General features: G+C 53.4%; 1 protein-coding gene, 2 long non-coding RNA genes and 1 pseudogene across 4 annotated transcripts in view; 1 reads left to right on the top strand and 3 right to left on the bottom strand.

Moving 5' to 3' along the window:
* LOC128822785 (uncharacterized) overlaps positions 1–5,119 on the bottom strand; it is a 7,786-nt gene extending 2,667 nt beyond the window's left edge. Inside the window, exon 1 of the long non-coding RNA XR_008441598.1 lies at positions 4,899–5,119. This is a non-coding gene — a long non-coding RNA (uncharacterized LOC128822785). The remainder of the gene's footprint in view (positions 1–4,898) is intronic.
* Positions 5,120–19,851: 14,732 nt separating this feature from the next.
* LOC128822778 (zinc finger protein 3 homolog) lies at positions 19,852–31,856 on the bottom strand. 2 transcript variants are annotated; one of them, XM_054004590.1, is made up of 4 exons: positions 29,719–29,801; positions 28,330–28,428; positions 22,554–22,632; positions 19,852–22,367 (listed from the first exon to the last, which is right to left on the bottom strand). In XM_054004590.1, exons 3-4 carry the CDS (start codon positions 22,603–22,605, stop codon positions 21,193–21,195), a joined length of 1,227 nt encoding a protein of 408 aa, XP_053860565.1. In that variant the 5' UTR covers positions 22,606–22,632; positions 28,330–28,428; positions 29,719–29,801; the 3' UTR covers positions 19,852–21,192. The 2 variants fall into 2 exon arrangements, 1 of the variants encoding a protein (XP_053860565.1); XR_008441591.1 differs by lacking the exons at positions 19,852–22,367; positions 22,554–22,632 and adding exons at positions 23,307–26,413; positions 31,765–31,856 and having other exon boundaries at positions 28,318–28,428; positions 29,719–29,929.
* Positions 31,846–47,849, top strand: LOC128822779 (zinc finger protein 271-like; annotated as a pseudogene).
* Positions 47,850–63,493: 15,644 nt separating this feature from the next.
* LOC128822782 (uncharacterized) lies at positions 63,494–67,050 on the bottom strand. The gene is made up of 2 exons (XR_008441595.1): positions 66,894–67,050; positions 63,494–63,677 (listed from the first exon to the last, which is right to left on the bottom strand). It is a non-coding gene; the product is annotated as an uncharacterized LOC128822782 (long non-coding RNA).
* Between the last annotated feature and the right edge of the window lie 3,144 nt (positions 67,051–70,194).

Below are 70,194 nucleotides of genomic sequence, written 5' to 3'. Positions count from 1 at the left end.
GGAGATTCATTGGAAAAAACTGTTGAAACCACTCCTGCGCAAGTATGATCTCGCAGAGGTGGTGGGAGTGGGGGACGAGGCAATGGAAGCCCTTGCTGGAGAAGGGGAGTTCAGCAGTCCGGAGGACCAAATTCTACTAGCACAGGAGCTGCTTCAGGACATAGCAGCAGCGGGAAAGGAGGCACTTCTGAAGATACCGGATGGTAAGACCCCCCTCCAAAACTTTTCTTCTATCATGCAAGGGCCTGAGGAGACTTTTATTACTTTTGTTGATAGACTGAAAGAGGCCATTGAGAGACAAATAGACAACGCAGAAGCTCGTGCAGAGCTTCTACGAAAGATGGCCATTTCTAATTCAGAAACAAAAAAGATTCTCCGTGCACTACCTCAGGACCCCGAGCCCACCATCTCTCAGATGGTGGAGGCTTGCACAAAGGCAATGTCAATGGAGCACACGGTGGCCCTGGCTGTCAGCAAAGGGGTGGGAGAGGCCATGATAAACTTACAAAATATGCGCTGTTTTAACTGTGGTCAGCTGGGTCACATCCAGGTGAACTGTCCCCACTGGCCACAGATTCAACAACCTATCTTGCCCCCCCCAAGACCATATCCTAGGAACCCATTTTATCAAGATCACCAGTTTCATCTACAGCAACAAGGGTACCAGCCAGTGGGAAACTGGCAGAGCGCGAAGAGGGGCCGCGCGACGACACCAAGTGGCCCTTCTCAGCATCCCAGCCTTCCGACCATCAGGGAGGACGAGTGGCTGCGCGGCCAAGTCCAGCAGTTCAGCGCAGCCACGAGGACGGACTCCGCCTCTTCCGCCGGACAGGTACCCTAAATCAGGGCAATCGTCGGGTCCTCCGCAGCAGCGTCACCATCTCTCTCCAGGATGAGGACCTGACGAGAGTTCCTGCTGGGTTCCTGGGCCCCCTCCACGACTGTCAGGACACCACCGTGCTCATCTTAGAAGACTCTTTCAACACGCCGAATGAAATCACCATCTTACCTGAGGTAGTGTGTTTTCCACCAGGAGAGGAGATCACCGTCTCCGTCATTTGTAACCACCTGCCATTTACTTTAAGGAAAGGAGATCCTTTTGCTTTGCTTTACGTACTGGACACCCACGATGACCCGGACACAGAGAGACATGTTTTCTTCACCCAAAATGTATGTAAAGAAAGACCATTAATTGATGCCAAACTTTCTTTCCAGGGAAAGTCGGTGCAGATGCGGCTCATGGCAGACACAGGAGCTGACGTGACCATCATCCCCCAGGCGAGGTGGCCCAGCGACTGGGAGCTTGTGCCCCCTTGCGGCAGGATCTCTGGTGTGGGCGGAGCGGTCCACTCTCTGAGGAGTAGGCATCTTGTGTGCGTGGAAGGTCCGGAAGGACAATTGGCAACGGTGAGACCTTTTGTTGTCTCTTCAAACATACTATTATTAGGAAGGGATGTTTTATCCCAATGGGGAGCCCGCCTCGACATCCCTAGCCCTTTGTGGGATTTTTAGTGTGGGCCACTGCAGAGCGCACTTCCCCACCCCTGACCTGGAAAACCAACACAGCGGTCTGGGTGGATCAGTGGCCCCTTCCATCAGAAAAATTGAGTGCGCTTCATAAATTAGTAGACAAGCAAGTGAAACTTGGGCATTTAACACCTTCTACCAGCCCTTGGAATAGCCCTGTCTTTGTAATTAGAAAACCTGGCACAGACAGGTGGCGCCTGCTCCAAGACCTGCGAAGGGTTAATGATGTGATAGAAGATATGGGTCCCATTCAACCAGGCCTTCCGTCACCTTCTATGCTCCCCAGAGACTGGCAGCTAGCAGTGATAGACATCAAAGACTGCTTTTTTAACATTCCGCTCTACCCCGGGGATGCTCCCAGGTTCGCCTTTTCTGTACCATCATTGAATAGGGCTGAACCTTTTAAAAGATATCATTGGACATCCCTGCCTCAGGGGATGAAAAATTCCCCTGTGCTCTGTCAGACTTTTGTAGCGCAGATTTTATCACCTGTGCGTCGGCTTTTCCCTGAGGCCATCATCCTGCATTACATGGATGATGTGCTAGTTTGTGCTTCTGACTCGACATACCTAAAGGCTACACTGGACAAGACTATTAAGGCTATCAAAGCTGCAGGGCTCCAGACAGCGGAAGAGAAGATCCAATTCTCAGCACCATGGAGGTACCTCGGATTCCTCATCACAGGAAGGACAGTGACGCCACATACACTGACCATCAACGAGGATCCGAAGACTCTGCGAGACCTTCAGCAGCTGTGCGGAACGATCACCTGGATCCGCCCCCTCCTGGGACTGACGACTGAGGAGCTGTCACCTCTCTTCTGCCTGCTTCGAGGCGACGGAGACCTCGCCTCACCGCGCGAGCTGACACCTGCCGCGCGGGAAGCCCTGCAACGGGTTGCTGTTGCTCTGAAGTCTCGCCAGGCACACCGTGTGGTCCGGACCCTTCCCGTGAACTTCGCGGTGTTGGGTAAGTGCCCCCACCTCCATGGACTTCTCTTCCAGTGGGAAAACAGAGCATCTGATCCCCTGGTCATCTTAGAGTGGCTCTTCCTACCACACCAGCCCTCTAGGACGATCACGACCCCTGCAGAATTGCTAGCCACATTAATAATGAAGGCACGACACCGCCTCCGAACCCTCGCAGGGTGTGATCCTGCGTGCATTTACTTACCTGTTACATTAGATCAATTGGACTCGTTGTTGCAAACTAATGAAACTTTGCTCATTGCTTTGGACAGCTTTCCCGGACAAATTTCGGTTCACTATCCTAAGCATAAATTGTTTAAGGATACATTGCATTTGGCCCCAAGAATGTTTAGAAGTAAAACACCAATTCCAGGTGCTCTCACGGTGTTCACCGATGGGTCGGGCAGATCCCACAAATCGGTGATCACTTGGAAGGACCTGGACAGTCAGAAGTGGGAGTCTGACGTCCAACTGGTTGAGGGTTCCCCCCAGATCGCGGAACTTGCCGCAGTCGTGAGAGCATTCAAAAAATTTCAACAGCCTCTGAATGTGGTCACTGATTCGGCCTATGTCGCTGGGGTAGCAGAAAGGGCCGAAGGTGCCCTCCTCAAAGAAGTTTCAAACAAAAATTTATACAGTTTACTCTCTGATCTCATTTGGCTACTTTCCCATAGAGAGCAACCTTATCATATCATGCACGTAAGGGCACACACCGATTTACCCGGAGAGATCACTGAGGGTAATTGGAAAGCAGACCTCCTAGCCATGTCAACACAAATATCCGCAACCACTTCAACCACCTTACCAGACATAATCCGGCAAGCACGGCTCAGCCATGCATTTTACCATCAGAATGCCCCGGCTCTTGTGCGACAATTTAAGATCTCGATAGCACAGGCAAGAGCCATTGTTTCTACCTGCCCGAGCTGCCAATCTTTTGCTCTCCCTTCCCTCATTACGGGGACAAATCCCCGAGGGTTGGGAGCGCTAGAGATATGGCAGACAGATGTAACACACTTTGAGCCGTTTGGTCGGATAAAATACATACATGTCTCTATTGACATGTTTTCCGGCGCAGTGTTTGCCTCCGTCCATGCAGGTGAAAAAACCAGGGATGCCATTAAACATCTTTTCATGGCATTCTCTACGTTGGGAGTCCCATCTCACATAAAGACTGATAATGGCCCATGCTATGCGTCAAAGCGCTTCGCTGAGTTTGCGCAACAGTGGGGAATTTCCCATACCACCGGAATTCCCCACAATCCTACAGGACAGGCAATAATAGAGAGGGCCCATAGAAATCTAAAAAGGCTCCTTGAACAACAACATGACCCGGACATTACAGTGAGCCCAGCCGAAAGGTTATGTAAGGCCCTGTATGTCCTGAATTTTTTAAACTGCTCAGAAAGGGAGCCTGACCCTCCTATTATCCGCCATTTTCACAATAACACCAGAGCGCAACTCGCCGAGAGGCCACCAGTCTTGATAAAGGACCCAGAATCCAAAGCTATCCAGGGCCCTTTCCCTCTAATAACCTGGGGGAGAGGGTATGCCTGTGTTTCTACAGATAAAGGACCAATATGGATTCCGGGGAAATATGTCAAGCCCTTTGTAGAGGTGCCAGCTCAGCAAGACAATGTGTCCTTGGTGCAAACCACCGAGAACACCTCATCGCTGGATGGAGTTTCCACTGCCTGGAAGAGGAGGAGAAGAAAGACCGTTCCTCCCAATATCGTCACACGTGTCATGATTACCCGAAGATATTTTCCCCCGCTGAACTCTACGTACCCAATTACCCCATCGCCCCCTGTGCCCTTTCCTTTCCCCTAACCTCCCCTTTCCCTCAATCCTTATCCCTTTTCTCTAATTTTATTAAGTGCTTATTTAATAAATAAAAACGGGAGATGTAGGAGGAGGGGTTGGGGAAGTCAGTCTAGGGTTGCCATGGGAAACAGCAGTTGTATGAGTTCTCCACCCCCTTTTGGAAGAGAATTGTACCCTCCCCCTGTCCTGTCAGTTATTGTTCAAGTCTGCCCCTTAGCCTAGAATCTTCTCTGTTCCACGTTTTCCCTTTGGTTCTTCCACCAAGAACACTCCTTTCCCTTTTCCCCACTGGTTAATGTTATATTTCCCCTGCCTTTAGCCTTCTCCCGATTGTACCCTCGAATGCTAAACCCTCCTACCCCTACGCAGTAAAAGAATCCTCAGCCCGCCCTTCGGGGCTCTCGGAATCTGCCTCCCTTCTGCTTCGTTGTCTCCCTGTTTGCCCCTTCTGCGACCCTTCAATCAACGAGCAGGATTTCAGCAGCCCGAGTGTCCCTCCCGTTCTTCTGGTGGACCCTCAGATGTACCAGCTATCCGAGCTTCGTGCCGAGTGGCTAAAAGCCCCCACGGCTCGGCAACCTGTCCTGGCTGTGTCCCCTCCCAACCTCCCCACAGCCCCAGCCCCTCCCCAGGGTGGCCGGATGAGGGGCAGGACAGGGCTTGGCTCAGTGGGAGCTCAGCAAGAACAAAACCATCTCTGTGTGCTCAGCCCTGTGCTCAGCACCCGGCCCAGCAGTGTCTGAGTGCCAGTGTCTGTGCCATCAGTGCCTGCCAGGGGTTTCCATGGCAACTGCCAGCACAGGTGACCCAGGAGTCACAGCCAGTGAGGGTTGCCATGGAAACAGTGCCCAGCACGGCCACTTTCTGTCTGGCTGACCTGGCCTTTGGCCTAGGCACTGCCCTTTGCTGCTGGTTCCGCAGCGCCTGAGCGGCCAGTGCGGCACAGGGCAGGTGGCCGTGGCACAAGCCCCCAGCACGGGATCCCCTCTGGCTCTGGGCAGTGACAGCAGCCCTGAGCAATGTGCTGGCACCGTGGGGTCAGCACAGTGTCCATGGCCACAGCCCCTTGCAATGGCCCAGTGCAGGTTGGCATGATGATCCACCCTCACAGCTGGCCCAGGGCAGGTCTGCAGTGCCCTTCCGCACAGCCTGTCTGCACAGAAGCACTTCCAGGGCTCTCTGCACTTCCCTTCCCTCACTCTTGGGTCACTCCCACACCTCCCAACAACCCACTGGGTGCTTTGAGCTGCAAGGAGTTCCAAGCTGCTCTGTCCTCCAGGAGCTGGTCAAATTCTGCCCTGAGCCAACTCTGAAATTTGTGTTTATTGCAGAAATTCCTGCGTGTCTAAATCATTCCTTGCATGGTACTGCCTTGGGGAAGGGGAACCACCTTGGAGGCACCTTAGGCTTGGCACACCCTTGGAGGAGGGTGTCTGTTTTCAGTGGGGAAACTCAGGAGTTTTCTATTGCTTGAAAAAGAAGAAGAAAACCCCTCTTTGGCTGTGCACAGCCACTTCTCTGAGCAAAGCAGGTCCCAGGTGAGTGAGGAGAGACAGGATGGGCTTGGGGAATGTGGAGCAAGGTTGTCCCCACTGGGTCACATCTCAAGGCACAGCTTCTCTGAGCAGGCCAGACCTCGTTAGGAAAGACCCTGGATCAATATCAGTCACAGAATGCTGTAGTCATATCTTCTCACAAAAGAACAGGAATAAAAGACATCCTTTATAATAGGAATGTGGCTTTTTTAGAAGCTCTTTGAAACATTTCTCCATAATTGCAGTAGGAAAACTTACTGATGAACTGCCCCAGAGCAGAGGGAAATCAAGGCACAGCCAAGGTTTGTCAGGACTTGCTTGATCCTAATGAGCCACGGGGTGCATTTGGAGCTGAGCCCTGGAACCTCAGGGCCTCAGAGGAGATTGCACAAACCTTTCCAGGAGTCCAAGTCAGATTGTTATGAATAGTTTCCACGTGTTCCTCAGAGATGCGGGCAGGGCCTTCCTAGTTCCCATGGCAACACTACAAAAAAAAAAACCTACGAACTCTAGCTAAGTACCGATATTGAAATGCTAATTAGCTAATTGCTCTGTTTGTTTTCTCTAAACTACCTGGAGATAACTGGCCTCCCACCCCTCCACACTGCCATTCTGGGACTAACATGCAAATAAAAACCCCTTAGGATCATGGGAGTATTTTTAGGAGATAAAAATGAATATAAATCAAAAACTGAACACAATAGAGGAGTCTAGACAAATGCCCTAGCTGAGGAAGAGGGAAACACATCCCCTGACTGGCTTTTAACCATCGCCATCACCTAAGAAAGAACAGACTATATTAGGCTCCGAGAAGCCAGGAGATAGAGACAGAGAGCCCTGGTGCTGCCACCACGGAAGGAGCGGGGACAGCTGTTGTTCTGGACTTCAGCAACAGACTCTGCACGTCACGCCTCCTCATCCTCGGGCCACCGGTGTGCCACAAGTAAAGAAGAAAGGACAGCTGCTGCTTGGGACTCCAGTGACAGACTCTGCACGCCTTCTTCCTTTTGGCTGCCTGGGAAAGCTACAACGGCGGGGGCGAGCTCTGCGTCGAGCCCCCTGCCCAGCTGATCCTTTTAATAAAGAGCTGAACATTAATAAAGGCATTAGCCCTGTTCATTTCAATTGGGGGCTCGTCCGGGAGAGCCACGCCCAAAGAGGACGCCCGGACAGCTCGACCACCTGCTTCGAGGGACCCTCGGGAGTCGCTGGCTACCTTCAGACCCTAGGATCCGCGTGAGAGGAGCAACGCAGCGGAGCGTCGGATGGGTAAAAAAAACTGGGAGACGAGTGAGTGAGTGAGCGAGTGGGTGAGATGGGGGCCGGCAGCTCGGACCCCCAAAGTGAGAGGGACCTGTTAGTACCATGTTTCCGGACTCCTGCAAAGGGGCCGGCCGGGAACGGGGGGAAGCGAGTGGAATACAGGAGCGGCTGAGGCGTCTCCTTAGAAGTAAAGCAGGCCCTCCTCCGAGCGTGTGGAGGTGCCCTAGGGGCAAAGTAAGTCCCTGGCAATCAGGGCAAGGGGAATGTCCCCAGCAGGGCAGGTGGGATAGGATGGCAGGTGGGATGTCCCTGGCAGGTAGGGCAGGATGTCCTAGCAGGCAAGAGAGGGCATGTGCCCACCAGGCAGGGGGCATGTCCTCGCCAGGCAGAAGGCATGTCCCCGCCAGGCAGAGGGTATGTCCTAGCAGGCAGGAACAGCAAGTCCTGCCAGGCAGAGGGCATGTCCCCAGCAGGCAGGACAGGATAACAGGGCAGGTAGGATGAGCATGGCAGGCATGGATGGAGGTCCCCGGCAGAGCAGATAGGGGAATGTCCCTGGAAGGCAGGGCAGGATGTCCCCGTCAGAGCAGGCATTAACCTGAGTAAGCAGAAAGGCAGGAAGGCAAGCAAGCTAAGCCTAGTAGGAGAGTCAGGCAAGGGGGCTTGGCCGGAGTTCGAGTGTAAGGCTTGGCAGGACATTCGACCTTGCCTCGGCAGGGAGACCAAGCTTCCGAAGCCTAGTAGGAGAGTCAGGCAAGGGGGCTTGGCCGGAGTTTGAGTGTAAGGCTCGGCAGGATGTTCGACCTTACCTTGGCAGGGAGACCAAGCTTCCCCAGCCTAGTAGGAGAGTCAGGTAAGGGGGCTTGGCCGGAGTTCGAGTGTAAGGCTCGGCAGGACGTTCGACCTTACCTCGGCAGGGAGACTAAGCTTCCCAAGTGTGGTAGATAGGGACAGGCGAACTGAAGACTTCGGGATGTGACGGAAAGCGAGACCCCTCCCCCCTCATCCTGTAATAAGTAATCAATCACCCCTGTAGCATGCAGCCCCTCCTAACTTCAGTAGTTTTCCACTCCTTACTAACCCTAGCCAGACCCACCGTCCCCCTTTGACGTAGTAAGACCCCCTTGACTATTTAACCTCACGAGATGAGATACTAAACGCCATTTGACCATCCACCACATTGGTGTCTGTGCAAGTCGGTGGCCCGAGTGACCTGGGCGAGGCTGGGTCGCCGTGCTGTGTCTTGAAACCAGGTCGCCTGCCTTCTCCGCAGAAGGCAACAAAGTGGTGCCGAAACCCGGGAAGGAGAAATTCTCTCGGGTAGCGGGTATCGCCTGGACGAGAGCAGCGGCCGGAGCGGCGGGACCTACTCTCAGCGGGGAAGACGTCCCCGGACCAGCGATTGACATGGAAGCCATCGCGAAGGTCGTCAGTTCAGTTTATAAGCAGTGGGGAATTAAGTGCAGGCTCAAGGATTTTTATCTCTCTATTGCGAGGCTCCTAGAGCTGGGGGTGATTGAATGTCCCGTGGAAATATTACACCCGGAGGTGTGGGAGAAATGCACGGCCGCGCTGGCCGAGGATACTAAATCCTCAGGCAGCAGCAAAAGCCTCAAGGCGTGGGGAAAAGTCGAACAAGCCCTGTGCAGGGCGCTAGAGGAACAGGAAACATGGAGTGCCGTGCGCACATGTTTATTAGCTACACCCAAGCTGGGGGTAGGAGCGGCAACGCAAACCGCCCCTGAAAGCGGTTTGCCCGAGAGCGGGGATCCGGGGGGGCCGGGTGCGTTCCCCACCTCCCCGAGCCAGAGCTCAAACCCCCCCGCGGAACCTCCTGAAAAACCCGTGAGTTCCCCATCCGTCCCTTCACCGCCGACCAGCAGTTCAGTGCCGGGAGCACAGCAGCGCGCGCAGTCCTTTTGGGAGGAACTGGCGAGGGAAGCCAGGGACGCTGAGAACGCGGCTCAGGAGGAGGCGCGGGCGGCACTGCTGCCATACCCAGCTGAACATGGCGCTGGCAACGGAGGGGATGGGCAGGGCGTGGATGCTCTTGGCGGGAAGAGCCCGGAGTCGCGGGTTCTTGCTAATGCGCATCCACGGGAAAAAGAGAAGGAGGAGAGCGGCAGAGAGCGCATGCCCAATCGGGAGCCGCGCTCAACGCTGCTACCATTTAAGGGAGAGACCTCCCCCTGCGGGAGACAGGGCAAGCCCAGGGGGCGGGAGCGGCACCACCCCCGAAGGGAGGGACGGGGCCGGAGCCACACGAAAAGGCACTGAAGCCCGGAAGTGCGCTGGCATTCGACTTCCGGCTCTGAGTCCGGCGACAGCAGCTCCACCAGCTCGGGAGAGCTGACGGAAGCCGACTGGGACCCAGAAACGGAAAGAGCGGAGCTAATGCGGTTTAAAACAAAAACGAATAAAGCCTTAAGCCACATCGAAAGGCAATCACAATGCGAACCAGCCCAGTTCACCGACTGGGGAAAAATAAAAATAGCTTGTGCTGAATGGACCCCTTCAGCCGTGGTCCAAGCCTTCCTGGTGAGAATCACCGGACCGGAGGGGAACCAACAAAGGATATACACTCTGGTAAACCCCAAAGACATACAGGCAATTGTCAAAGCGATCTCAGAGAAAGGGATCAACTCAGCCAAGGTCTCCACCCTTGTGGACGGCCTTTTCGGCAATGACGACTTGCTCCCCTTTGATATCAAACAAATAGGTCGCATGATACTCGGCGGTGCGGGAATGATCGTGTTTAAGCAGGAATGGGAAGATAATTGTACAAAAGCGCTAGCCCAGGCTTCTGGGGCGGGGCAGCCACTGCACGGCTCGAGCCTATCCAGGCTGCTGGGAAAACATGACGAGATGGTTACACCTCAGCAACAAGCCGCACAGATGCGGGCCGAGGAAATTAGGGTCACCACTCGAGCCGCTAGGGAGGCTATTCGGGCTGCCTCTCTGGTTGTGGCCAAGCCATCACCGTGGTCCACCATAAGACAGGCAGAGAGCGAAAGCTTCACGCAGTTCGTAGATTGCCTGCAAGTGGCAGTAGACTCCTCTACCCTGCCTGCGGAGGCAAAGGGCCCTGTGGTGGCGGACTGCTTGCGCCAGCAATGCAACTCTGTCACCAAGGACATCCTGCGCTCCCTGCCAGCCGGAGCCAGCCTAGCCGACACGATCAGGCATGTCGTAAGAGAGGAGCACCTGACACCCATTCAAGCAGCCGTCCGCACCCTAACAAGTGCAATGGCATGCTTCAAATGTGGTCAGGCAGGCCACATCGCATTGAGCTGTCCCCAGCCGGCACGGCAGTCCGCAGCGGTGCCCCCACCCCAAGCATGCCCAAGAGGGCCCTGCTGGAGCTGTGGGAAGAAGGGACACTTCGCTAAGGACTGCAGGTCCCGGCCCCAGGGAAACGGAAAAGGGTGGGGGCACACAGGCCGCACTCAGCCTCCTCCCGCTACGAATACAAAGCGGCCCATTTATGTCAACCCCCAGAGGGGCGGGGGGCCCTCATACCCCATGCCCCCACAGGAGGCAGCCAGCTTCGCACCCCCACCAGCGACACAATTGCAGAGTTTTGCAGCACCGCCAGTGGCACCTTCGTATCCACCACCACCACAAGCCGCGCCTGTGCCACAGAGCCAGCAGGGGACGCCCCAGAGCGGGACCCCTGAGTGGCCCTGGCCATGAAAATAGGGAAGGAGCCCCTGATGGTGTGGGGGACATGCTGCCTTTATGGCAGTCAGGATCCCCACGTCATAGGGCTTCAGTTCTGGGCGGACACGGGATCAGACTGCTTGGTTTTTCCCCAAGCGCTTTGGCCTCAGCATTGGCAATATAAAGAGGTCCCCCCAGTGAACGGAGTGGGAGAGCCATCCCGGGCGTGGAAAAGCACCCAGTTGGTGGCTATAACACTCCACACGAAAAAGGGACCAGAACAGACGGTGGCAATCTACCCCTACATTTTACAAAGCTCTCCACCCTTGATAGGAAGGGATATCCTTGCTATGTTAGGAGTCAGGATCACAAATTTATCCTGAGGGCCACTGCCGTACACCCACCACTGCCAATCAGACTGACTTGGAAATCATCAGACCCCATATGGGTCGAGCAGTGGCCCCTGTCAAAGCCTCGAATGGCAGCCTTGCTGGAACTGGTCAGCTGCGAGCTGCGGAAGGGTCACATAGAACCCTCCACCAGCCCGTGGAACACCCCTGTATTTGTAATCCCCAAAAGGTCCGGAGAGGGTTATCGCCTCGTCCACGACCTGAGGGAAGTGAACAGGACAATCCAACCCATGGGTCCAGTTCAGACACTGCTGCCCACGAACTCAGCCATCCCCAAAGGGCAGCCATGCGCAGTGCTGGACATCAAGGACTGCTTGTTTTCAATACCCCTGCACGCTGAGGACAAGGAACGGTTCGCCTTTTCCGTCATGTTCCCAAACGGCGAGCGACCTAACCTCCGCTTCCAATGGAAGGTGTTGCCGCAAGGTCTCGTGGACAGCCCGACCATATGCCAGATCACCGTGGACAGAGCACTGATGCCAGTCCGACAATCCTACCCCGCTGCGATCATCATTCAATACATGGACGACATCCTCATCGCCGCACCATCAGCGAGCCCAGTGGATCACTTGGTGACCGCGATCACGGAAACTCTCGAGGCCAATGGCTTTGAGATCGCGAACACGAAGATCAAGAGAGGACCCTGCGTGACCTTCCTGGGAGTGGGGATCACAAACTCCTACGTGACACCCCCCAAGGTGAAGGTCCACCGAGACATCAAGACGCTCCATGACATGCAGCGCCTTGTGGGATCTCTGCAGTGGCTACGCAACATCATCCTGATTCCCCCCGAGGTCATGGACCCCTTATATGACCTCCTGAAAGGAAAACACCCCTGGGACCCCAAGGAGCTGACGCCGCAAGCAGCAAGCTCCCTCGACTTCATTGAGCATCAGATGTCTACTGGCACACTTGCCAGGTGGAACCCAGATGCACCGCTCGACCTATACGTCCACTTCATGCAGAAGGGAGGAGTGGGAGCACTGGCCCAAGGACCTTCCGAAAAGTCCCAGCCGATCCAATGGGTGGTCCTTGGAAGACCAACTCGTGCGTTTTCCCCGGGAGTTGAATGCATCGCCAACCTCATCATGAAAGGCAGGAGACTCGCCCTGAGACACCTGGGAACTGAGCCAACAAGAATCCACCTCCCCTTCCACAAGCGACCGACCACGGAGTCAACCGCGATATCGGAGCACCTGGCCCTTGCTCTCACCGGCTTCGGAGGAGAAATCTCCTACGCCACCAGACCACCTTGGACTCAGCTGCTGACCATTGTCGATATAGACATGCCGCCAAAGGTCATGGACCGACCGCAGCCAGGACCAACGGTCTTCACAGACGCTTCCTCCACAACCTCTACTGCGGCGGCGGTGTGGCAGGCAGGAGAGCAATGGCATTGTGTCAAAACATGTGACCCCACACTGTCAGTGCAACAACTGGAAGCAGCAGCAGTGGTCTTGGCGTGCAGACTCTTCCAAGACAAACACCTCAACATCGTAACGGACTCTATATTCGTGGCAAGGCTTTGCCTGGCCATGTCAGGACCAGGCGTGTCAACGTCAGCAGCGGCCTCAATGCTGGAAGAGGTGCTTTCCTCGCGACGGGGCACCGTGTCTGTCATTCACGTCAACAGCCACAACCCAGTCAAAGGCTTCTTCCAGACCGGCAATGACAAAGCGGACGCCGCGGCAAAGGGAGTGTGGACACTGCAGGAAGCTCGGCAACTGCACGAGTCGCTCCACATCGGAGCCAAAGCACTGGCGAAGAGATGCGGGATCTCAACAGTGGATGCAAAACATGTAGTGGCCACTTGCCCTCACTACCAGAAGTCGCCCCTATGGACCAGTGGGGTCAATCCAAGAGGTCTCAAGGCCTCGGAAATCTGGCAGTCGGACTTCACCCTATGTCAACTGCTAAAGCCCCGAGCATGGCTTGCAGTGACGGTGGACACTTACAGCGGAGCGATCATAGCCACACAGCACCCCAAAGCTAACTCTAAGGTCACAATTCAGCACTGGCTGACAGCTATGGCATGGCTTGGTATCCCCAAGCAAATTAAAATTGACAACGGTTCCAATTTCATCTCCAAACCAGTGCAAGAATTCGCCTCAAAATGGGGCATCACCTTAGTACAAGGTATCCCGTATAACAGCACCGGGCAGGCCATTGTTGAGCGAGCAAACCAGAACCTGAAAGCTAAGCTAGAAGTATTGGCAAAGGCAGAGGGCTTTGCCAATTCCACTCCCCCAGGAGACCAAGCGCGTATACTGGCAACAGCTTTGCTAGCACTGAATCAATTCCCTAGGGGAGATGAGGCAGACAGTCCGATTCGAAAGCACTGGGTCACCCGAGCATTAGAGGAGGGCCCGCAGGTCGTAATCAAAAATGAGCTGGGCGAATGGGAACGGGGCTGGATACTGGTGCTCACGGGACGAGGGTATGCGGCGGTTAAAAAAGAGGGCAAGATCAAGTGGTGCCCACTTAAGTCAATCAAGCCAGACCTTCAGAATGAGACTAACGAGAATTGTGAGTTTCTGTTTACAGGACATGCTCGTGGGCCGTCCCCGTAACGCATACACCCCGGTTCCAGAGGAAAAGGACGAACCACCAAAACGCCAGACAGCACCCAAGAGTCCTGCACCGGTGAGACCCAGACAGCAACAGTGGTTCTGTGCGATTTTGCTATTAGGGCTCATCCTCAGAGGGCAAGCCAACCCAGACCATTACCCCCATCAGCCATTCAGGTGGGTCATGCAACATCTTTCAAGTGACAAGGTATTCAAAGAAATCACCACGGCAGGCACCCCATCCTTCGTGTTCCACATTGCCGACCTGTTTCCAGGACGACCAAAAATACGACCCCATCACCCCACACATCATGTACATGTACCTATCCTACTGGTGTCCAGCCTCCAACCCAGGGAAGAAGTACTGTAACTACCCGGGGTGGGGATATTGCGGACACTGGGGCTGTGAAACCATTGTTACAGATGCCAGACCATCAGGAGAAGGGTGGGAACCGCAAGAGCCTGATAGATTTTTACAGTTCACCTGGGCACCTACCGGCTGTATAAAGCCCGCCATTACGAGAGGGGTCTATAGCAACTATTATACACAGCCCAAATATCGGAAGTGCACAGATTATAACATGATGGTTTTGCAGCCAGAACACCCTAGTTGGGCCACAGGCAGAACGTGGACTATAGTCCTCAAAGGGCCAAAAGAGTGGGTGAATGTGCGAATTATCAGGCTCCAACCACCGGCACCCCAACCGGTAGGACCCAATAAGGTTATTAAGGACGTGCTGAAAGGGAGAAACATAACCCATCCCAAAACCTTACCCACAAAGGCCATTGATATCCCGACCGGCCATGCGGATGCCTTCCAAATAGGCCGCTTAGCCGAGTCAGACTCAGACCCAATCTTCCGCATGCTAGAGGCTACCTTTCTATCCTTGAACGAATCCAACCCAAACCTAACCAATTCCTCCTGGCTTTGCTACGATGTTAAACCTCCTTTCTACGAAGGAGTTGCTCTAAACACCCCCTTCAGTTACTCCACAGCCGATGCCCCCCACCAGTGCAGATGGGACACTCCCCGCAGAGGAATCACCCTGAGTCAAGTCATAGGCCAGGGCAAATGCTTTGGCAATGTGGCCTTGGCAAGGCAGAAAGGCAACTTCTGCACCGAAGTCGTCAAGCCCAACAGAAAGATCAACAAGTGGGCGGTCCCATCCGCATCTGTCCACAAAGAAATGCCATTGTTTGTGCCATTTCTCATTTTGTTTCTCTCCACCTTTGCTGAGGCTCCAGACTGTGTCAATGAGGACCTGTGCTCTCAGCCCCTTTAAATGAACTAAAGGATCTCCCAGCAGAGTTTTCTGCAGAGATGCCCTTTTGTTGCCTTCTCTGGAGCTACAGCAGCAATGTCTGTGTGCAGAGCTGGGGGTAGATCAGTGCTGGCACAGCAGCACTTGGTGTTGCCAGTGCTGCTCCCGTGGCCCTGCCCCGCTGCCCTGGTGGCCCTGGTGTTGCTGCAGGGCCTGAGTGCTCTCGGGGCCGGGCACATTCCTGGGGCTGGCAGTGCCGGGGCTGCAGCAGGGACAGGCCATGGGCGATGCTGGGGCAGCGCTGATGCCTCAGGCCAGGGCCTGGGGGCTCCAGGCTCCTTGCCCAGGCTCTCTCAAGAACACGACCAGGCCAATGCTCAGCACAGAAAACCCTGTGAGCAGCCCCAGGCTGGCGGTGGGCAGGCTGGGGGCAAAAAGCATGACTGATGCTCTGCAAGGGCCCTGGGGGAGACGGGAAGGAGCAGCAGAGCAGGGGCTGATCCATCCCCAGTGCGCTGGACAGTCCAGGGCAGCATCCCAGTGCATCCTCATGGGGCTGCCAACAACATTCCCCCTCTGCAGCCCTGGTCTCTCCCCCAGCTCACACAGGTGCCGCATCCCTGCAGGCACAGACACGGCAGCACTGGCTCAGGAGCCCCTGTTTGCATTGCACACAGCAGGCGGGAGCACCCCCATGCTGTTGCTGTGAGGACATGAACCTGAGGGAGCACAAATGCCATCAGCCCCTGGGGCCAGGAAGGGCTGGGGGTCGCTGGGGAAACCACTCAACTTTGCCCTGGCCTCTGCACTCAGCCAGAAATTTGTTCCCATCAGCTGGGAGTTTCCTGTCCCACTGCAGACGCTGTTGCTCAGAGCCAGTGCTGCCTGGCAGCCACCCCCAAACTGCCCTGAGCATTTCCTTGGCTTCACCTTTGCTTTCTTTCATCTTTCCTGGTCCAGATTTCTTCCTCTTGCCCACCCCTGTTCCCTCCCCTGAACACAGCCCATCCCTGTTTGCCCTCTCCTCTCTGGCCCCACTCCCCATTGCAGTTCCTGACTTGGCACCATGGGAACGGCCCTTGGGGAGCAGGAACATCCCACAAGTGCTGCAGGAATTGTCTGCAGGCTCCTGCAGTGCCTCGCGCTGCTCCGTTGCCAGAGGCAGCCCAGGCCAGGGGGGCACATCTGGGCTGCTGTGTCTGGCTGTGGGACTCCCTGTTCTGGGCAATGAGGGGCTGGAGAGGCTCTGCAGGACTGACAGGATGGGCTTTGGGGCTGTGAGGAGAAGCTGAGGGACCTGGCTGCTGCAGCTTCTGAAGAGGAGGCCCAGGGATCCTCCTGCAACTGCTCCAAGGGTGGTTTCAGAGAATCCCAGAATCAGCAAGGTTGGAAAAGACCTTGGAGGTCATCAAGTCCAACCTGTGCCCTGACACCACCTTGTCTCCCCTGAGCCTCCTCTTCTCCAGGATAAACAACCCCAGCTCCCTAAACCGTTTCTCACAGGACTTGTGCTCCAGAGCCCTCACCAGCCTTGTTGCCCTTCTCTGGACACGCTCCAGCCCCTCCATGTCCTTCCTAAATTGGAGACCCTGAACTGGACACAGCACTCAAAGTGCTGCCCAACCAGTGCCCAGTACAGGGGAAGAATCACTGCCCCCCTCCTGCTGGCCACACCATTCCTCATCCAGGCCAGGAGCCATTGGCCTTCTTGGCCACCTGGGCGCACTGCTGGCTCATGTCCAGCCTGCTGTCCATCAGTCCCTGCAGGTTCCTTTCAGCCTGGCTGCTGTCCAGCCACTCTGTCCCCAGCCTGTAGTGCTGCAGGGGTTGTTGTGGCCGAAGTGCAGGTCCCTTCACTTGGACTTGTTAAACCTCACCTTCTTGGATTTGGGCTCTGGATCCAGCCTTGTCCTGGGCCCTGTGCAGAGCCCTCCTACCCTCCAGCAGATCAACACTCCCAGCCAACTTGGTGTCACCACAGTTCCATGAGGCCCCAGAGTGTCCCCACGGTCTCCATGATTCCATGAGGCCTCCCAGTGTCACAATGTCCCTTTGGTTCCATGGGACCCCTTGGTGTCACAAAGTCCTTTGGATCCTTGGGCCCCGCAGTGTCACAATGGTGCCATGGTCCCCCAAGGCCCTGCAGTGTCACAATGGATCCTTGGTTCCATGAGGTCAGGCAGGGCAGCAATGCTCTCCTTGGTCTCACAGTGTCACAATGGCCTCTTGGTCCCAAGGGGCATTGTCGGTCTGTGGAGGTCATGGATGCAACTTTCCCTGAGAGTGTTTTGTGCTAACGGGCAGGAGCCACGAGAGCCCCAGCACACACACACACACACACAGAGCAGCTCGGCACTGAAGACATGGGAGGGTCCAGGCATGGAGCACCAATGAGGGTTTATTAGGGTCTGACGCTCCAGGGGTCCAGAGGTTAAAGACAAAAACAAAGGAGGGTCCAGGGTATAAATACAGGAAAAGAGAGGGTGGAGGAGAGCATCAGGAATCTAAGGGTTTAGGGGTGGTACACAGGGAAAGGGACTAATAGGGAATGTTTAGGGTGGATAGGCGGGGACATAAACCAATGGGAAGACAGGGAAGGGAGAACTCGCTAGAACATGAACATATGAGGGTAAAAGAGGTAAGAAAGGCCAATGGGCCAATGGCGAAGACAGAACTGGGACAAATTAACATAGTGCTGTAGAGCACCATGGGATAAGCTTCTTTCCTCACCCTGAGCTGTGAGGAATGCCCGGAGCCTAAGGTGCATTTCTGCAGGGCATTGCTGTTACTCTCTCCCCAGTAGGCTCACAGGCTTAAATCTCTAAAACTCTCCTTTTTTTTTTTTAAATTAAAGGCTTCTCTTATGGATTTCTGTACTTTATAAAACAAGGGACCATAACTCACATACCAATAACTAAAACTCATAAGACTACTAAAGTAATAACTCAAAAAGGAAATCATACATAAAATTAAGATACAACTGAAATAATTGAACGGGTAGGAACTAATTAAACAATGTTTTGTTTTTGGAATGCAAGTCCGGTAGGAAGTTGTATTGTTCAGGCAGTGTAGGGCTCTCTTCTTTTTTGGGTTATTGGTTTGTATCTGTGTGCCATGTCTTTTGTTGTTCTTTTCCACGCCGCTTGCGCTTGTTGTCGCGGCTTTTGGCGAAGCTTGTTATTCTTGTAGGATGGGGACCCCCTCTTACAGTCCCTGCATGACTTACAATGCTTCTTATCAGGCATGGAGTCCTACTTTGGGTTCCTCCCTCTTTTTGATTGAACAGGGGCTGCCAGGGTCTGCAATCTCCCTGCCATCTCCCAATCACCTACCCTAGTGGCTTGCTTCCACACCCCTGCCCAGTGATCCTCAGGCTTGGTGTTTGAGTCTGGGGAATCACTGTCTGCTGCTGAGGAGGAGGGCTTGCTGGCAGAGGAACGGTGCTTCTGGGCAACCGGTGCGGCCCGGTGTCATGGGCGGCTGGCAGCCGAGATGGCTGCCTTCCGGTCACCATCATGGCCACTTCCGGCTCCGCTGATGTGGAACCCAGAAGTGTCATGGCAGCCAGGGGTGGAGCCCAGGGTGAAGAAGGTGGATACCACGAGGGGAGAGGCAGGGCCCACAGCAGGAAGGGTGGTACTGATGGAAAGGAGGGATCCTGACACAGGAGCAACCATCAATGCGATGGTTGGAGGGGAACACGTCACAGGGGAGGAGCCCGACGAAGGAGGAGCAGGAAAGGGTGAAGGAGAGGTGGGAAAGTGGCCATTTTGGGGTGTGAGGGTGGGAAAACTTGGATCAGAAGGGGATAAAATGGCAGGGCTGGCGGGGTAATGGCAACTGGGGCAGATGAAAGAGGGTTTGCAGGCACAGGAAGAAGGTTGAGGGGAAGTTCTAGAGCAGCATGGCCAGTGCCATCCTGGTAAGGGGAGAGAGGGGACTGGGAGGCGTCAGGGAGACAGCAGCAACCCTGTGCTGAATAGCGACATCTGCCTGCCTAGTGCTCCTCAGGCAGGGAAGAAGGTTTAGAGGCTCGGGGAGAGGATGGAGGGGAAGGGGTTTTGAACTGGGGACCCGAAAATATTTCCAAATATTCCCGATTTTTTAACTGAATCATAAATAGAAGAAAAAAAAAGATAAAACTTTTTGCCATAAATGGAACAAAAAAGAGGCTACAACTTCCTCACTTTAAAATTTCCTTCCATTTATAAAACAAACTTGATCCCAACCATATCCCAAATATTAAGCGATAAAACTGATTCCCTTGTAACATAAAATATTTGGAAGAAAATGAACAAAAGATTTCAAATTCCCCTTTGAAAAATGAATTCCCCGAGCAAAAAGGGCTAATGTAATTTGGATATAAATCTCCTGCTGCAGAACGGTGAGTTTTGTGCCCATTCTGCAGTCTTCCCAGCCACAAGATTTAAAATGAGAAAACAAAAGAAAAGGGTGAGCCTGACCGCAACATACTCACCCAATGGTGGGTCAACAAAGGATCTTGTGGGGGGTCTGCCGAGGAGAGTGATCCTCCAGTCCATGACTCTGGGAGGGTTGCAGGTCTCTCCCCTCAGCGTGCCCTGATAAAACTCAGATGTTGCCTTACGGTAGTGGCTGACCTGAAGGCAACTGAGATTCAAGTGATGCTGGAGATGCTCTTCAGGGGTACCAGACGAAGGTCCCTGTTCAGGCGCCACTTGTTGTGGTCTGTGGTGGTGGTGGACGCAACCTACCCCGAGAGCGTCTTGCACCAATGGGTAGGAGCCACGAGAGCCCCAGCACACACACACACACATGGAGCAGCTCAGCAGTGAACACACAGGAGGGTCCAGGTATGGAGTTCTAATGTGTTTTATTACAGCGACGCTGAAGAGGTCCAGGAGCCAAAGACAGGGAACAGAGGAGGGTCCAGGGTACAAATACAGGAAAAGAGGGGGCGGAGAAGAGCATCAGGGATACAAAGGTCTGAGGGCTCAGGGGTGGTACACAGGGAAGGGACCAATAGAAAATGCTAGAGTGGACAGGCAGGGACACAAACTAAAGGGAAGAGAGGGAAGGGAGAACTCTCTACAACATGAACATAAAAGGGTAAAAGGGGTAGGGAAGGCTAACAGGCCAATACAGAGGACAGAACTGGGACAAATTAATGTAGTACTGCAGAGCATAATGGGGGAAGCTTCTTTCCTCACCCTGAGCTGTGAGGACTGCCCGGAGCCTAAGGTGCATCTCTCCAGGAGATTGCTATTGCTGTCTCCCCAGTAAGCTCACAGGACTACACAAACACACACTGGAGATGTCTGGGGCCATTCATCATTTCTCTGCTCTCCAGCACTGAGGCAACAGACTCTGGCTACAGCTCTGAGCTCGTGCCCGTGGCAACCACCCCTGGCAATGCGGCTCCATGGAGTTGCTCTCAGGAAACCCCCCAAGAGTTGGGGAGTGCCCCAAAACCACCTCAGGAACATGAGATACCCCAAAATCTCTTCAGGAACATGGAATATCCAAAAACTCACTCAGTAACAGGCTCAGCCCTTCCCTTCATCATCCCCAAACTTTGGCTGTCTCAGTCCACACCACCTCCTCAATCCCTATCCCAACCCATCCCACCCCTCCTGGACATCAAGACCCCTGTACTTCCCCCATTCACACCTCCCAATCCCCATCCCACCCCACCCAGTGCTCATCTCACCCCTTCTGATTTGCATCCCACTTTGCCCAATCCCCTTCCAGCCCCATTTCACCCTGAGGGGCTGTGGTATCCAGTAATTTTGGGGTGGGATTGAGTAGTTTTCAGTGGCACTGAGTGGTTTTGAGCTGACAGATCAGTCCCTCTTGTCTTTTGGAGTGCCAAGAAATAAAGACAACTAAATCAAATACCCCCCAAACCCCCCCATATCCTCCCAGGTATCTCCCGGAATCCAAGATTCCCCAAAACACAAGTAAAATGTGAGATACCTTTGATGAATTTGTTGATTTTTACCCCAGTATTCTGTTTTGAAGGGAGGAAGATAAAAGATAACTAGAGGAAAAATAAAAAGAACACCAGTCACTTCCCACTGTGTATCACAGGGAATGTGAGTCACCAGGGCTCTGACCAGTGTGGGTCCTATGATGGGGATGGAGTTGGAGCAGTGCACAAAGCTCTTCCCGCAGGCGGGGCCCTCGCAGGACTTCCCTTACTGGTGCCTCTGCTGGTGTCGGGTAAAGAATGAACGGTCTGAGAAGCTCTTCCCACACTGGGGACACTTGTAGGGCCTTTCCCCAGTGTGGATGCGCCGGTGGGTGATGAGGGCGGAGTTTTGCTTGAAGCCCTTCCCGCAGTCAGGGCAGCGGAAGGGCCTCTCCTCTGTGTGAATCCGCTGGTGCTTGAGGAGACTTGAGCTGCTCCGAAACCTCTTCTGACACTGGGGACACTCGTAGGGCCTCTCCCCAGTGTGGATGCGCCGGTGGGTGATGAGGGCGGAGTTGTGCTTGAAGCCCTTCCCGCAGTCAGGGCAGCGGAAGGGCCTCTCCTCTGTGTGAATCCTCTGGTGCAGGAGGAGACTTGAGCTGCTCCGAAACCTCTTCTGACACTCGGGACACTCATAGGGCCTCTCTCCAGTGTGGATCATTTGGTGGATGATCAGGTGGGACCTTCGGGTGAAGGTCATCCCACACTCCCCACATTTGTATGGTCTTTCCCCAGTGTGGATCCTCTGGTGGCAGATCAAGTGGGAGCTCTGGCTGAAGCTCTTCCCACATTCCCCACACTCATAGGGCTTCTCAACGGTGTGGATGTGCCGGTGGGTGATGAGGTGGGAGTTGCGCTTGAAGCTCTCCCCGCAATCAGAGCAGCGGAATGGCCTCTCATCTGTGTGAATCCGCTGGTGCTGGAGGAGACTGGAGCTGGTCTGAAACCTCTTCTGACACTCGAGACACTTGTAGGGCCTCTCCCCAGTGTGGATGCGTTGGTGGGTGATGAGGGCAGAGCTGTACCTGAAGCCCTTCCCACACTCCCCACACTCATAGGGCCATTCCCCAGTGTGGATCATCTGGTGGCGGAGCAGGTGGGAGCTCCACCCAAAGCTCTTCCCACACTCCAGGCACTTGTAGGGCTTCTCCCCATTATGAAGCTGCTCATGGACCACCAGCTCCGAGCTCTGGCTGAAGCTCTGTCCACCTTCCTGGCACAGGGTGGGTCTTTCCTCCTCAGAGCACCCTGGGCTGGCTTTGCAGCCCCTCCTCCTGCAGGATCTCTGAGGATTTTCCTCCACGTTGGATTCCTGCGCCATGGAGCTGCTCAAAACAGACTCTACCACGAGGTTCTGCTGTGGGGATTTGTCCTCCCTGGTCTCCATCCTCAGCTCCCGGTCTGGGGGGGGAAGGACAAGGAGAGGATGGGATTTGCCTCCGTGCCAGAGGGAAGGGGAAGGAGATCACCCCAGTGCGTCCCCGGCAGGATGGCGTCGGCAGCGGGGCTGTCCTGCAGCCAGGGGCCATGCTGGGCTGGGAGATGGAGCAGGAGAGAGGGGGAAAGGGGCACTGACTTCCTCCTCACCTGCCTGGGTGTCCTGGGGCATCTTCCTCTTCCTCACAGCCTCCTCCTCCATCCAGCTAAGGTTTAGGAATGGGAAATCCTGGTTTGGGGGAAAACAAGGGATGAGCGCATTGAGTTTGAAGGTCCCTCTGCCCAAGTCCATGTCTAGATGTCACCGGCCATTTGGGCTTCATAAAAACCTCTCAAACACCAAGATTCAGCCCTGAAAATGCCTCCCAGGAGGTCCCTGTCTCTGGTCTCTCTCCTCTGGTGTTCGGGGTTCCCCCCTGTCCCAGCTGCTGGGGGGGTCACACTTGTATTGGGGCTCCCCCGTCTACTCGGACCCCGCCCTCCCCAGGCCGCTGGGAGTCCCAGGAACCCAAAAAGTTCCCCCCTTTTCCATCTCCCCACTTAGGGATGCTGGCGGTTTTTGAGTCCCGGGGCCCCTTCTCCCCTTCTTCTCTGCTTTGGGCTGCAGGGGCTCCAAAGAGTCCCCCCTGCCCTTCTCCAAGCTCTTGAGGGTCCCACCAATGGTGGCACTCCCCCCTCTCTGGGCTCCCCACTTTGGGCTCCTGGGGGACACAGGGCTCTGCTCCTCCAGGCTGCCTCTGCCGGCAGCCGCCACTGGGACCCCAAAATGTCCCCCCAAGGGGCCCTTTCTGCTCAGCTTTGCAGTTTTTTATTCTCCAAACATCGCCCCAAAACAACACAACCCAGGGACCCCCAGGATATCTGGCCCGAGCTCCCCCTCCCTGGTCACCTGTTGAATGGGGGGTGATGATTTCAGGGGGGCTGCGAATTCAGGGAGTGCTCGACCTCATTGTTACTTCTCCTTTCCTTGATCCTCCTTTGTCCCTCTTCTTCCTTCCGCACCTCCTCTTCCATCCCTCCTCCTCCTCTTCGTCCCTAAGCCCACCTTCTTGCCCTAATTCCATCCCTTCTGGCTCTCCTTCTTCATCCCTCTCCTTCCCTCCCTCCTTCTCCTCCCCCAGGAGCAGCGACACCCTCGGTGCCCCGTTCCCGCAGCCCTGGCAGCCCGTGGCAGGAGCGAGGATGGAGCCGGGAGAGTTCAGGATGGGCAGTGTGGGGTTCTCAGCTGCTACCCCCCGCTGTTCCAGGGGGGAACCTGGCCCGGGCAAAAGGAGAGGCAAACTGGGAAAACTGGGAGCTGCACATCCAAACTGGGGCTTGCTGGGGACCCTGCCTGGGCACTGCCAGCCCTTGGGGCTCCTCTCAGGACATCTGGGAGGGGGGAATGCAGAGAGGGCTAGGGGATCCCAGGAGTGGCAGCACTGGGATAGACTGAGATTGTACTGGGATCATACTGGCAGTGACTGTGACGGTACAGGGTTTGTACTGAGATCATAGTGGGATCATATTGGAAATAGCTGGGCCCATGCCAGAGGATACTGTAATCACACTGAGAGAGACTGGGATTATACTGGGATCACACTGGGAGTGAGTAGGAGCCTGCAGCAGGCAACTAAGACCATGTTGGGGGCACATGGGACATACTGGGACTGACTGGGATCATTAAGAGGGTGACCAGGAGAAGCTGTAACTGGGATCATGCTGGGAGCAACTGGGAGGAACTGTGAGTCACTGGGTGCATGCTGGAGTGACTGGAAGCAACTGGGCTTATACTGGGATCAACTGGGATCATGCTGGAGGTGACTGTGATCATACTGGCAGTGAGTGTGACTACACTGAGGCTGACCAGGAGTGGTTGGGAGCAAATGGGATCATGCTGGAAGGAACTGGAAGTGACTGGGAATATGCTGGAAGGAACTGGGGTACACTGGGAGAGACTGGGAGTGACTGGAACAAAAGTGAGGGTGAAAGGGAGCAACTGGAACCATGTGGGGCACAACTGGTTCATACTGGCAGTGACTGGGAGTACACTGGGCCATATTTGGATCATACTGGGAGGGACTGGACTAATACTGGGAGTGTCTGAGAGTGACTGGGAACACACCATGCACATCATCTCCCATACTGGGGGTGACTGGGAGCAACTGGGAGCATGCTGGGAGCAAATGGCATCATACTGGAATTGACTGGGTTGATCTAGCTGGAGGCAGCTGGGACCATACTGGGAGTGATTGCAAGTTACTGGGATTATACTGGGACCATAGTGGAAGTGCCGGCATGTGACAAGGATCATACTGAGGTTACTGGGCTCACACTGGTGTTGAAAGGGAGCAACTGGGATCCCACTTTGGGCTACTGGGAGCAACTGTGAAAAACTGGGATCATGCTGCAAGCAAACTGGAGGAACTGGGAAGGACTGGATGCAGGCTGGAGACAACTGGGATATACTGGGTGTGACTGAGATCATACTGGGATAATAAGCACCTTACTGGGATCACTGCGAGTGTCTGGGAATGACCACAGACAAGCTGAGCGCAACTGGGATATACTGGGGGTGTCTGTAACCATACTGGGGATGACTGGGAACACACTGGGAACAGCAGGGAACATGCTGGGGGCAACTGGGAGCGAGTGGGAGTGACTGGGTCTACACTGGGGACAACTGGGCATGACTGGGACCACACTGGGGGCAACTGGGCATGACTGGGACCATGCTGGGAGGGATTGGGATCATATGGGAAGTGATGGGGATGATACAAGGGACAACTGGGGGCAACTGGGATCACACTGGGAAGAACGGGAAGCACCTGGAAGCATGCTGGGGGCAACTGCCATCCTACTGGATCTTACTTGGAGCAACTGGGACTGCACTGAGGGTGACTGGGAGTGGCTCTGAGCAACTGGGATCAGGCTGGAAGCAACTGAGGACACATGGGAGTGACTGGGAACATGCTGGGGGCACCTGGGATACACTGGGAGAGACTTAAACCACTGTGGGGGTAAATGGGAGCAACTGGAACCACAGTGGATGATAATGGGAGCAGCTGTGCCCATGCTGGGGTCATACTGGGATCCTACTGGAACTGACTGGCATCATATTGGGAGTGACTGGCATAGTACTGGGAATATCTAAGTGTGACTGGGTTCATAGTGGAATCAGACTGGGAGAGACTGGAAAGGTGCTGGCAGTGACTGGAACCATGCTGGAGGTGACTGGGAGCAACTGGGCCCGCACTGGGAGTGACAGGGAGACACTCTGGGAATGACTGGAATCATACTGGGAGGATCTGGGAGTGACTGGGATCATACTGGGAGTGACTGGAACCATACTGGGGGGGACTGGGTGCAGCTGGGATCATCCTGGGAGCCACTAGGATTCCAGCAGGTGTGAATGGATCCTGGCTGGGGGTTACTGGGAGCTACTGGGCCCATGCTGGGAGGAAAATGTGGACACATTGGGAGCAACTGGGACCAACTGGAAGGTACACAAACCATGCTGAGGGGACTGAGACCACAACTGGGGCAACTGGGTTCATACTGGGATCAACTGGGACCACAGTTTGGGCAACGGCCAGAAACTGGGATCATGCTGGAGGCAACTGGGAGTAACTGGGAAAGACTGGGATCATTCTGAAGTAACTAGAACCTTACTGGGCCAACTGGGATATACTGGGAGTGTCTGTAACCATACTGGGGGGACTGGAACCACACTGGGAACAGCTGGGACCATGCTGAGAGGGACTGGGACTATTCTAAGGACACCTGGGATCATCCTGGGAGAAACTGGGAACAACTGGAACTATTCTGGCAGCAACTGGGATCATGCTGGGATGAAAGTGGGAGCAGCCGGTGTAAGAGGTTGTCCGAAGCCCCTCTCATTTTCTTTTTGCCTCCCAATTGCCACGAGGGGGAACCCCTCTGCCATGGCAGTTCCGGCTTGGAGAAGACGCCAGTGCAGGTGCAGTTGCTGAACCATCACACTAGCTGTTCCGAACGAGGCCTGGCAAGGACTTGGCAAGGACTTGGCAAGGACCTGGCACAGACCCAGCAAGGAACGGCCTGCTGCGATACCTGCTCACTACAGCGGTTTCCCCACCTTTACGCCAAATGAACTTTTGGGGTCACTCTAGTGGTCTCTCACTGAAGACCCCTCATCTGCCTCGTTACCACTGTGACAGACAGAGATCGAAAACCCTCCTCCCAAGGACTGAGACTGAGACCCCTACCACAGGGAGTGGGGAAACCACTAGTGACATAACCTTCTTCAGTGATTCCAATGGACTTATTCTTCATTGTGTTCGTCCTGCCTTGGTGGTTTCAGTGGACTCACCTGTTCCCCCTCAGCAACTTCAATAGACTCTCATTGTCCTGCATGTTCCTCCCTTTTTATCAGTGGACTATAACTGGACCCCTGAGTTGACCAGAACTTCAGAGACCCTCCCCGACACGACAAGACGGATCCCCGGTGTTTGGACCAGTGAGGATCTCGCCTGTGTTGGTAGCTATTCCCATACCCCTTTTTTCTCCCTCTCTCTATCCTTTTATCTCCTTTCTGACCCCACTATCGCATTTACTGTTTTGGCCCCTAATAAAGGTGCATTTGTTGTGATTAACTGATAGTCCCCTGCTGTTTGTCTTTTGCACTTTTGGGATCAGTGAAAAGAACCATCACGATTCCTCTGCCCCTACAGGCGGATCGTGACATTAATTGGCGTCATGGACAGGATTTCTGGCTAGACAGAAGGGTTGCAGGTGAAAAGGCACCCACACTGTCTTCGGAAATTCACAAAGGATCTCTTAGTGCAAAAGGCGGGACACTGTTGTTTTGTTGTTGTTGTGTGTATCTGGACTGTCTGGGAAGGAAGGGACAACTTGAAGAAACTAAGCAGAGCCTCCCAGGCAGATTTTGTCTCTTCACCCACCCAAGGAAGCAAAGGGAGACACAGCAAAGGCTGTGTGGTTTCTGTAACTTAAGTTTGCACCTCCCTGTCATGGTTTTGGTCCCTTCACAAAATGAATGATAACCTTAACGATAAAGCTAAAGTTGGATTTTATGCTTTACTAGCTAAAAACAATGCCAAACCTTCTCTGGGAGGAGAGGAATGGGCACAAAGTAACTGGTTTAATTTGGAAAATGTGGTTGACAGAGTATGTTCTTTACCACATGAAACAAAATTTAAATTGGGCAGAAATAAAACTATCTTTCGCTCAGTTTTGGGAGCTTGTCCTACGGCAGCTGTAGAAACTCGCTTTAAGCGAAGAAGTGAGGAAAATGCTATACTAGACTCCCTTCAAAACCTAGTTGAAATTTTGCAAAAACAATTAGATGAAGAAAAGAATAAAAATCATTTATTACAAGCTGCCTTGAGAGAGGAACATGTTAAAAATTCACAGAATGCTAGTTCCTCAAAAGAGACAGAGGAGGAGGAAACTCCTCACATTAATCAAAATTACCCTCAGAAAGAATTAGCTTTGATGAAAAATTGTGGGGAACGCTGCTGTCCTAGCTTGAGACCTTTAATTAAAACAGAATACAACTATATAAATGAAGAAGATTTTGACCCACACATAACCACTAAAGAAATCCCGTACACTGCTATTGAATTAGCTAAATTAAAGGAGTACGGGTGTCTCCCTCATGAAACTGAGACAGAATACGTAGTCCAAGTGTCTCTCACCGGGGGAGATCAAATTCATTTGTCAGAACAAGAAGCCAGTGGGTACTGGGGACATGGGGTGTTTTTAACAATGGGAGACCCTCTAGCCATACTTAGTACCCCCGACCAACCCCTGGAAAACATTCACAAAGCTGCCTGCTTGCAAATGATACATGGAAGAAAATTAACTACAGCTATGAATCAGTACAGCTATATCAGATTATACAGCTATGAAATTACCTATGGCTATGAATCACCAATGCAATTACCTGTAAAGCCTGAAATTATGGCTCCTTTAATTCGAGGGCTTCCAGAATCACTCAAACCTACAGCGATTTTCATTCAAAAAACCATAGCAGCTGTATCTCCTGTAGAAAGACCAGACAGATTTCCTAGTAACCAGAATGACCCATTTGTTCCCCTTTATGACTTGCTGAGGAAAGGGGTGAAATGGGATTGGACTCCTTCTCAGGAGAAAGCATTGCAATTGCTGATTTTTGAAGCAACAGCTCATCAAGCACTGGGCCCTATCCATCCTACAGATCCTTTCCAGGGGGAACGGGGATTTGCCTCCTTAGGGCTGTCAGTACACATATGGCAGCGGGGTCCTGAGGGTCTGACAAGGCCTGTTGGTTTTTATTCCTGTGGTTTCAAAGATGCAATTTCAATTACAACAACCACTGGAATCGTTCTTATTGGCCTTGGGAACACATCAGTGGTTGCTATCAAATATGTTACCAAGTTGGGAGGAAGTAAACGTAAATGATCACAAATTGGTAATTGATGCACTCGGTGCCACACAAAACAACGTTTCTTTAGCTCTCAGCTGTATCCAGGCTCAATGATGGATGCAGTCAGTTGCTGCCTCAATTATAAGAGAAGGTGAAGAAGGCACTTTTCCTACTGAGATTCGGAAAATAGTTTGGGACAATGCCAATTTGATTTTTTGATTTTGAAAAGGAATTCCAATCCTGGTGGAACTTAGTGAACTTTACCTATGACCCCATCACAAACATAGCCACAGCTTTTGTGTTAACCATACGTAATGCCTCAGTGCATTTGATATTCCCCATCATTGCACTAGGACTGGGACACACTGGGAGCCACTGGGAATGTGCTGGGGGGAACTGGGATCATACTGGAAGTGACTCGGACTATACTAGGGGCAATTAGGAGAACTGGGAACACACTGGATGGCACTGGGAACAACTGGGACTGTGCCAGGGGAAAAATGCATCATAATGGCGAATGACTGGGAGCAACTGGGCTCCTGCTGGGAGTCGCCCCTGGCGGCCCTGGGAGCCCCGAACCCCTTTCCCGGCCATGCCGCCCCTCCAGCCCCAGCACCCCCCACTGCCGGGGTGCCGGCACTGCCAGGGGTCCCCCCTTCTCGGGGTCCCCCCTGGAGCTTCTGGGGCTCTCCTCTCTCTGGGCTCCCGCTCAGGGAAGCTGCGGCTCTCCCGGGGCTCCCCAAAACCACTGTCCCCCCGCTGGGGCTCTGCCGCCACTGCCGCCCACCGGGAACCCCCAAAAACACCTCCTGGGGATCCCCCGATGTGCCCCCGAGGGCCAGCTGCCAGCTCCAAACATCCCCCCCAAAAATCCCCAAACCCAGGGAGCCCCGGAATATTTGGAGTGAGCTCCCCCTCCCCGGGCACCTGCTGGATGGGGGGCGATGCTCCCGGGCTGAACCACCTGTGGGTGCAGAGAGCGCTGAAAGCGCGCGGGGCTTCTTCTGCCTGCTCCGGCTTCTCCTTCTTCCTCTCCTCCTCTTCCTCCTACTCAGTCCCTCCTCTTCCTCCTCCTCCTCCTCCTCCTCCTCTCGGGCCGGGACGCGATGGGAAAAGGCTGGGTCACCCACAAACCTAGCTGGGGTGAGCAAAGTTTTGGGGGGAACAATGGGAAGCGGGTGGGAGAGGGGAGACGGTGAGGGTCCCCCAGGTCACCCCAGGACCCCCAGGCCCCGTCCCAGCCCCCCCAGTTGCCTCCGCAGCCCCAGCTGAGGGGGCTCAGCCCAGGAGCCGCCGTCGTTCGGGGCTCCCCCGAAGGCAGCGAACGGGAGAGCTCCCGGCTCGGAAAGGCCCCAGCGGAGGAGGGGATCTTGTCCTTCCTCGAGGGCCTTGAAGGGTCTTCAGGCCCCTCTGAAGAGGAGTTTTCCTCTTTTTAGGGTTTTTGGGGGGGATCCCACCACCCCAAGGGTGTTTTTTCCTCCCCATTTTAGGGAGTTTGTGGGGCCGCAGCCCCACAAGCCCCTTTTTAGGGGGGGATCATGATGGCTTTAAGTAGCTGGTAGGGACTGGGGGTCCCAGGAGGGTTTAGGGGTCCCAGGAGGTTTTGGGAATCCCGAGAGGGTCTGGGGGTACTTGGGTGATGCCATGGGGACCCCGTGCTGGGTATAAACTTTCATGATGAATTCCTAGGGGAGTTTTGTGTATCTCCAGCGTTTTTGGGGTCCCGGTGGATTCTGGGGGGTTCCCAGGGGGGTTTTCAGGATTCCCGAAGGGAGGGATTGGGCGATCCCAGGGGAAACCCAAGGCTGTTTTGGGGTACCTGCCGGTGACAGAGATGGGGACCCCGTGCCGGGTATGAACCTTCTAAGGGGGGTCTAGGGGGTGCTGGGAGGTCCTGTGGGAATTTTGATGTCCTGGGAGGGTTTGGGGGGGGGGTCTGTATGCGGTTTTGTGGTCTTGGGGAGTTTTTGGAGGGCGCAGGGATGGTTTTGGCATCCCGGGGAGGTCGGGGTGTCCCGGGGGGTTTTGGGGGTACCTGGGCGATGCCGGTGACAGAGGTGGGACCCCATGCCGGGTATGAACCTTCTCACTGCACATGGGCAGCATCAGCATGTTCAGGAAGATCCTGGGGGGCCCGGGGGTCACCCCAAACCCCAGGGGACCCCCAATGCTCAGGGACCCCCTGAACTCCCCTCACCGCTGGTTCTGCTGCAGGCAGGGGGCACCAGCACTCGGCCCCCACCCTCACCATCACAGGGGGGCTGTGGAAGAAATCTGGGGGTGCACAGACAGGTCGGGGGGACCTCCAAATTCCTGGGAAAGGGGGAACACAGGAGAACTCCCAGGAATCCCCACTGGGGGGTTAGGGGAGATCCAGGAGGAGTTTGGGTGGGCTTAATTGTGTCACTATAGTCAGGAAAGGGGACTCCAAGGGTACCCAGTGTCCCCATTCCCAGCTAAAGGTGGGAAAACCCGGGCTGGTTGGGAATAGGGGTCCCGGGTGTCCTCGGTGTTGAGGAAAGGAGGGGCTGGGAGCTGGGAAAGGCAGGAATAAGGGTCCAGGGGGTCTCTGGGTGAAGAAAAGGGGGCTCTGGGGGCTGGGAGAGGCGGGATGGCCGGGAAAGGGGTGCGGGGGTTGCTGGTGCGGGATAAGAGGGTGCAGGGTAGAACCACGCCGGGAATGGGGGAGCGGGGGGATGGCGGCGCCCGGGAATGGGGGTTCAGGGGCCCCTCGGTGCTTCGGAAAGGGTGACCAAAGAGGGGGTCCACCTCAGCTCTCGCCGCCCGCCCGGGGCCCAGGAGCGCCCCCAGCCCCAGCGCTGGAGCCATCGCGCTGCTCCTCCTCACTCCCAGTATGATCCCAGTATGATCCCAGTAGAACTCAGGCACCCAGGAGCTGCTCCCAGTATGATCCCAGTACAGCCCAGTCACTGCCACTCCTGACATTCCCCCCAGCCCTCTCTGCGTCCTGACCTGTCCCGGCTCCATCCCCGCCCTTCCCGCGGCTGCGGGGGAGGAGGAAGGAAGAGGAAGAGGAAGGGCGGGAGGAAGAGGCGGAGCGGCAGCAGGAAGCAGCCGGAGGAGAGGGGAGGATGAACCGCGGGGCTCCGGCGCTGCCCGAACTCGCAGCACCCCGGGAGCATCGCCCCCCATCCAGCAGGTGCCCGGGGAGGGGGAGCTCACTCCAAATATTCCGGGGCTCCCTGGGTTTGGGGATTTTTGGGGGGGATGTTTGGAGCTGGCAGCTGGCCCTCGGGGGCACATCGGGGGATCCCCGGGAGGTGTTTTTGGGGGTTCCCGGTGGGCGGCAGTGGCGGCAGAGCCCCAGCGGGGGGACAGTGGTTTTGGGGAGCCCCGGGAGAGCCGCAGCTTCCCTGAGCGGGAGCCCAGAGAGAGGAGAGCCCCAGAAGCTCCAGGGGGGACCCCGAGAAGGGGGGACCCCTGGCAGTGCCGGCACCCCGGCAGTGGGGGGTGCTGGGGCTGGAGGGGCGGCATGGCCGGGAAAGGGGTTCGGGGCTCCCAGGGCCGCCAGGGGCGACTCCCAGCAGGAGCCCAGTTGCTCCCAGTCATTCGCCATTATGATGCATTTTTCCCCTGGCACAGTCCCAGTTGTTCCCAGTGCCATCCAGTGTGTTCCCAGTTCTCCTAATTGCCCCTAGTATAGTCCGAGTCACTTCCAGTATGATCCCAGTTCCCCCCAGCACATTCCCAGTGGCTCCCAGTGTGTCCCAGTCCTAGTGCAATGATGGGGAATATCAAATGCACTGAGGCATTACGTATGGTTAACACAAAAGCTGTGGCTATGTTTGTGATGGGGTCATAGGTAAAGTTCACTAAGTTCCACCAGGATTGGAATTCCTTTTCAAAATCAAAAAATCAAATTGGCATTGTCCCAAACTATTTTCCGAATCTCAGTAGGAAAAGTGCCTTCTTCACCTTCTCTTATAATTGAGGCAGCAACTGACTGCATCCATCATTGAGCCTGGATACAGCTGAGAGCTAAAGAAACGTTGTTTTGTGTGGCACCGAGTGCATCAATTACCAATTTGTGATCATTTACGTTTACTTCCTCCCAACTTGGTAACATATTTGATAGCAACCACTGATGTGTTCCCAAGGCCAATAAGAACGATTCCAGTGGTTGTTGTAATTGAAATTGCATCTTTGAAACCACAGGAATAAAAACCAACAGGCCTTGTCAGACCCTCAGGACCCCGCTGCCATATGTGTACTGACAGCCCTAAGGAGGCAAATCCCCGTTCCCCCTGGAAAGGATCTGTAGGATGGATAGGGCCCAGTGCTTGATGAGCTGTTGCTTCAAAAATCAGCAATTGCAATGCTTTCTCCTGAGAAGGAGTCCAATCCCATTTCACCCCTTTCCTCAGCAAGTCATAAAGGGGAACAAATGGGTCATTCTGGTTACTAGGAAATCTGTCTGGTCTTTCTACAGGAGATACAGCTGCTATGGTTTTTTGAATGAAAATCGCTGTAGGTTTGAGTGATTCTGGAAGCCCTCGAATTAAAGGAGCCATAATTTCAGGCTTTACAGGTAATTGCATTGGTGATTCATAGCCATAGGTAATTTCATAGCTGTATAATCTGATATAGCTGTACTGATTCATAGCTGTAGTTAATTTTCTTCCATGTATCATTTGCAAGCAGGCAGCTTTGTGAATGTTTTCCAGGGGTTGGTCGGGGGTACTAAGTATGGCTAGAGGGTCTCCCATTGTTAAAAACACCCCATGTCCCCAGTACCCACTGGCTTCTTGTTCTGACAAATGAATTTGATCTCCCCCGGTGAGAGACACTTGGACTACGTATTCTGTCTCAGTTTCATGAGGGAGACACCCGTACTCCTTTAATTTAGCTAATTCAATAGCAGTGTACGGGATTTCTTTAGTGGTTATGTGTGGGTCAAAATCTTCTTCATTTATATAGTTGTATTCTGTTTTAATTAAAGGTCTCAAGCTAGGACAGCAGCGTTCCCCACAATTTTTCATCAAAGCTAATTCTTTCTGAGGGTAATTTTGATTAATGTGAGGAGTTTCCTCCTCCTCTGTCTCTTTTGAGGAACTAGCATTCTGTGAATTTTTAACATGTTCCTCTCTCAAGGCAGCTTGTAATAAATGATTTTTATTCTTTTCTTCATCTAATTGTTTTTGCAAAATTTCAACTAGGTTTTGAAGGGAGTCTAGTATAGCATTTTCCTCACTTCTTCGCTTAAAGCGAGTTTCTACAGCTGCCGTAGGACAAGCTCCCAAAACTGAGCGAAAGATAGTTTTATTTCTGCCCAATTTAAATTTTGTTTCATGTGGTAAAGAACATACTCTGTCAACCACATTTTCCAAATTAAACCAGTTACTTTGTGCCCATTCCTCTCCTCCCAGAGAAGGTTTGGCATTGTTTTTAGCTAGTAAAGCATAAAATCCAACTTTAGCTTTATCGTTAAGGTTATCATTCATTTTGTGAAGGGACCAAAACCATGACAGGGAGGTGCAAACTTAAGTTACAGAAACCACACAGCCTTTGCTGTGTCTCCCTTTGCTTCCTTGGGTGGGTGAAGAGACAAAATCTGCCTGGGAGGCTCTGCTTAGTTTCTTCAAGTTGTCCCTTCCTTCCCAGACAGTCCAGATACACACAACAACAACAAAACAACAGTGTCCCGCCTTTTGCACTAAGAGATCCTTTGTGAATTTCCGAAGACAGTGTGGGTGCCTTTTCACCTGCAACCCTTCTGTCTAGCCAGAAATCCTGTCCATGACGCCAATTAATGTCACGATCCGCCTGTAGGGGCAGAGGAATCGTGATGGTTCTTTTCACTGATCCCAAAAGTGCAAAAGACAAACAGCAGGGGACTATCAGTTAATCACAACAAATGCACCTTTATTAGGGGCCAAAACAGTAAATGCGATAGTGGGGTCAGAAAGGAGATAAAAGGATAGAGAGAGGGAGAAAAAAGGGGTATGGGAATAGCTACCAACACAGGCGAGATCCTCACTGGTCCAAACACCGGGGATCCGTCTTGTCGTGTCGGGGAGGGTCTCTGAAGTTCTGGTCAACTCAGGGGTCCAGTTATAGTCCACTGATAAAAAGGGAGGAACATGCAGGACAATGAGAGTCTATTGAAGTTGCTGAGGGGGAACAGGTGAGTCCACTGAAACCACCAAGGCAGGACGAACACAATGAAGAATAAGTCCATTGGAATCACTGAAGAAGGTTATGTCACTAGTGGTTTCCCCACTCCCTGTGGTAGGGGTCTCAGTCTCAGTCCTTGGGAGGAGGGTTTTCGATCTCTGTCTGTCACAGTGGTAACGAGGCAGATGAGGGGTCTTCAGTGAGAGACCACTAGAGTGACCCCAAAAGTTCATTTGGCGTAAAGGTGGGGAAACCGCTGTAGTGAGCAGGTATCGCAGCAGGCCGTTCCTTGCTGGGTCTGTGCCAGGTCCTTGCCAAGTCCTTGCCAAGTCCTTGCCAGGCCTCGTTCGGAACAGCTAGTGTGATGGTTCAGCAACTGCACCTGCACTGGCGTCTTCTCCAAGCCGGAACTGCCATGGCAGAGGGGTTCCCCCTCGTGGCAATTGGGAGGCAAAAAGAAAATGAGAGGGGCTTCGGACAACCTCTTACACCGGCTGCTCCCACTTTCATCCCAGCATGATCCCAGTTGCTGCCAGAATAGTTCCAGTTGTTCCCAGTTTCTCCCAGGATGATCCCAGGTGTCCTTAGAATAGTCCCAGTCCCTCTCAGCATGGTCCCAGCTGTTCCCAGTGTGGTTCCAGTCCCCCCAGTATGGTTACAGACACTCCCAGTATATCCCAGTTGGCCCAGTAAGGTTCTAGTTACTTCAGAATGATCCCAGTCTTTCCCAGTTACTCCCAGTTGCCTCCAGCATGATCCCAGTTTCTGGCCGTTGCCCAAACTGTGGTCCCAGTTGATCCCAGTATGAACCCAGTTGCCCCAGTTGTGGTCTCAGTCCCCTCAGCATGGTTTGTGTACCTTCCAGTTGGTCCCAGTTGCTCCCAATGTGTCCACATTTTCCTCCCAGCATGGGCCCAGTAGCTCCCAGTAACCCCCAGCCAGGATCCATTCACACCTGCTGGAATCCTAGTGGCTCCCAGGATGATCCCAGCTGCACCCAGTCCCCCCCAGTATGGTTCCAGTCACTCCCAGTATGATCCCAGTCACTCCCAGATCCTCCCAGTATGATTCCAGTCATTCCCAGAGTGTCTCCCTGTCACTCCCAGTGCGGGCCCAGTTGCTCCCAGTCACCTCCAGCATGGTTCCAGTCACTGCCAGCACCTTTCCAGTCTCTCCCAGTCTGATTCCACTATGAACCCAGTCACACTTAGATATTCCCAGTACTATGCCAGTCACTCCCAATATGATGCCAGTCAGTTCCAGTAGGATCCCAGTATGACCCCAGCATGGGCACAGCTGCTCCCATTATCATCCACTGTGGTTCCAGTTGCTCCCATTTACCCCCACAGTGGTTTAAGTCTCTCCCAGTGTATCCCAGGTGCCCCCAGCATGTTCCCAGTCACTCCCATGTGTCCTCAGTTGCTTCCAGCCTGATCCCAGTTGCTCAGAGCCACTCCCAGTCACCCTCAGTGCAGTCCCAGTTGCTCCAAGTAAGATCCAGTAGGATGGCAGTTGCCCCCAGCATGCTTCCAGGTGCTTCCCGTTCTTCCCAGTGTGATCCCAGTTGCCCCCAGTTGTCCCTTGTATCATCCCCATCACTTCCCATATGATCCCAATCCCTCCCAGCATGGTCCCAGTCATGCCCAGTTGCCCCCAGTGTGGTCCCAGTCATGCCCAGTTGTCCCCAGTGTAGACCCAGTCACTCCCACTCGCTCCCAGTTGCCCCCAGCATGTTCCCTGCTGTTCCCAGTGTGTTCCCAGTCATCCCCAGTATGGTTACAGACACCCCCAGTATATCCCAGTTGCGCTCAGCTTGTCTGTGGTCATTCCCAGACACTCGCAGTGATCCCAGTAAGGTGCTTATTATCCCAGTATGATCTCAGTCACACCCAGTATATCCCAGTTGTCTCCAGCCTGCATCCAGTCCTTCCCAGTTCCTCCAGTTTGCTTGCAGCATGATCCCAGTTTTTCACAGTTGCTCCCAGTAGCCCAAAGTGGGATCCCAGTTGCTCCCTTTCAACACCAGTGTGAGCCCAGTAACCTCAGTATGATCCTTGTCACATGCCGGCACTTCCACTATGGTCCCAGTATAATCCCAGTAACTTGCAATCACTCCCAGTATGGTCCCAGCTGCCTCCAGCTAGATCAACCCAGTCAATTCCAGTATGATGCCATTTGCTCCCAGCATGCTCCCAGTTGCTCCCAGTCACCCCCAGTATGGGAGATGATGTGCATGGTGTGTTCCCAGTCACTCTCAGACACTCCCAGTATTAGTCCAGTCCCTCCCAGTATGATCCAAATATGGCCCAGTGTACTCCCAGTCACTGCCAGTATGAACCAGTTGTGCCCCACATGGTTCCAGTTGCTCCCTTTCACCCTCACTTTTGTTCCAGTCACTCCCAGTCTCTCCCAGTGTACCCCAGTTCCTTCCAGCATATTCCCAGTCACTTCCAGTTCCTTCCAGCATGATCCCATTTGCTCCCAACCACTCCTGGTCAGCCTCAGTGTAGTCACACTCACTGCCAGTATGATCACAGTCACCTCCAGCATGATCCCAGTTGATCCCAGTATAAGCCCAGTTGCTTCCAGTCACTCCAGCATGCACCCAGTGACTCACAGTTCCTCCCAGTTGCTCCCAGCATGATCCCAGTTACAGCTTCTCCTGGTCACCCTCTTAATGATCCCAGTCAGTCCCAGTATGTCCCATGTGCCCCCAACATGGTCTTAGTTGCCTGCTGCAGGCTCCTACTCACTCCCAGTGTGATCCCAGTATAATCCCAGTCTCTCTCAGTGTGATTACAGTATCCTCTGGCATGGGCCCAGCTATTTCCAATATGATCCCACTATGATCTCAGTACAAACCCTGTACCGTCACAGTCACTGCCAGTATGATCCCAGTACAATCTCAGTCTATCCCAGTGCTGCCACTCCTGGGATCCCCTAGCCCTCTCTGCATTCCCCCCTCCCAGATGTCCTGAGAGGAGCCCCAAGGGCTGGCAGTGCCCAGGCAGGGTCCCCAGCAAGCCCCAGTTTGGATGTGCAGCTCCCAGTTTTCCCAGTTTGCCTCTCCTTTTGCCCGGGCCAGGTTCCCCCCTGGAACAGCGGGGGGTAGCAGCTGAGAACCCCACACTGCCCATCCTGAACTCTCCCGGCTCCATCCTCGCTCCTGCCACGGGCTGCCAGGGCTGCGGGAACGGGGCACCGAGGGTGTCGCTGCTCCTGGGGGAGGAGAAGGAGGGAGGGAAGGAGAGGGATGAAGAAGGAGAGCCAGAAGGGATGGAATTAGGGCAAGAAGGTGGGCTTAGGGACGAAGAGGAGGAGGAGGGATGGAAGAGGAGGTGCGGAAGGAAGAAGAGGGACAAAGGAGGATCAAGGAAAGGAGAAGTAACAATGAGGTCGAGCACTCCCTGAATTCGCAGCCCCCCTGAAATCATCACCCCCCATTCAACAGGTGACCAGGGAGGGGGAGCTCGGGCCAGATATCCTGGGGGTCCCTGGGTTGTGTTGTTTTGGGGCGATGTTTGGAGAATAAAAAACTGCAAAGCTGAGCAGAAAGGGCCCCTTGGGGGGACATTTTGGGGTCCCAGTGGCGGCTGCCGGCAGAGGCAGCCTGGAGGAGCAGAGCCCTGTGTCCCCCAGGAGCCCAAAGTGGGGAGCCCAGAGAGGGGGGAGTGCCACCATTGGTGGGACCCTCAAGAGCTTGGAGAAGGGCAGGGGGGACTCTTTGGAGCCCCTGCAGCCCAAAGCAGAGAAGAAGGGGAGAAGGGGCCCCGGGACTCAAAAACCGCCAGCATCCCTAAGTGGGGAGATGGAAAAGGGGGGAACTTTTTGGGTTCCTGGGACTCCCAGCGGCCTGGGGAGGGCGGGGTCCGAGTAGACGGGGGAGCCCCAATACAAGTGTGACCCCCCCAGCAGCTGGGACAGGGGGGAACCCCGAACACCAGAGGAGAGAGACCAGAGACAGGGACCTCCTGGGAGGCATTTTCAGGGCTGAATCTTGGTGTTTGAGAGGTTTTTATGAAGCCCAAATGGCCGGTGACATCTAGACATGGACTTGGGCAGAGGGACCTTCAAACTCAATGCGCTCATCCCTTGTTTTCCCCCAAACCAGGATTTCCCATTCCTAAACCTTAGCTGGATGGAGGAGGAGGCTGTGAGGAAGAGGAAGATGCCCCAGGACACCCAGGCAGGTGAGGAGGAAGTCAGTGCCCCTTTCCCCCTCTCTCCTGCTCCATCTCCCAGCCCAGCATGGCCCCTGGCTGCAGGACAGCCCCGCTGCCGACGCCATCCTGCCGGGGACGCACTGGGGTGATCTCCTTCCCCTTCCCTCTGGCACGGAGGCAAATCCCATCCTCTCCTTGTCCTTCCCCCCCCAGACCGGGAGCTGAGGATGGAGACCAGGGAGGACAAATCCCCACAGCAGAACCTCGTGGTAGAGTCTGTTTTGAGCAGCTCCATGGCGCAGGAATCCAACGTGGAGGAAAATCCTCAGAGATCCTGCAGGAGGAGGGGCTGCAAAGCCAGCCCAGGGTGCTCTGAGGAGGAAAGACCCACCCTGTGCCAGGAAGGTGGACAGAGCTTCAGCCAGAGCTCGGAGCTGGTGGTCCATGAGCAGCTTCATAATGGGGAGAAGCCCTACAAGTGCCTGGAGTGTGGGAAGAGCTTTGGGTGGAGCTCCCACCTGCTCCGCCACCAGATGATCCACACTGGGGAATGGCCCTATGAGTGTGGGGAGTGTGGGAAGGGCTTCAGGTACAGCTCTGCCCTCATCACCCACCAACGCATCCACACTGGGGAGAGGCCCTACAAGTGTCTCGAGTGTCAGAAGAGGTTTCAGACCAGCTCCAGTCTCCTCCAGCACCAGCGGATTCACACAGATGAGAGGCCATTCCGCTGCTCTGATTGCGGGGAGAGCTTCAAGCGCAACTCCCACCTCATCACCCACCGGCACATCCACACCGTTGAGAAGCCCTATGAGTGTGGGGAATGTGGGAAGAGCTTCAGCCAGAGCTCCCACTTGATCTGCCACCAGAGGATCCACACTGGGGAAAGACCATACAAATGTGGGGAGTGTGGGATGACCTTCACCCGAAGGTCCCACCTGATCATCCACCAAATGATCCACACTGGAGAGAGGCCCTATGAGTGTCCCGAGTGTCAGAAGAGGTTTCGGAGCAGCTCAAGTCTCCTCCTGCACCAGAGGATTCACACAGAGGAGAGGCCCTTCCGCTGCCCTGACTGCGGGAAGGGCTTCAAGCACAACTCCGCCCTCATCACCCACCGGCGCATCCACACTGGGGAGAGGCCCTACGAGTGTCCCCAGTGTCAGAAGAGGTTTCGGAGCAGCTCAAGTCTCCTCAAGCACCAGCGGATTCACACAGAGGAGAGGCCCTTCCGCTGCCCTGACTGCGGGAAGGGCTTCAAGCAAAACTCCGCCCTCATCACCCACCGGCGCATCCACACTGGGGAAAGGCCCTACAAGTGTCCCCAGTGTGGGAAGAGCTTCTCAGACCGTTCATTCTTTACCCGACACCAGCAGAGGCACCAGTAAGGGAAGTCCTGCGAGGGCCCCGCCTGCGGGAAGAGCTTTGTGCACTGCTCCAACTCCATCCCCATCATAGGACCCACACTGGTCAGAGCCCTGGTGACTCACATTCCCTGTGATACACAGTGGGAAGTGACTGGTGTTCTTTTTATTTTTCCTCTAGTTATCTTTTATCTTCCTCCCTTCAAAACAGAATACTGGGGTAAAAATCAACAAATTCATCAAAGGTATCTCACATTTTACTTGTGTTTTGGGGAATCTTGGATTCCGGGAGATACCTGGGAGGATATGGGGGGGTTTGGGGGGTATTTGATTTAGTTGTCTTTATTTCTTGGCACTCCAAAAGACAAGAGGGACTGATCTGTCAGCTCAAAACCACTCAGTGCCACTGAAAACTACTCAATCCCACCCCAAAATTACTGGATACCACAGCCCCTCAGGGTGAAATGGGGCTGGAAGGGGATTGGGCAAAGTGGGATGCAAATCAGAAGGGGTGAGATGAGCACTGGGTGGGGTGGGATGGGGATTGGGAGGTGTGAATGGGGGAAGTACAGGGGTCTTGATGTCCAGGAGGGGTGGGATGGGTTGGGATAGGGATTGAGGAGGTGGTGTGGACTGAGACAGCCAAAGTTTGGGGATGATGAAGGGAAGGGCTGAGCCTGTTACTGAGTGAGTTTTTGGATATTCCATGTTCCTGAAGAGATTTTGGGGTATCTCATGTTCCTGAGGTGGTTTTGGGGCACTCCCCAACTCTTGGGGGGTTTCCTGAGAGCAACTCCATGGAGCCGCATTGCCAGGGGTGGTTGCCACGGGCACGAGCTCAGAGCTGTAGCCAGAGTCTGTTGCCTCAGTGCTGGAGAGCAGAGAAATGATGAATGGCCCCAGACATCTCCAGTGTGTGTTTGTGTAGTCCTGTGAGCTTACTGGGGAGACAGCAATAGCAATCTCCTGGAGAGATGCACCTTAGGCTCCGGGCAGTCCTCACAGCTCAGGGTGAGGAAAGAAGCTTCCCCCATTATGCTCTGCAGTACTACATTAATTTGTCCCAGTTCTGTCCTCTGTATTGGCCTGTTAGCCTTCCCTACCCCTTTTACCCTTTTATGTTCATGTTGTAGAGAGTTCTCCCTTCCCTCTCTTCCCTTTAGTTTGTGTCCCTGCCTGTCCACTCTAGCATTTTCTATTGGTCCCTTCCCTGTGTACCACCCCTGAGCCCTCAGACCTTTGTATCCCTGATGCTCTTCTCCGCCCCCTCTTTTCCTGTATTTGTACCCTGGACCCTCCTCTGTTCCCTGTCTTTGGCTCCTGGACCTCTTCAGCGTCGCTGTAATAAAACACATTAGAACTCCATACCTGGACCCTCCTGTGTGTTCACTGCTGAGCTGCTCCATGTGTGTGTGTGTGTGCTGGGGCTCTCGTGGCTCCTACCCATTGGTGCAAGACGCTCTCGGGGTAGGTTGCGTCCACCACCACCACAGACCACAACAAGTGGCGCCTGAACAGGGACCTTCGTCTGGTACCCCTGAAGAGCATCTCCAGCATCACTTGAATCTCAGTTGCCTTCAGGTCAGCCACTACCGTAAGGCAACATCTGAGTTTTATCAGGGCACGCTGAGGGGAGAGACCTGCAACCCTCCCAGAGTCATGGACTGGAGGATCACTCTCCTCGGCAGACCCCCCACAAGATCCTTTGTTGACCCACCATTGGGTGAGTATGTTGCGGTCAGGCTCACCCTTTTCTTTTGTTTTCTCATTTTAAATCTTGTGGCTGGGAAGACTGCAGAATGGGCACAAAACTCACCGTTCTGCAGCAGGAGATTTATATCCAAATTACATTAGCCCTTTTTGCTCGGGGAATTCATTTTTCAAAGGGGAATTTGAAATCTTTTGTTCATTTTCTTCCAAATATTTTATGTTACAAGGGAATCAGTTTTATCGCTTAATATTTGGGATATGGTTGGGATCAAGTTTGTTTTATAAATGGAAGGAAATTTTAAAGTGAGGAAGTTGTAGCCTCTTTTTTGTTCCATTTATGGCAAAAAGTTTTATCTTTTTTTTTCTTCTATTTATGATTCAGTTAAAAAATCGGGAATATTTGGAAATATTTTCGGGTCCCCAGTTCAAAACCCCTTCCCCTCCATCCTCTCCCCGAGCCTCTAAACCTTCTTCCCTGCCTGAGGAGCACTAGGCAGGCAGATGTCGCTATTCAGCACAGGGTTGCTGCTGTCTCCCTGACGCCTCCCAGTCCCCTCTCTCCCCTTACCAGGATGGCACTGGCCATGCTGCTCTAGAACTTCCCCTCAACCTTCTTCCTGTGCCTGCAAACCCTCTTTCATCTGCCCCAGTTGCCATTACCCCGCCAGCCCTGCCATTTTATCCCCTTCTGATCCAAGTTTTCCCACCCTCACACCCCAAAATGGCCACTTTCCCACCTCTCCTTCACCCTTTCCTGCTCCTCCTTCGTCGGGCTCCTCCCCTGTGACGTGTTCCCCTCCAACCATCGCATTGATGGTTGCTCCTGTGTCAGGATCCCTCCTTTCCATCAGTACCACCCTTCCTGCTGTGGGCCCTGCCTCTCCCCTCGTGGTATCCACCTTCTTCACCCTGGGCTCCACCCCTGGCTGCCATGACACTTCTGGGTTCCACATCAGCGGAGCCGGAAGTGGCCATGATGGTGACCGGAAGGCAGCCATCTCGGCTGCCAGCCGCCCATGACACCGGGCCGCACCGGTTGCCCAGAAGCACCGTTCCTCTGCCAGCAAGCCCTCCTCCTCAGCAGCAGACAGTGATTCCCCAGACTCAAACACCAAGCCTGAGGATCACTGGGCAGGGGTGTGGAAGCAAGCCACTAGGGTAGGTGATTGGGAGATGGCAGGGAGATTGCAGACCCTGGCAGCCCCTGTTCAATCAAAAAGAGGGAGGAACCCAAAGTAGGACTCCATGCCTGATAAGAAGCATTGTAAGTCATGCAGGGACTGTAAGAGGGGGTCCCCATCCTACAAGAATAACAAGCTTCGCCAAAAGCCGCGACAACAAGCGCAAGCGGCGTGGAAAAGAACAACAAAAGACATGGCACACAGATACAAACCAATAACCCAAAAAAGAAGAGAGCCCTACACTGCCTGAACAATACAACTTCCTACCGGACTTGCATTCCAAAAACAAAACATTGTTTAATTAGTTCCTACCCGTTCAATTATTTCAGTTGTATCTTAATTTTATGTATGATTTCCTTTTTGAGTTATTACTTTAGTAGTCTTATGAGTTTTAGTTATTGGTATGTGAGTTATGGTCCCTTGTTTTATAAAGTACAGAAATCCATAAGAGAAGCCTTTAATTTAAAAAAAAAAAAGGAGAGTTTTAGAGATTTAAGCCTGTGAGCCTACTGGGGAGAGAGTAACAGCAATGCCCTGCAGAAATGCACCTTAGGCTCCGGGCATTCCTCACAGCTCAGGGTGAGGAAAGAAGCTTATCCCATGGTGCTCTACAGCACTATGTTAATTTGTCCCAGTTCTGTCTTCGCCATTGGCCCATTGGCCTTTCTTACCTCTTTTACCCTCATATGTTCATGTTCTAGCGAGTTCTCCCTTCCCTGTCTTCCCATTGGTTTATGTCCCCGCCTATCCACCCTAAACATTCCCTATTAGTCCCTTTCCCTGTGTACCACCCCTAAACCCTTAGATTCCTGATGCTCTCCTCCACCCTCTCTTTTCCTGTATTTATACCCTGGACCCTCCTTTGTTTTTGTCTTTAACCTCTGGACCCCTGGAGCGTCAGACCCTAATAAACCCTCATTGGTGCTCCATGCCTGGACCCTCCCATGTCTTCAGTGCCGAGCTGCTCTGTGTGTGTGTGTGTGTGTGCTGGGGCTCTCGTGGCTCCTGCCCGTTAGCACAAAACACTCTCAGGGAAAGTTGCATCCATGACCTCCACAGACCGACAATGCCCCTTGGGACCAAGAGGCCATTGTGACACTGTGAGACCAAGGAGAGCATTGCTGCCCTGCCTGACCTCATGGAACCAAGGATCCATTGTGACACTGCAGGGCCTTGGGGGACCATGGCACCATTGTGACACTGCGGGGCCCAAGGATCCAAAGGACTTTGTGACACCAAGGGGTCCCATGGAACCAAAGGGACATTGTGACACTGGGAGGCCTCATGGAATCATGGAGACCGTGGGGACACTCTGGGGCCTCATGGAACTGTGGTGACACCAAGTTGGCTGGGAGTGTTGATCTGCTGGAGGGTAGGAGGGCTCTGCACAGGGCCCAGGACAAGGCTGGATCCAGAGCCCAAATCCAAGAAGGTGAGGTTTAACAAGTCCAAGTGAAGGGACCTGCACTTCGGCCACAACAACCCCTGCAGCACTACAGGCTGGGGACAGAGTGGCTGGACAGCAGCCAGGCTGAAAGGAACCTGCAGGGACTGATGGACAGCAGGCTGGACATGAGCCAGCAGTGCGCCCAGGTGGCCAAGAAGGCCAATGGCTCCTGGCCTGGATGAGGAATGGTGTGGCCAGCAGGAGGGGGGCAGTGATTCTTCCCCTGTACTGGGCACTGGTTGGGCAGCACTTTGAGTGCTGTGTCCAGTTCAGGGTCTCCAATTTAGGAAGGACATGGAGGGGCTGGAGCGTGTCCAGAGAAGGGCAACAAGGCTGGTGAGGGCTCTGGAGCACAAGTCCTGTGAGAAACGGTTTAGGGAGCTGGGGTTGTTTATCCTGGAGAAGAGGAGGCTCAGGGGAGACAAGGTGGTGTCAGGGCACAGGTTGGACTTGATGACCTCCAAGGTCTTTTCCAACCTTGCTGATTCTGGGATTCTCTGAAACCACCCTTGGAGCAGTTGCAGGAGGATCCCTGGGCCTCCTCTTCAGAAGCTGCAGCAGCCAGGTCCCTCAGCTTCTCCTCACAGCCCCAAAGCCCATCCTGTCAGTCCTGCAGAGCCTCTCCAGCCCCTCATTGCCCAGAACAGGGAGTCCCACAGCCAGACACAGCAGCCCAGATGTGCCCCCCTGGCCTGGGCTGCCTCTGGCAAGGGAGCAGCACGAGGCACTGCAGGAGCCTGCAGACAATTCCTGCAGCACTTGTGGGATGTTCCTGCTCCCCAAGGGCCGTTCCCATGGTGCCAAGTCAGGAACTGTGTCCCCCAGGAGCCCAAAGTGGGGAGCCCAGAGAGGGGGGAGCGCCGCCATTGGCAGGACCCTCAACAGCTTGGAGAAGGGCAGGGGGGACTCTTTGGAGCCCCTGCAGCCCAAAGCAGAGAAGAAGGGGAGAAGGGGCCCCGGGACCCAAAAACTGCCAGCATCCCTAAGTGGGGAAATGGAAACAGGGAACTTTTTGGATTGCTGGGACTCCCAGCAGCCTGGGGAGGGCAGGGTCCGAGTAGACGGGGGAGCCCCAATACAAGTGTGACCCCCCAGCAGCTGGGACAGGGGGGAATCCCGAACACCAGAGGAGAGAGACCAGAGACAGGGACCTCCTGGGAGGCATTTTCAGGGCTGAATCTTGGTGTTTGGGAGGTTTTTATAGAGCCCAAATGGCCGGTGACTTCTAGACATGGACTTGGGCAGAAGGACCTTCAAACTCAATGCGCTCATCCCTTGGTTTCCCCCAAACCAGGATTTCCCATTCCAAACCTTGGCCAGATGGAGGAGCAGACTGTGAGGAAGAGGAAGATGTCCCTAAACCCCCAGGCAGGTGAGGAGGAAGTCAGTGCCCCTTTCCCCCTCTCTCCTGCTCCATCTCCCAGCCCAGCACAGCCCCTACAGCCCCTTGGCTGCAGGACAGTCCTGCTTCCAACGCCGTCCTGTGTATTTTGGCACCTCAGCCTGGGTGCCCGGTCAGGCGGGGAGACCCTCGACTGGCCAGTCCGCGGGGGGCGCCGATGGGGTAGGGATATCTCCACCAGAAGGACAAGAGGTCACTCAGGCTGCTATGTTCCTCGAGGGTTTATTGAGGGTAAAGCAGAGGATGGGGGAGAAGAGAAGGATGCAGGGAGGCAACCACTCAGGAAGGGAGCAGGCTCCGAGAGCCCCGAGGGAAGGCGGGGCTGGGTATATAACGGGAGAGGAGTGGGAGCGGTTAGGTTACAAACAGTCCAATCGGGAAAGGGCTAAGGGAAGGAGCAGGGATGGGGTGACATACACAAAACCAATGAGGGCATGGGGAAGGAGTGGTCTTACAGAGGGAGCCAATGAAGGTAACAGAAACCGAGAACTTACTAGAACAGGGGATTAGATTAAACACTGATTGACATTAACAAGGGAGGGTACAATATTTGAAGAACAGGTCCCCTTAGACTTCTGTCACCTCCCACGGGAGTGCAGGGGCCCCTCCCACAGTCCTGCCAGGGATGCATTGGGGGGATCTCCTTCCCCTTCTCTCTGGCACAGAGACAACTCCCATCCTCTCCTTGTCCTTCCTCCCCTAGACAAGGAGCTGAGGATGGAGACCAGGGAGAACAAATCCCCACAGCAGAACCTCATGGCAGAGGCTGTTTTGAGTGGCTCCATGGCACAGGAATCCAACAGGGGGGAAAATCCTCAGAGATCCTGCAGGAGGAGGGGCTGCAAAGCCAGCCCAGGGTGCTCTGAGGAGGGAAGACCCACCCTGTGCCAGGAAGGTGGACAAAGCTTCAGCCAGAGCTTGGAGCTAGTGGTCCATGAGCAGCCTCATGAGAAGGAGAAACCCTACAAGTGCTTGGAGTGTGGGAAGAGCTTCAGGAAGAGTAGCACCCTGCTCCGCCACCAGATGATCCACACTGGGGAATGGCCCTATGAGTGTGGGGAGTGTGGGAAGGGCTTCAGCTGCAGCTCAGAACTCGTCAGGCACCAACGCATTCACACTGGGGAGAAGCCCTACGAGTATCCTCAGTGTCAAAAGAGGTTTCAGAGCAGCTCAGACCTCCTCAAGCACCAGCGGATTCACACAGAGGAGAGGCCCTTCCGCTGCCCCGACTGTGGGAAGGGCTTCAAGCGCAACTCCCACCTCATCAGACACCAGCGCATCCACACTGGGGAGAGGCCCTATGAGTGCCCCACGTGTGGGAAGAGGTTTCACACCAGCTCAGATCTCCTCCTGCATGAGCGGATTCACACGGATGAGACGCCCTTCCGCTGCCCTGACTGCCGGAAGGGCTTCAAGCAAAACTCCACCCTCGTCACCCACCGGCGCATCCACACTGGGGAGAGGCCCTACAAGTGTCCCCAGTGTGGGAAGAGCTTCTCCAGGAGCTCTAACTTGACCAGTCACCAACGGAGGCACCAGTAAGGGAAGCCCTGCGAGTGCCCCGAGTGCAGAAAGAGCTTGGTGCGCTGCTCCAATTCCATCCCCCATGGGATGACCCACGTTGAGCAGAGCCCTGGTGACCCACATTCCCTGTGATCCATGTTGGGAAGACACCTGGCTGGTTTCCCTTTTGGTCTGGCCCTAATTTTCTTCTGATTTATCTTCATCCCTTAAAAACACCCCAAAGAACTAAAAAGAAAGAAATTGATCAGAGATGTTTAAAGTCCCACCATTTCAAAGGTATTTGAGGAGGAATTTATGGTTTGGGGACATATTCTGGAAGATTTCTGAGTTCTTGGGGGATTTCAGGCAATGTTCTCCATCTCTTTGCACTCCAAAAGCCAAGATGGATTGATCTGTCACCTCAAAATGACTCAGTTCCTGTGAAAACAACTCAATTTTACCCCAAAAGTGCTCAATCCATTCTGAAAATGGCTTGTTCCCACCTAAAAAAAAACTCAGTCCCATGCTAAAATTACTCGATTCCACAGCTGCCAGGTTAGATGGGGTTGGAAGGAGATTGGGAGAAGTGGGATCCAAATTTGAGGGTGTGGGATCAGGATTGTGTGGGGATGGGTGGGTGGGATGTATTTTGATAGTAAATAAAACTTTCAGAATTATTGATTCCTGTCTCATTCATTTTCACTCAGTTCTGATTTGTTTTTCAGGGTGCCACCTTCTCAGCTGGTTGTGTTTGTGTCCTCCTTTCTCTCCTGCCTTTCTCTGCCTGCTCTGTTTCTCTCTCAATGTCTCCCTTGACCCCAGGCAGCTCCCACCAAAGGCCCTGCCCTGATTTAATTCCAAATCCACGAGCTACAACAACCATGGGTGAAGTTATGAAGGCTGGCAGTGAAATGTCACTGTAAGATCTTGCTCCACTTGGCTTCTGGCTCTTCCATAAGAGCTTTGCCTTCAAGGGCAGGAACATCTTTTCCTGGCTGGGAACTGGAATTCCAGCCCCTGGGAGCGTGTGCCATGGATCCCAGGGTGCTGCTCCTGCCGTGCCTCCCAAGGAGCTGTGCAGGGCCAGGGGACAAGGTGTAGCAGCTGTGTTGGTTCTGCAGTGCCACAACAGCCCCTGGTTCCATGAGTTTCCGCACTGCCAACAGCGGTTCCTGGGTTCCCATGATGCCCTGCTGTGTCACCATGGATATTTGGTGTCATGAAGTTCTTCAGTGTCACAATGGCCTACCTCGCTCCATGAGCCTCCACAGTGTCCAAATGGCCTCCTTGGATGGGCAGTGTCACCATGGGCCATTGGCTCCATGCAGCCCCGCTGGTCACCATGGACTCCTTGGTTCCATGAGGTTCTGGGGGTGTCTCCATGGTCTCCTTGGATCTACAGTGTCACAATGGACCACTGGATCCACATGGCCCTGCTGTGTCACCATGGCCCCTTGGTTCCATGGGACCGCAGGGTCACAACTGACTCCTTGCTTCAATGTCACCCCCTCAGTGCCAAAATGGCCCCTTCGTTGCATGGGGAACACAAAAGTTTTGTAGAAACATTGAGCAAATCCTGCTTAACACAGCTGGGAACATCTGTTTGCATTTAAAAGGGAAGTTAAAGTTGAGGATGGCACCAGCAGTTTCCATCTGCAAGAGAGATCCAGGGAAAGGACAGGGACAGAGAATTCAGCTGTGAGACTCAGAGAATTCTGCTTCCAGAGATCATTCCTGGTCACACTGTCCCTTGTAGAAATGTGACACCATTCCAGGCAGCCTGTACTGAGCAGGTGGTTCCTGAGTGGGGTTTGTTGTTTAGGAAACCTGCTCAGGCTTTTCCATTCTTTCCTTACCAAGAGGAAAACTTCTCCTGGGCCTGTGTGCAGGCAGAGCCCTGAGGAGAGCAGGTGGGACACGGTGCAATGGGCTGGGACATGGAGCTGCAGAGCTCAGGGACAAGGTTCTGCTGCAGGGCACAGGGATGTCCGTGCCAGGTGGGTGATGTCAGACATGGTGAGGCTGGGGGTGAGGAGCAGCTTGTCCAAACAGGGTCAGCCCTCAAGGGGCTCATTCTTCTACATGCCCAGACCTCCTAAGGAGACCTTCAGCATCAAGATCACCTGGAGAATTCTTCTCTCCGCTCTTCTCTGAGCTGGAAAATGAAAAAAAAAACCTGACCCAGTCAGCTGCACAAGCCCTGGAGACTTGAAGACCATTGAAGGAAGAAAAAGAGCCCCCGAGGGCTTCTTGTATTTTAATGATCTTGTATTTTAATGATGGATTTGGGGCTGAGTCCAAGACCCTCAGACACTGAGAGAAGGTTGAAGAAGCTGTTCAAGGAGTAAGAAGCAAAACTCCAAGTCCCTTGGAGCATCACTGGGCCTCACTGAGGGCAGGGACTGCCAAAGGCTCCCCAAGGACTGGTGAGAGCACATCCTTGAGGCCAGGACTGCAGGGAGCCAAAGGCTCAGAGCTGGGAACTGCAATGCTGAGCAAGGCCTGGGCTGGTTGGGAGAAGCAGAAAGGCCAAACCCTGAGCCCAGCCTGGCACAGCAGGGCCTGTCCCTCATGGGTGGCTCGGGGCTGTTTGTGGGGCAGTGGGATGTGAGGGGCAGCAAGGACAAATGTCATAAACCTGTGTGACACTGCAGAACCTCATGGAACCAAGGGTCCAGTGTGACACTGTGGGGCCTCATGGAACCAAGAGGCCATTGTGAGCCTGCAGGGCTGTAACACCCCAGAACACTGAAAAGCTGGGGGTAACCAAAGGTTCCTTTACTTGAGTTTGGTGCACAGGAGAAACACCAACCAGATATTCTCACCATGGCCAGATGCAAAGAATATTCTTAGTAGGAACTGACCCACAAGGATCATCAAGTCCAATTCTTAAGTAAATGGCCCACACAGGGATTGAACCCACAACCTCAGTCATACCAGCACCATGCTCTAACCAACTGAGCTAAGAGGTCAAAATGACACAAAATTTTATTGGGAAAATATAAACAATCAAGGAACTTTGGCAAAGTGTTTAATCCACTTCAACATAAAACTCTTATCATAGCATTAACTTCATTAATTCAGCCCATTTAATCTAAAAACCTTTAACCATTAAGATGTTAAGTTACCCAAAAATGTTCCAGGTAAGTAGAAGGAAAAGAAATAGAGAACAACAGAAGCACAGTGTTGTCACATTATGTCACAGTACAAGCTGACTTGTACTGGGCAATTAATTCAGCTATAAATAAGAAACCCAGCTGGCTCCATAAAACCTGGATTGCCTGACAGGAACGTCAACCAATTATGTTCCATCCTAAGCTGCAGACATCTCACTGGTCTGGGAGCTGGTCAGTGTAAAAGATCAGACCAATGATCTATCCAGACCGGGTTTTTCAAACCCCACTTTATAAAGAGGGGCTGGAGGAATAAATGCTCTCTGTTGCCACATGGACACCGAGTGAGCGGTTGTCTTTGTCTCCAATGCACTACCCCTGCATTAACACATGGTGACCCTGACGTGATGAGAAGCAGCCATTTTCTGTGCACAGAGCAGGGGACACAAATGGTGTCATAGCCAGGAATACGGCATTAGAGCTGGGAATGCGGCATATAAGCCAGGAATAAAGCATCAGAGCTGGGGTACACGGCGTCATAGCTGGAGAATGCTGGGTAGATAGTGGTATAGCGGTGGGACTATCACGGGCAGTAGAAAGCTGCAGTGAAATCCCCTCAGCAGACAGAGTGCTGCATTGTTTCAAACCCCGTTTTTGTGGATTGGAATTGCTGTCAGGACTATGGGGGCCTGGACTTCTGCACCAGAAGCCCCCATTCTTAAGGTATGAACTCTCTTAAAAAAGAGGGATTAATTATGATAAGCGGGCTCTGTAAGCCCTGCTCTAAAGGTGCAAAAGCCATGAACTGGACGTGTCCAAAGAGACCTTCTTAGACTTATCAAACTGGGAGCGGGCTGGCCGAAATATACTTGCAGCAGCCTCCAGTGGTGATGACACAGCTATCGATGTTATAAAGCCATGGAGGATCATCTTGGACTTACTAAAACAGTTAAATTATGAGCAGTGAAATGGATGGGCAGAGTGGCCATAGAGTGCCATGAAACCTCTGAGCGGAACCAGGAAGCCACCCTCGGTGGGGTCGATATGCTGACCTGGCATTCTGCCATTGTGCGGAGCTGTGGGGTCGCCCCACATTGGGATGTGCTGCCGGAGGGGTGTTTCCCTGCAGGGCAAGGTGGCGGGGAAACACCACATTGCCAAGCACCCTGGGCGGCAGCATGGCCGCTTCACTGTGCCCCCCCACACTGGCACCGTCTGGCCCCAGGTGATACGAGAACATGCCCTGCTGCGGCGGGGCAGTGACTGACTGCTGCAAAGCGACCGTAGGGTGATGCTGTTGAGCAGAACGGGAACAGAGAACTCCAGATCAGAAGGCTAAGAAAATGAGCTCTCTCTTTATTTCAAATGTACCACTCTATATATCGAGAACATCGAGAAGACTAATTTCATTGGTCTTAGGGTAAAAACATGTCACGCCATTGGTGTGCAGTGAATGACGCACAGTAGCAGAACATATCTATAAACAATGTGAATAACAAGATAGATTAGAGAAATATTTACATTCTTTCCCAACTGTTTCCCAGGCTGTCGCCTGGTTAGAAAACCTTTCTCTTTCTCTCTGACTGAGCTGAGAATATCCACATTTCCCCCTTTTTGTTTAAAAAAAGAAAAAGGAAAAAAGAAAAGGTGGTGTTTGTGCCTTCCTGCAGGGCCCTTGCAGGAAAGAGAACAAACACAGCTCAAGAGCCTTATCAACTCCAATCAATCGAAACATCAATTTGGATATTGACTCCGAACAGTAGAAGAGATTCTAAACTCTTAGTATAAATTTCAAGAAATCAGTTACCAACTCTAAGATAGTAACAACTCATTGTCAGTCTGCCAAAGGACTGGCAGTCCAACTTGTCAAAACCCATTTCCCAGTGTGAGCAGATGCCCACATGACAGAAAAGAAGGCATTAACAAACACGTGCACATACCCAAATCAACCAAATTCAGAATCTGGCAAGATGAGTAACATCTGTTTGCCACAGCTGCAAATCCTTAGGCCTCTGAGATTTATCCCAGCCAGTAAGGTGCAGCAGGTCAAGCCTTGGTTGACATTCATCAAATTGCTTTTGCAAGGTGGGTGCACTTGATAGAAGAATCATGCAAGGCTTTTGGCCCATGCAGTCATGTCCTCAATGAACCACTTGAGTGACATATGAAATACCATGAAATCTCTGAAATGCCATGGCCACAGCCCTTAATTCAATCACTTGGGCCGAGGTTGTTGTGGCTTTCCAGTACTTTGAGCTGTCAGTAAAACACAGCTCTTTCCCCTTCTTTTTCTTTTTTTTTAAGAAAAAAAAACCAGCAGCACCTGCGGGCTCTAGGACCCTGCGGTGCTCGGCGAGGCGGAAGACCCGGTCCAGGGGGCCGGGCCAAGCGTCCCAAACCTGGCCGGGGGGGCAGAGAGCCCAGGCTCTCTGCCGAGCCAAGATCCACGCGGCTCGGTTCCTCCCCCAGCTTCTCATAGGTATCACTTGGGGACTCTGAATCTGGGGTCCCTGGGACACTCCATGGCCACCCACAGATGGACGAGCTTCTCTAACTTTATATTTCGGTGCACGCCTCCACCAGGCTGTAAGAATCCCGGCAATTCCTCCGGCTTTTCGCCCTCCCCCCACCCCACCTGGCCATGGATCAAGCCACAGCTTCTCGGGACCCCGCTTCTCCCGCTCTGCAAACAGGAGCAGGACGCGCGGGGTGCGGGCAGGGGAGGTTTTCCCGGGAATATAAAATTCCACCCTGGTTTTGGGGATCTTGGCACCACTCATGCCTGCCCAGTACAAGGGGATGCTTTCCCTCCCATTGTGTTTGCCCTGGCGCGGGATACAACAGACTGAATCGCGGCCCCACCCCCATCCCCAGCCACGGTATCAGCAGCAGTGGCGCTGCTGCGGACCAAGCCGGAGTTCGCTCCCGCTGCCTCTGCCTCAGTGGGACAGAGCTCGGGGCAGTCTGGGGGAAGCGGAGGGAGTGGTGGGCTGGATGCAGGCTCTGAAACAAACAGACTGGATGTGTTGTCCAGCACAGGGCTGCCTGCCTCTGCCGGTGGCGATGGATCACAGAGCGAAGTCACTGCTGAGTCGGCTTCAGGCAGCGCGGCGATGGGAGCCGCTGTGCCCTGCGGGCGCTCCCCGCCCGCAGCGAGCGGCGCGGGGGGTGCAGTTTCCCCCGCGGCGTGGCACGCCGCCAGCCCACGCGGAGCGGGCGGCGCGGCTTCGGCAGCGTCTTTCGGCGCTGGTGGTCCCGGGGTCGGCGACGATGCCGGTCCCGGGGTGGGGGGCCGCGGCGGCGGCGGTGGCTCTCTCAAGAGTGGCGCTGGCGATCGCGGCGGACTCGCTCCAGGCGGAGCGGTGGGTGGAGTAGCAGGCGGGGCGGTGAACCCCGGTGCCGGCAGGTGTGGCGCCATGGCCGGCGCTGGTACCTCAAAGGATATCAAATCCGTCGGTCTGCTCGGTGCGCAGGGAAGCGGACCGGGAGGCAATTGCTCCTGTCCCGTTGGCAAAGCCGAAGCCCCCGCGTACGGCGGGGGGCGTGCCAGGGGATGGATCAGAGGCTCCATTGCCGGTCCCGGCAGTACCAGAGGGTGGGACCGGTACATCTGCGCAGGCTCCATCAGCGAAGGAGTCGGGGGGGCTCCAGCCCCCACCGCGCCGTGGACTGTGGGTGGCGCCGGCCGCCCCGCGAATGCGCTCTGGAGAGGGGGGGGGTCTGCGGAGCCGTGGGCTGTGGCAGCACGCCGTGCTGCGCAATCAGTGGCCGATCTGTTGGCAAAGAATATCTTGGCTGAATGTAGTCACAGGGGTGGGAATACTTGGGCTTAGCAGGAGTTCCCGGCGACATGTAAAGTCCGCGGGGCGTCCCAGCGTCTCTCGCAGACCCACTCTGCGCCGTGGCGGGCCTGGGCACTGCCCCGCCCGCCTGCCGCCCACTGATTCCCGAGACACCACTGCATACCGAAGCGGCATCTTCAGTTCCCGAGAAGCCCCATTCGGAGTCACTGCTCCTTGGGGTCTTACGAGGCAAGGCCGTATAAATGCATCCCCAGACCGCAAACAGAGCAGACGCTGTAACGTCCCTCTTCCTCACTTGCTTCAGGAGGCACCGGCCCAAATCGTTCCAGACCTTACGATCAAAGGCGAAACTAAGATCTGCAGGGAATCCATGGTCCCGAGCCCAACTCAGGAGCCTGATGAAGTCATCATCCGAGACCTGGATACCCAATTGTGGGGCCCAGCCTTGCCAAGCGGTCAAGACCACCCGTTCAGACGTAGATGGCTGGTTCCCCATTGTTAGGAAACCCTCCCTTAGCAGACGTCCACTTCAAGAGACAGACAGTCCACTAGTTCAGGGAAAAACCGTCCCACTCAGTTCTCGGCTTCTAAGAGCCAACTCGCGGTCCAGACAGGACCAAGCCTTCTCCAGAAGGCACACGGTTTCAGCGTTACCTGTCTCAGGAGGCCAAAGGTGTCCGGCCAGAGCCTCCAGGCTACTGGCGTGGAGCTGCGCAGCAAAGCCCTCCCGCAAGACGCTGTGGTTCGGGGCTTCAGCCGACGCTGCAATCACGTCGGGGTCACCAGATGACGCTGTTGAGCAGGACGGGAACAGAGAACTCCAGATCAGAAGGCTAAGAAAATGAGCTCTCTCTTTATTTCAAATGTACCACTCTATATATCGAGAACATCGAGAAGACTAGTTTCATTGGTCTTAGAGTAAAAACGTAAAAAACACTGCACTGGTGTGCAGTGAATGACGCACAGTAGCAGAACATATCTATAAACAATGTGAATAACAAGATAGATTAGAGAATTATTTACATTCTTTCCCAACTGTTTCCCAGGCTCTTGCCTGGTTAGAAAACCTTTCTTTTTCTCTCTGACTGAGCTGAGAATATCCACAGTAGGGTGCAGCGCTGCCCTGGGGAATCCCAGCAAATGGAGACAATCTGGGGGCTGCCCGCACTGTGGCTGCCAACACTGCCCAGGGAGGCAGTGAAACAGATTATGTAATCCAGGCATGTGGAGTCATGGCAACCGCCATGGCCCTGGTGAGCTGTGCAGCTCCGGCAGCGCAGGATTCTCTGTGCCTACGCAGTACCGGGCTGAGCTGCCCTGTGGCTGTGCCGCTGACCTTTTGTGCAGCGCCAGACCCCCACGCAGCTGTGTGAGGCTGCTTTCCTGGGTCAAGCCACGATAGTGCTGCCTTGGGGGGCACACCATGCCACCCTGCTCTGCAGGGCCAGACCACATGGCAGCCGCTCCAACGCTTCCCTGTGCCACCATGTCGTCAAACCCACTCCATGCGCGGGTCTGGGAATTACATCACCAGGAGCTCCTGCAGACATCAAATCCAGAAGCAGAGCTACTATCCCTTCAGCACTACCTCTTCCAGATCTACAGCATTCTCTAGAATATATGCCGGCAAGGGACACAAGGTATCATCGTCCCCCTGCGGAACACTGTGAGAGCACCACAGCTGCTTTATTGCCAACAGCCCTGCCTGATCCTGAAACTGCTGCAGCCTCTCCTAGCCTTTCTACACCTCCGAACATCAATTGTAAGTTTCCCAGAGCGTGGGAAAAGCCCCTGCAAGAGACCCACCAAGCAAAAGGCGGAGTGAGAAAGCATGCGGGCATGTTGTACCATGGGAACAGTAGCAAACAAGCCTGCCTGAAAAAATGGTGCTGGCCATGTGGCACAGCCATCACTCGGCAGCTAAGAGCAAGGCACCCTCCCACCAAGCCCAACAGGAAGCCAGCAGCTCCCTGCGTGTGAGCAGTGAAGAGGCAAACTAAAAAATTTAACAGCACCAGCCAAAGCAATACTAACAAAGGCAGTGCTGAGTTCCTACCCCACACATCTCAGCAAAGCCCTACAGCTGCCCACCCTACGGACTCTAAAAGATGAAAACTAACTCATACAATATAACTAAATTAAACAATTCTATCACAGTTATAATAAAGGTGTCATGCAAAGGTTACAAATATGCACAACTGTTTGCTAAATATGTCCTAGAATTCATAGTACAATATTTGTTGTTATTGTTTACAAGTGCTAAAAAAACTAGTGAGTCTCTGTTAGCCAATTCTGTTACAGTTACTAAGAAGGTATTACATTTATGTTTTACATATGATCTACTGTTTATTAAATATATCCTAGAATTTATGATAAAAAGATTATTAATATTAATTCTATGCACAATGCAAGCAGCATACCAACTAGATTGACCTGAAAAACTCAAGAGAATTTGCTTGTTTTAACATTCAAGATCCATTCAAGCAAACACAAAAACACTAATTCAGTAATTATCATAAGCAAATTTCAGTTGCAAAGTTTTCTAACTGAAAATTTGCCACCTATCATCATTTTAAAAGCTAAAAGTCACCTATTGAAGTCAATAAGAAATTTCTAAATTCTAACAAAATGAAAAAAAGTATATTGCTTGCATTGTTACCATAATAACTGACAAAATTAAAGTGCCTATATTTCTTTAATTATTCATAAATTGTTCATGCTAAAGAATTTTTGCAGTGGATATTAATAAAGGCTTGTTTTTGAAATGTAATTAGGGAAAACCTTTCTCAACCAAGTTCTCGGCCCTGATCAAGCCATGAACCTGGCTGGTAAAGGAAAAATATACTATTAAACCTGGATGATTCTGTGCAAACTTTGCAAAAGCTAAACCCTTTTTCCTTTGAGATGAATGAGGAAGCCTCGGCTGGAAGAGGTTCTTTCAAGTCCTCATAGTGAAAAAGAAGCCCCTCAGCAATAGTAGTCCCTGGGTTATAGTACCTTATTAATGCTGTTTAAAAGTCCATGTTTTATGCCTATTTTAGTTATTAAAACAAAGAAAAGCTGAAAAAGGTTGGGGTGAACATACAGCCCCCTTTAAGTCTTAGGTGATATAATTTCTCATGTTTTTCTTATGTTTTTCAAACAATCATGTAATAGTACAATCATCCTATGAATGCATTTCAGTGGACACTGAGATGATGGTCAGCTGCCCAAACCCAAGGTAATGGTGAGAGACCTCACCAGTACATGGAGGGGGTCCGTGAGATCTTACCTGCCAGATGTGTCTGGCCTGCACTACATCACAAAGCTGTGTAACCAGAACAACTCATCATCTACCTCATGGAAATCTGGGACGCCTAAAGTGACAGTTCATTTAAGGACTTGATTTGTTTACAAATTATTTTTTCCTGTTTACCAACTGTTTTTCTGTTTACAGATTGCTTTTTCCAGTAGTTGGGTTTTTTTTCTCTACCAGTTCTAAGAGTTAAATGGCTTAAGGGTTGAATGGTTTCTTGTTTTTAGAGTTAAGTTGTAACTTGTAACTTCTAAGAAAACAGCCTGTGACATGTTAGCCTGACTTCTCACCTAACAGCTCCAGGACATGAATGCTGCAGCTCCAGTGATAGGTGGTCTCATGCAAATTAAGCCCATGCTGTCTCCTGTCACCCAGTTTGCAAAGGGCCCTTGCAGATGGCTGACAGAGAGCAGGTTGCAATTTTTAATAAAGAATGAAGGGAGGAGATGTTATCACATTATGTCACAGTACAAGCAGGCTTGTACTGGGCAATTAATTCAGCTATAAATAAGAAACCCAGCTGGCTCCATAAAATCAGCCATTGGAATGCCTGACAGGAACCTCAACCAATTATGTTCCACCCTAAGCTGCAGACATCTCACTGGTCTGGGAGCTGGTCGGTGTAAAAGATCAGACCAATGATCTATCCAGACCAGGTTTTTCACGTTCCCCTTTTTAAAGAGGGGCTGGAGGAATAAACACTCTCTGTTGGCACATGTACATTGGGTGAGTGGTTGTCTTTGTCTCCAACCCACTCCCCCCACATTCACAAGACACAGAAGATCTATAGAAAGACACACACACACCCCAACTGCTCGGGTTCCAGTGTCGCCAACAGAGGAACCCCAGCAGAAGGCAGGATCCAGACCATGGGCTGGCCTCGTGCTCCGGCTTTTAACCCCCTGGGCCTTCATGGGCCCGCCCCTGGGGTGGGACTTCCAGTTGATTGCCCAATCAGATACAGGGTAGGCGCCACTTGTTAGTGTGTGATTGATTGACAGCTGGGCCAATCAGAACTGGGTTAACACTACTTCTTGTGTGATTGATTGACAGCTCAGCCAATCAGAGCGTGGTTAGCACTGCCTGCTGTGTGATTGACAGCTCCGCCAGGCCAGGGCTGGGGGCGGGGCTCTGTCCCACCACAAACCAAGGCCTGACCCACCCCTGGCCCCACATGGGCATTCTGAGCATCCCAGGGTCATAACAAAAAGTGGGGCAAAGAAGCCCTTGGACCTACTCCAAGGGGTTGAGCCAGGGGTGTGTAACTGGGGCAACTGACTCTCCTATTGGATGTTCCTGTTAAATATCCTAATTAATCAACCTTAATAAATTGTTGAAATCAGGGGCCGGGTGTGCCCCTTCCCCACTGGGACACCTGGAAGCTTCCAATAAAGGTCTGGATTTTACTTTACTATTCTAACACTGTTGCAAGGGTTTTTTTTTTTTGTTTTTTTTTTTTTTTCTCTTTTGATTATAGACAACAGGGGGATGAGAGAAGCAGAACAGGAATTGTAATGCCAGAATGACAGAACATTCTGAGTTGAAAGGGATACACAGGATCCTCAAAGGAATGTTTGAACATTTACAGAGACTCCAGAACTGTAACTTTGGGTGGTCAGTCACTCTGCTGGGAGCCTCCCAAAGGTCGTTCAGCCACTCCTCAGCCCTGGACAGCAGCAGCATCACCTTTGCAGGACCCAGCAGGGCTCTCCTGAGCTGCCCTTGCCCAGCTGCACACAGATCCTGCCCCAGCCAGGGCCCTGCACACAGGCAGGTCTCTGTACAGCCGGCCCAAGGGCACACAGGGTGGGATAGGCTCTGTGAGTGCTGGCAGGGACAAGGCACCTCTCAGGAGGGAATGTCCAGGAGCAGGGAGATGCTCAGGGAAGGAGAGGGGGCTGAGCAGAGCAGTGCTCAGGGAACAAGCCCATCCAGCCCCTCAGCTTCCCTCAGCCACAGGGAATCCTTTGCCTCTCACATCTCTCAGTGGCAAACTCGGAGTGCAGCAGGAATGCTGGGGATTTATGACCTCAGAGAGGCAGCAATGATGTGTGGATAGGAAAACAATTCCTAAAACCACCTCCTGCCATCTATTTCCCTTTGAAGTGTGAGTGCAGATGGATGCAAGCCTTTCTGCAATAGAAGTGACTCCCCTGACAAATCCTGAATATCCAGCTTTGTCCCTTGGCCACATGGCCACAAACCCAGGGCAGCAAGGCAGGGAAGGCTCCTCCTGAGCCCACGCACACAGCTCTGGCTGATCCTAGCACACCCAGACAGCACAATTGGAGCTCAGGCAGGGATCTGGGTGAAGGTTTTCCCAGAGCAGGAACAAGGGTGGGTGAGTCGCAGCAGGACAGGCTACAGGGAATGGCCCAGGTTTGGCTCCAAGCAGCCTCTCCTGACTTGTCACTGTCCTTTCTCCATGAGCAGGTCCCCATGTGCATGGACAGCAAATGTCCAACAGCAGCTCCATCAGCCACTTCCTCCTGCTGGCACTGGCAGACACGCGGCAGCTGCAGCTCCTGCACTTCTGCCTCTTGCTGGGCATCTCCCTGGCTGCCCTCCTGGGCAACGGCCTCATCATCAGCGCCATAGCCTGCAGCCACCACCTGCACACGCCCACATTCTTCTTCCTGCTCAACCTGGCCCTCAGCCACCTGGGCTCCATCTGCACCACTGTCCTCAAAGCCATGCACAATTCCCTCTGGGACACCCGCACCATCTCCTACACAGGATGTGCTGCTCAGCTCTTTTACATTATGTTCTTCCTCTCAGCAGAGCTTTCCCTCCTGACCATCATGTGCTATGACCGCTATGTGTCCATCTGCAAACCCCTGCACTACGGGACCCTCTTGGGCTTCTCAATGCTCTGCTGCTCACGGCCAATACATTTTCCCTGCCCCTGTGCCATGGCAATGCCCTGGGCCAGTTCTTTGAAATCCCACACATCCTCAAGCTCTCCTGCTCCAAATCCTACGTGAGGGAAGTGGGGCTTCTTGCTGTTAGCGTGTGTTTAGGATTTGGCTGTTTTGTGTTCATGGTTTTCTCCTATGTGCAGATCTTCAGGGCTGTGCTAAGGATCCCCTCTGAGCAGGGACGGCACAGAGCCTTTTCCACCTGCCTCCCTCACCTGGCCGTGGCCTCCCTGTTCCTCAGCACAGGCCCATTTGCCTACCTGAAGCCTCCCTCCATCTCCTCCCCATCCCTGGATCTAGCCCTGTCAGTTCTGTACTTGGTGGTGCCTCCAGCCCTGAACCCCCTCATCTACAGCCTGAGGAACCAGGTGCTCAAGGCTGCAGTGTGGAGACTGATGACTGGATGCATTCAGGAACATTAAACTGCTGGCCAATTTCTGCAAATCATTTGTAATAAAAGTCATCTTTGATACTTGTTGCTTTGATTGTGGCGTTTTTTCCTTTGTTTTACTTTTTTCATCTTCTCCCCAAGGAAATGTTTGTGCCATTTCTCATTTTGTTTCTCTCCACCTTCCCTGTGGCCACAGACTGTGTCAATGAGGGGCTGCGCTCTTGGTGGCATTAAAGGAACTAAAGGATCTCCCAGCAAAGTTTTCTGCAGAGATGCCCTTTTGTTGCCTTCTCTGGAGCTGCAGCAGCAATGTCTGTGTGCAGAGCTGGGGGCAGATCAGTGCTGGCACAGAAGCTGCGTCCAGCAGCAGCAGCAGCACTTGGTGTTGCCAGTGCTGTTCCCATGGCTCTGCCCCACTGCCCTGGTGGCCCTGGTGTTGCTGCAGGGCCTGAGTGCTCTCGGGGCCGGGCACAGTCCTGGGGGTGGCAGTGCCAGGGCTGCAGCAGGGACAGGCCATGGGCACTGCTGGGGCAGCGCTGACGCCTCAGGCCAGGGCCTGGGGGCTCCAGGCTCCTTGCCCAGGCTCTCTCAAGAACATGGCCAGGCCAATGCTCAGCACAGAGCACAGGGCTGTGAGCAGCCCCAGGCTGGCTGTGGGCAGGCTGGGGGCAAACAGCACGGCTGGTGCTCTGCAAGGGCCCTGGGGGAGATGGGAAGGAGCAGCAGAGCAGGGGCTGATCCATCCCCAGTGCGCTGGACAGCCCAGGGCAGCATCCCAGAGCGTCCTCATGGAGCTGCCAACAACATCCCCCCTCTGCAGCCCTGGCCTCTCCCCCAGCTCACACAGGTGCCGCATCCTTGCAGGCACAGACACGGCAGCACTGGCTCAGGAGCCCCTGTTTGCATTGCACACAGCAGGTGGGAGCACCCCCATGCTGTTGCTGTGAGGACATGAACCTGAGGGAGCACAAATGCCAACAGCCCCTGGGGCCAGGAAGGGCTGGGGGATGCTGGGGAAACCACTCAACTTTGCCCTGGCCTCTGCACTCAGCCAGAAATTTGTTCCCATCAGCTGGGAGTTTCCTGTCCCACTGCAGACGCTGTTGCTCAGAGCCAGGGCTGCCTGGCAGCCACCCCCAAACTGCCCTGAGCATTTCCTTGGCTTCACCTTTGCTTTCTTTCATCTTTCCTGATCCAGATTTCTTCCTCTTGTCCAGCCCTGTTCCCTCCCCTGCACACAGCCCATCCCTGTTTGCCCTCTCCTCTCTGGCCCCACTCCCCATTGCAGTTCCTGACTTGGCACCATGGGAACATCCCTTGGGGAGCAGGAACATCCCACAAGTGCTGCAGGAATTGTCTGCAGGCTCCTGCAGTGCCTCGTGCTGCTCCGTTGCCAGAGGCAGCCCAGGCCAGGGGGGCACATCTGGGCTGCTGTGTCTGGCTGTGGGGCTCCCTGTTCTGGGCAATGAGGAGGAGCTGGAGAGGCTCTGCAGGACTGACAGGATGGGCTTTGGGGCTGTGAGGAGAAGCTGAGGGACCTGGGCTGCTGCAGCTTCTGAAGAGGAGGCCCAGGGTTCCTTCTGCAACTGCTCCAAGGGTGGTTTCAGAGAATCCCAGAATCAGCATGGTTGGAAAAGACCTTGGAGGTCATCAAGTCCAATCTGTGCCCTGACACCGCCTTGTCTCCCCTGAGCCACCTCTTCTCCAGGCTCAACAACCCCAGCTCTCTCAGACACTCCTCGTAGGACTTGTGCTCCAGAGCCCTCACCAGCCTTGTTGCCCTTCTCTGGACACGCTCCAGCCTCTCCATGTTCTTCCTAAATTGGAGACCCTGAACTGGACACAGCACTCAAAGTGCTGCCCAACCAGTGCCCAGTACAGGGGAAGAATCACTGCCCTGCTCCTGCTGGCCACACCATTCCTGATCCATAGGAGTGCCAGGAGTTGGATGAGAAAAATGGTGGGGAGCAGGTGGGCACAAAGTGTTACTGATTGTCAGCCATTAAGGGTCTTGACTTTCATATCTGTTCAGGCTGCATTAGATGGTGCTGGGGGTCAATATCAATTGGACACTACTGATATCAATCTATAAACAGGAAAAGAACACAGCGCAAAAGAGTTCTCTCTGCATTCTTTTTAATATAATCTATTCACTTTTGTCCTGGTTTTGGACAAATTAGGGGAAAACACCTCCAAAGGAGCCCCCTATAGGAAACCAAACCCTCCGCAACCTCCCCCCACCACCGGGTTCAGGAGGAATTCCTTCAGAGGGGAAAGTGGAAAAAACTTGTTTATTAAGGCACAACAAAAAAACACTCCCCAGCACAAGAGAAATAGCCCAAGATGACCACAGATGTTTTCACCAGTCCAAGGGGTTGAGCTGTATCTCTCTTCGCCGCAGAGGGTACGCAGCTTCTTTCGCAGACCCCGGGGGAGCTCCTGCCCGGAGTAGGTCCGATGTCTTCGGGGGGGGGGGGGGAAGGGAACAACGGAAACCGGGAAAAAGGGAAAAAAATTGGCAAAAAAGCAAGCCAGCGAAAAGCAGAGAAAAAAGAGAGGAAAGCAGAGCCAGCAAAGCATGCAGCCAGCAGCAAGCCAAAGCAGCAAGCAAGCCAAGCAGCAAGCCAGCAGCCAGCCGGGGGGGGGGGGGAAGGAAGACAAAACAAACTGAGGACAGGGAACAGAAACCACGATTGGGATAATGAGCATGAAAATGTCCTGTCCCCACGACATTCCACCCCTTATCCCATATCGTGAACATGTTACTGAGCTTCCTTCCCACCTGCTCAAACCTTCCACACTTACACATTCCCTTCCATTCTCACTTGCTCTGACTTTCGACATTTACACATTTCCTTCTGTCCCATGTCTGTGTGGTTTAATGTAGAAACAATGGCAGTAACATCCAGCAAATTGAGATGTTTGCATGTGAGTCTCACCCCTTTTCTAGTGCAACCTGGATCAGTCCATGGCAGATGGTAGGACTGTGCTTCCACCCCTGGGGCAGTCGATTCCAGGTGTATTGCACTCCCTTCCACGTAAAGGCAAACTGAGGCCTGCATTCTGCTGCCAGAGGAATGGAGAAAAATGCATGAGCAATGTCAATAGTGGCATACCACTGTGCTGCCTTGGACTCCAGCTCGTACTGGAGCTCCAGCATGTCCAGCACAGCAGCGCTCAGTGGTGGAGTCACTTCATTCAATGCTCGGTAGACCACAGTCAATCTCCATTCTCCTTCAGATTTACGCACAGGCCAGATGGGGCTGTTGAAGGGTGAGTGGGTTTTGCTAACCACCCCTTGGCTCTCCAGCTCACGAATCAGTTTGTGGATGGGGATCACGGCATCTCGATTCGTTCTATACTGCCGGCGATGCACTGTCGAGGTCGCAATTGGCACGCGTTGCTCTTCCACCCTTAGGAGCCCTACTGCAGATGGGTTTTCTGTCAGTCCAGGCAAGGTGTTTAATTGCTTAATGCTCTCTGCTTCTACAGCGGCAATTCCGAAGGCCCACCTGAATCCCTTCGGGTCTTTGTAATAGCCACTCCGGAGGAAGTCTATGCCCAGAATACATGGAGCCCCTGGGCCGGTCACAATGGGATGTTTCTTCCATTCCTTCCCAGTCAGGCTCACCTCAGCTTCCACCAGGGTCAGTTGTTGTGATCCCCCTGTCACACCGGCAATGAAAACAGGCTCTGCCCCCACATATCCCGATGGTATTAACGTACACTGTGCACCAGTATCCACTAAAGCGTTATATTCTTGTGGCTCTGATGCGCCAGGCCATCGGATCCACACCGTCCAGAAAACACGATTTTCCCATGCCTCTACCTGGCTAGAGGCAGGGCCCCTCTATGCCTGATTATCCTTCTTTCCTTGGGCATATGTCTTGGAGGTTCCCTCAAGGGGATCAGACGTGTCATCATCATACCTGGCTGTTCGGCTACGGGCAACTGGGGCTGCTTTCCTTTTCTGACCTTCCTTCAATTCACGCACCCGTTGTGCCAGAACAGCAGTAGGCTTCCTATCCCATTTCCTCATGTTTTCTCCAGACTCACGCAAGAAGAACCACAACTCAGCTCGTGGGGTGTACCTTCTCTCCCCAACAAAGGAACGTCTGCGTTGGGTGCCAGGGCCTCTAATTTGCACAGCTGAGATTTGGAGGAGGTCCTCCTTAATCTCTTCCCTGAGTTTCTTGCGGCTTTCCTCTATTTTTCCTTCTAATTCCTGCAGTCGTGTCTCCACAGCTGCAATTCTGGCATGGGTCGGGCCATGTACAGCATCCGCATATGCCCGAAGCTTCTTTGCCATATCAAGCACAGTCTCATATACCTCCTCCCGCTTCATTATTGCTAGAGCAGAAGCGTATTCAGGTGGCCCAAGTCGCACCAGTTTTCTCCACATTACAGGTGTGCATGGTACAAGGTCCGGATTCCTAATTGTTACGTCTTCTGAAAAAATGATCTCCACCACTGCCATCTCCCTCAGGCGCTGGATCCCCTGTTCTATGGTCTTCCATCGTGTCTGCTGGACATAGAGGTCATCGGCACACAGATATCTTTGTGCTACGCTGTCCAGGACCCGTTCCCAGAGGCTTTGAGGGCTAGCGCCCCTCATCATGCCTTGGTCGATGACAGGATCATGTGACAGGGACCCCAAATGCCTTGCTTCAGTGCCATCCAGAATGGTAGCCTCCCCTGCCGCATCCCAAAGGCGGACCAGCCAACTAATTATCGATTCATCAGGCTGTCGCCGATAATCCTTCCTTAGGCCTCGGAGGTCCTTCAGGGAGAAGGAATCAATATTAGCCTCTGATCTGGTGCCACTTGCTTTGACTCCTGATTTTATGTCAGGAGGTGTTGAGGGTCCTTCTCCTGCATCATACTCATCATTGTCATCCACGGGTCGATCAGTCTTCTCTGTGCACTTTCCACTTCGTGTGCTAGTAGCCACGGCCATTGGTTGAGGCTTACAGTCTGGTTTAACTACTGGGTTCGAACCTGGGCTGTTGGCTGCAGCCTGAGTGACTGGGATTGCTGCTGGTTTATCTCCCTGCCCCCCTTCCTCTGTCTGCTGCCCTACAGTATCGAGCAGAGTACGATAAGCATATGCCAGGGCCCAGCTCACTGCAATGATCCTTTTCTCCTTGGGGTTATCCTGGCATTTCCCTTTCAGATACTTTGCCACCTCAGCTGGGTTCTGGATGTGTTCGGATGGAAAGTCCCAAACTACAGGATCAGAAAACTCCTTTAAAATTTTGCCCATATCCTCCCATTTCCCGCACCACTCAGGATTTTTCACCCTTAGTTGTACTCCTAAATCAGAGGTCTCACCAGCCCCTCTAGAAATCTCAGCCTTCATCTTATATAAACTGCGGACAGTATAGAGAAAGGTTATTAAATTAAATAACAGAAAGATGGTATCCTTGGCAGTCAGGGAGGACAGGACATTTCCTAACAGAGATGTAAACAATTCGGAGGAGGAAAAGGAAAGCAAAGGCTGAAAAGCCTCCTCCCCCATAACAAATTTAGTACACAGCCACAACCACGAGTTATACATTCCTGGAGCTGATAACAACATTTTTATAAGCCCCTTGCAGAATATTACAGCCAAGCCCAGCCCAATAAATATTCTCGTTAGTGCCCCTCTGCTACAAAAGCTACGTATTAGGGACAATACCGGAGCTACTTCTGGATAAGAAAATAACTCCAGGGACCATAAAGCGATCAAAACTTCGAAGAACCCTAATGACCACAAATAGAGGCAGGCTTTCACTCCAAATGACATCATAACTTTAAAAAGAGACATACCAATATTCCCGCAGAACGGTTAAAGGCAAAAATATTATTAGAATAAAGTTTTTTCCACTTTGTCTGGGCCTCCCCGTACGGGCCACCAAATTATTTGTCCTGGTTTTGGACAAATTAGGGGAAAACACCTCCAAAGGAGCCCCCTATAGGAAACCAAACCCTCCGCAACCTCCCCCCACCACCGGGTTCGGGAGGAATTCCTTCAGAGGGGAAAGTGGAAAAAACTTGTTTATTAAGGCACAACAAAAAAACACTCCCCAGCACAAGAGAAATAGCCCAAGATGACCACAGATGTTTTCACCAGTCCAAGGGGTTGAGCTGTATCTCTCTTCGCCGCAGAGGGTACGCAGCTTCTTTCGCAGACCCCGGGGGAGCTCCTGCCCGGAGTAGGTCCGATGTCTTCGGGGGGGGGGGGGGGGGGAAAGGGAACAACGGAAACCGGGAAAAAGGGAAAAAAAATTGGCAAAAAAGCAAGCCAGCGAAAAGCAGAGAAAAAAGAGAGGAAAGCAGAGCCAGCAAAGCATGCAGCCAGCAGCAAGCCAAAGCAGCAAGCAAGCCAAGCAGCAAGCCAGCAGCCAGCCGGGGGGGGGGGGAAGGAAGACAAAACAAACTGAGGACAGGGAACAGAAACCACGATTGGGATAATGAGCATGAAAATGTCCTGTCCCCACGACAACTTTGAATACACTTCTGAAATTTGTCTAATTATTCATAAAAGAATTGAAAACTTAAAATATTCCTAGCAGCTTTTCTTGTTTGTGCAGTTAGAAAAAATGTTTATGAGTATTTCTCACTGAATGCCTGAACTGAAGAGTTCAAGAAAGAAGAGGCCTCTGGAGCAGTAAAATTCATCAGCAACCTCCAAGTGGCTGAGGATCCATCCCCATCAGATCAGCAATGAACAGAAATGGGCACAACTTGGTGGCTGCCCCAGCTCTGGGATGGGCCCTGGGCCTGGAGCAGGAGCAGCACTTGAGGGACCCAAGGCTGGGGCTCTTGTGTTGGCCTGGGCAGATGGGATGGCAGCAGGAGCTGCAGAGCTCTCAGCACCTCAGCCAGAGGGGAGCAGGGCAGCCAGGGAGCCTCCTTTTGCCTTGGCCTGTTCCCCCATGGTGGGGCTGAGTCCTGGCTGAGCTGCAGCTGCTGCTCTGCCCTTGCCAGGGGCTGAGGCCGTGGAGCCAGTGGCCTGAGCAGCCTGGCCTGAGCAGAGCTGTGGGGCCAGAGCCAGCTGGAGAGAGGCCCTTGGTGCTGCACAGAGCTCAGGGCAGCTGGCAGAGCTTGCAGGGAGCTGGGCCGGGCTCAGAGAGCCTGGCACAGAAACCAGCAGTGTCCATCTCAGCCTGGCTGAGCGTGCAGGGGCAGGACTCAGCCCAGGCCTTGTGGGGCAGGGCCAGCGCCTGTGCAAGGCATTGAAAACAGGCAAGTGCCCAAGAGAGGAGGCTGCATGACCTGCACTGGCCAGGGCTGACTGTGTCAAAGGCCTAGCTCAGCCGCCCTTGGTGGCTGCAGGAACAGTCAGGAAGCCCAAAGAGCCTCCATGGCTGTGCTGGAGACCAAGGCTGGAGCAGGGAAATGCAGGGCTGCTGTGCCATGGGGAGGGCATGGAATTCCAGCACACACCTCAGCTCTCTGATGATCCCAACACTGTGCTGGGCCCTGTTTCAGGCTGGAGCAGAGCAGATGTTGATGGCACAGGAGCCCTGCGGGGCTGGCAGGGACCTGCAGCTTGCAAGGTGCTCTGCTGTCCCTCAGCTCCTCTCTGAGAGATTCAATCCCAGCTGGGCACCTCAGGGCACAAGTGGCACCGCCTGTTCATGGGCACACAGCTGATGTCTTCCAGGAAAGGGGCACAGGTTTTAATACTTGTATATTTCATGCTATACAATCACATTTTTATTATCTGGGTCACTTCACTACTTTTAAGAAACAGCAGTTTTCCCTCCAGGAACAGGAATTTCCTGGAAGTGTACTGATGGCAGAAGGAGAAGAAATACCGATCTTCCAATCTCCTTGATTCACCAGTATTCTGTATATTCTATCATCTCCGTCTTCCTTCAGGTATTTCCAGATCTCCTGTTGAAATGGCCATGTCTAAGGACATCTCTTCACTAGACCAGCTGGATCTATGTACTTCCTGTTGCAGCCAAATTTTCCCCTCCAGATGCTTTCTAGTCATTCAAGTGTCTCTCAACGGACTGGTTTCACGCTTTGCACATCAGGGAGTGGCCCAATCTTTCTGAAGTTAAAAAAAAAAAAATCTTATTGTGTTTATATCTATTACAGAATTACCTTTTCTTATGTCTTTGTCTAAAACTGTCCCTATACAGAAGGCCTTGAGGATGGGGGACATATCAGATGCCGCTGGGACATCCCAGATAGCTGAGGGAAGAGCTGTGATGGTTATTAAATTGTTCAAATGTTCAACTTGTGTTTGTTGGCAAGAAACTTTTCTGTGCCTCTGAGTGACACCAGTCCCTGCTCCCAAAAGGACACAAACCTGATGAGTTGTGGTTCCACTGCAGAGGCACTTGGCTCTGCACAGGAGAGCTCTTCATCCACTTTCCCTCTTTTCCTCCCTCTGGGCATGGAGGGAGCTCCTGCCTTCAGCCTGAGACTCATGTGTGCAAAGAGCAAATCTGGGCAGAATTGGGGCAGGGAGGGTTTGGGGGGCACCTTGGGATCTGTGCTGGGCACAGAAGGTGTTTTCCATTGCTCTGAGACTGTCTGCTGTGCAAAGTGGATTTAATAGCCAGCAGAGGTGCCTTCCCTTGGCTTTGTTGGCTAACAAGAAATGAACATCCCTCTGTGTCTCAGGCAGCTCCTTCTCCAAGGAAAGCAGGTGGGAGTTGGAGCCAAGGAGCTGAAAGCTGCAGGTGCAGCCTGGGCTGGAGGGAGCTCAGATTTGCACAAGGCTGCTCTGAGTGCCAGGGCTTGGATGGGGGAAATGGTGGGGTGCGGGTAGGAACAGAGTCTGATTGTCAGCCACAAAGGCTCTTGATTTCCATATCTATTCAAACTGCATGAGGAGTACTTGGATTCAATGTCAATTGGAGATTGCACATATCAATGTATTAACAGGAAAAAAAAACATATACAGGACATGAAAATATATTTTCTCCCTATCTTTTTAAGTTTAATACATTCACTTTGAATACAGTTCTAAAATCTGC

This window comes from Vidua macroura, unplaced genomic scaffold (genome assembly GCF_024509145.1).
Source record: "Vidua macroura isolate BioBank_ID:100142 unplaced genomic scaffold, ASM2450914v1 whyUn_scaffold_105, whole genome shotgun sequence".
NCBI lineage: Eukaryota > Metazoa > Chordata > Aves > Passeriformes > Viduidae > Vidua > Vidua macroura.
Note: the sequence above shows the minus strand (reverse complement) of the source record. Positions and strands in the feature narration are given on the sequence as shown.

Coding starts and splice junctions, on each gene's coding strand:
- LOC128822778 (XM_054004590.1), bottom strand. CDS start 22,605: ATGGAGGAGGAGGCTGTGAGGAAGAGGAAGATGCCCCAGGACACCCAG. Junction 22,368..22,553: donor GCCCCAGGACACCCAGGCAG/GTGAGGAGGAAG, acceptor TTCCCCCCCCAG/ACCGGGAGCTGAGGATGGAG.